The sequence below is a fragment of the Olea europaea genome, chromosome 13 (assembly GCF_002742605.1).
Source record: "Olea europaea var. sylvestris chromosome 13, O_europaea_v1, whole genome shotgun sequence".
NCBI lineage: Eukaryota > Viridiplantae > Streptophyta > Magnoliopsida > Lamiales > Oleaceae > Olea > Olea europaea.
Genome location: NC_036249.1, coordinates 8,440,661 through 8,512,749, shown reverse-complemented (window position 1 = coordinate 8,512,749; position 72,089 = coordinate 8,440,661). Strand labels below are relative to the sequence as shown.

Below are 72,089 nucleotides of genomic sequence, written 5' to 3'. Positions count from 1 at the left end.
CCTACGTTGATTGTAGCCGGTCCCAAGCCCGAAAAAAGGAGGAGGGTTGTAATTTGTAACTTTTATTTATTTTGTTATTCGTATAAATTACATAATTTTAAAAATTGTACTTTTATTTAATTTGTAATTTGTATAAATAATAAATGATGCAATTTTTAAATTCTTTCAAAAAAAATGTCATTCAACAATTTGCACCACAACAATTAGCATGTGAAAAAAATGTCATTAAAAATTGCAAAAAATTAAAAAATCGAGCCGGCCCGAGCCGAGCCGGCTCGGCTCGTAAAAAGCCCGAGCCAAAAGCTCAGGCCGAGCCTTATTTTTTTGGTCGAGCTTTGGCTCGGCTCGGGCCCAAAAAAAGCCCGTTACGATTTACTCGAGCCGAGCCCGAGCCCAAAATTTCGGCTTGCGAGCCGGCTCGGCCGGCTCATTTACATCCCTATTACTAGGTATTGATTCAATTCAATGGAGGAGTCGGAGGGAGAAGTGTGGACCGTCGGAGGAGGGGAAAAGAGAGAGAGAATTTTTTTTTTTTTTTGTCATTTTTTTCATTTTAAATGGTTAAAATTTTAATAAGGCTTTTGAACCGATTTGCACTTTTTAACAGTTTGGGCCCATAGTTGCAATTTTCTTTTTTTCTTTTTTTCTGTTTTGTTTATATAAGAGGGTATTTTGATCATTTTACATCAAAAATTGGTAAAAAGGATGTTAAGCACAAAGAAATGTGGAAATAGGGGCAAAAAGGTCAAAAAATGAAAGGTATGGACGTTTTCCACAATCAACTCGATAGGTAGGGACGTTTTGCGCCAATTACGCTTATTTTTATTATTATTTTTTGTGCATTTGGAAAACTCTATATTTATGATCATGCAAGAAACAGAGAGCCATCGAGGGTTGAGAGTTTGGGAAATTATATGTTGTTTTGTTGTTCATACAAGTGTTTTCAATAATATGTTTGTTGTGGGATTATTAGCTTTGCTTTATTGGATTTGCATTGCTCTGTTATTTGGTCTCTGTTTTGATGCTGAGTGTGTGTGGCGATTTTTGGGTACTACAAGTTTTGGATTCGAAATATTCATTTCGTTCTGTAACAAAAGTGAGGATATGCATCAATATTAGTGCCAATTTGAGTGCACTCTACACCCCTTTCTTGTGTCAAAATTTTCACTTGCTTTTTGAACATGTTGCACACATTTTAGGTGCCTTTCTTGTGTCAAAATTTTCACTTGCTTTCTGAACATGTTGCACACATTTTAGGTGCTATTTGAGTGAACTTTACACCCCTTTCTTGTGTCAAAATGGGCCCTGTCACTCTCCATGTTGACCATCTAAGTATTATATATATATACATATATATAGAAGAAACATCTACTAGAAGATTATATAGTTTTTGCAAATTGAAGGTTGCGAGGTTACTTGCACAAATTTATATTATGAGCATAATTTTTAGATTATACAATCAAGACATTATGTCTTGTTAATATTAGTGAAATTTAAATTGCAACAATTTTATAAGTATAAGTTGGGAAGGTGATAAATGGTTTAACACTATTCTTTGTTAAACATCTCCAATTAGGTTTTAAACCATTTTTATTGAGATCAAAGTAATTTCCAATTTTGTATAGAGAATGCCATTAACATTATACCAATATCAAAATATTTTTCGCTATATTTGGCTTATGTTAGATCTAAATTTTTTCATCTAAACACACACACAATTAATCCATCAAAGTGCACTAGGATGGAAAGTAAATACTGTTGAGAATAAATATATAATTTAAACTCTTTATACAATATCTCAGGTTTGTTGATTGTCAATTTGACTGAATGATTTTTATCAATGTTAGAGAGAAATTAAGAAATTGAAAATAATATAGATAATGTATCATTATATCGTCTTGATTTTTGCAAAGATAATTCAAACTAGAAGTTTGGAGGATAATTCATTTAAATGCATTCACTGATTAAAGATAATATCAATATCTCACACATTAATTTTAAATGTTCCAACTCGAATTGACATCCCCGTGAGGGCAATCCATTAACATTTGACTAATGTTTGAAGCATGAATATGTTCGATTTTAAGAAAATTTTCAAAAGGAAAAGAAGCATATGAGGAAGATGGTCCCATTTTGGAAACGTATATCTTTGGAGAATATATAAACATAACTAATTATAAAACTCCATAAGAGGTTTAAGTATTTGAAATATTGAAAGTAGAGATATCTCATTAAGTTATGTTATAATGGAAAAGAAAAAGAATCGAAAGGAAAAGTTTTCGACAACACTTTTGTACATAATGTACTACTTCATACTATAAAAGATGAGGATATCAAAATAAATTCGAAAAATCATATCAATGGAAAAAAAAAAAGGAACTGGCCAAATAAAAGGACGCAATCCTAATAAAATTAAACTTATTAAAGAAACCTAAAGTTTCTACATCTACCGTCCAAACCCCTAAATTGACTTATCAAAAATGAAAATAGAAACAATAAAATCATAATATATAATGTACAACTCCTAGCACAATGAATTTCGCAAAGACTTATATATAAATAGATAAATTAACCTGTGATCGATACAATTACAAATCTCTGTCTTGTTAGCCCGACAATGCCTGAAATCTGATATGCATATAATAAATGTGATTGTAGTCAACTTATTTTGTATGTTTTAATACTACTCTTGAAGGATTCTATACCTGAAGTATAAATTCAAGTGATATTAGCATGAGTGGGAGTAAATATGCTTTGTTCTATTTTTCCATTAATCATGGTTCTGTCCCACTGGTTTTTCTGACAATGTTTTTAATGAGGTAACTTTTGTAGCATACTCAAAAGAATAATGTACTTTTTTTCCATCATTAGGATTTTTTCCACATGATTTTTCCAAATAAATTTTGAAATTTTTATTTCAAACAATTTATTACTATTAATGGGAACTGTTGTTTCTTCTGACCATATATAGCGGAAAAGAGATATATATGCAAAAGAAATTAAAATATCAACTAACCAGATAAAATGTCTCACTGATTAAAAGTGATAGTTTCATAGCTTTTACTGTTAAACAAACTCAAAGTGATAATAGATTAATCCTAAATTTATAAGTGTTAACATTTAGTTGACCGATAAGCATCGGACTATGTCATGGTGCATTGCTATACAATTTAAACATTGGACAAGGTGACAGTCTACCTAGAATTTTCTCTTGCTCTGATTTGTAACATTTGTTATTGTCGCTCCAACATTTTGGCTTACTTCAATTTCACACTCAATATGACGCCTTCACCAACTACGCAGGACAGATATTCCGCTTGGCTTTTAGCACCTCGAATTGCATTTGTATTGGAATGATTTGATTTCTGAATCTCGATTTCAAATGCCTACACCTTTTAATTTATACGGAGAATTGGTTGCAAATAGAAGGTTGTAGAATTATGTTATTTTAACTATTATATATGAATTTTATTCGTACATTAACTATTAAAAAAATAATTGCCCCATGCAACGTAAATTTCTGACTTCGCCTGGAAAGCATGTAATATTGAAATTGACCTAACATCTGATTTGATTTGGGCCCATCTTTGTTAATACTTAATAGTAATAAACAATTAAAAAGATGAAAGTCAAGAAGTTTTATTCATATCAATACTAAACACGAGTTACAAATGAAGTGAAGAGAGTCCTTCACCGAGCAGTATCCAAAGCACTGCTACAAACATATCAAGTAAACACTAGAAATATTAAGTAGTCAACTTACACATTCGTGCTTGGAGCTTAATTAGTTAAGCTGAAAATCAGTGTCATAAGCAACTCCAGCCTTCCAATCACTGGGAATGGCACTGTTTAATTGCACCCACTTCACTTCCGCATTGCCCTCGGCCACCACCTGAAGTCTAAAGTTGAGAGGCCCCAGTGGTGGGTTCTGATGGTCGAATACTGTTCCAAAGACTCTTCGCATTGGCCTCCATTCCTTGCAATCCTCCTAACAACATCAATGACAGAGTTACTTTTTTAGAAAGTAAACATTTATTTAAAATTCATGTTTCAAAAAGTAAAAAAGAAAAGTTTATTTGACTTAAAAGTATATACCAGCCATATTTCAACAGCGATGATATCATACATTCCCTCTTTATACAATGGCACTACGGCCAAGTACTGAGGGTATTTGCTATGCTCATGGGCTTTTAGAAAGAGATTATAACCATAACGACATGGAATTCTTTTGAATTCGATGTCAACTACGCCGTATGCAAATAGTTCTGCAGCCATGTTGGATCGAGCCAATTTTGCGTACGCTCGTGTACTCAGTATGAAGTCTGTATGGTCTCCCTCGCCATAATCCGTTACCACTACCTTCGCTCCTTCATCGCTGCAGTGTGTTGGGATTCTGCACCTTACCTAATTCATTTAGTCATTGAAGCATCAGCTTAGAAGAGAAAATAAGCATAAGCTAAAAAATAAATAAATAAATAATTTAGTTATAGCTTTTTTGTCCATTTTCAAAAAATGGCGTACCTGATAGCAAGCACCGCAGCCAGTTCCATTCCTGTAAAGCCTAGAGACTCCAGTGATTTCACCATTGTTGACAAACGTCCCATATTCACCAAACCCACAAGCTCCAGCTAGTAAAATTATGACAAAAACTTTTTGAATTAGCTACAAACTATAATATTACTATCTAATGCATCAGTGGAATATTTGGTAAATGGACAGTAAAATAAGTAAAATCTTGGTAATGACAGTCAAGTACTATTGAGTACCTAACGTGCATTAAAGGTATCGTAAATAAGACATACTTAAGGTTGCTAGGCATTTTGGGCTGCCGTAATAGGTTGCTCTGGAGCGGACAAAAGCATCTTGGCCATGACAAACTGCAGCCGAAAGCAATAACAAAGAAAGAAAGAGGCTATAACAAGCCATATTTCAGACAATTCCAATTCTTAAAGTATTAATACAAAATTATGAATTAATAGACTGGACGAGGAATGAAATACCTTGAATGAAAAGGCCATATTTATAGCAGAGCAATAGCAGACTATGTGAATGATTCAATTCAACCTTTATGATTCCACTAATGAATAATAAATCCAAGTGCGGGGGAAGTGGGATAGGTGAAACAGGATACGTGTACAAATTAAGCAAGGTCTTAAGTGCATCTTTAAACATAATGTACTCTCTACCTTAATAAACTCTTTAAATTAACGTCTTATAATAGAGAGTGAGTCGAACCCTTTTCTATAATTAAATGCGTTCAAAGTATTTCAATTTTTATTGAAGGAAAATAATATATAATTTGAAGGGGAACTAGTGAAAATAAAATCTAAGAAAAAAATAAATATTTTTTGGAAGTAGCAAAATCAATGTTAAATATAAAGAGTTTGTTGGCGTATTTAAAAATTCTTACTCTATAAATTTATAAATGTTCTCTATATTGCATATGTTCTTCAAAAATAGAAAATCTTTTAAAGATGCTCAAAGAGTATAATGACTTGAGAAATACTTTCATTGAAGTTAAAGTTTTAAAATAGAACCCACCTTGAGACTTGTGTGGTATCAGAGTCAACAAGCTCAAAGAACAATTTTTAACACTTTGAGGATCGTTCGGGTAATGAGTATGAATCTGCTCATATGTCATCATACACTGGTAAAATTAGTATTTCGAGGTAAAGCACGTAGAAAGCAAGGTGAAGAAATGCAATAAAGTTCACCTTGTATGCAAAAACAATCCGTTCACAGTATATAATATAACTAAATTGATTCAGGCAATTTATCGTAATTTGAATTCATCCATATTTGTCAAACAAGCAACTTTCACAAAAATAGATTTGAATTGCATGTGATCCGAAAATTATGAAAAATGAATCGTGACGGTGGTGGCATCGTTATACAAATAAAAACGTGAAACACAAAAATATAACCACATATGGATAAATCAGTCACACGTGATATGTTTAGATGGAAAAAATATGACCACATACGAACAAATCAATCAAAAAAGTGAGATCATAGCATTTCATATATGTTCATGCAAGACACTCGTGCAATGTTAGGATGAACCGAAGTCTGACTTGTGGAACTGAGCTGAGGGAAGGACTGAACTGTCATTAACGACAGTTCATCTGTTGAGAATTATTGAGGCTAACTGTCGAGAACCATAGTTAAGCACGATGGCATTTCTCTACATTAGTGAACTGTTGACATATAAACTATCAGGAAATCTACTTTTCACCTCTAAGCAAATGGTATTATTGAAAATTATTTCACTTCATATTCGAGCATAACGAAACATTAAAACCACAGGTATGATGTCAACTGTCTAGTAAGAGTTCAACCCAAATACGAGTACCGCCCACAACAAATGGATTCCAAGCAATAACAGTGTTATTTTCACATTACAAAAGTACCAAAAACATTGAAACGAAAGATATGTCAAGTGTCAGTCCAGATTTCCACCCAACATTAAAACATCCAAAATGTTTGAAATCTAAACTTTTGAAAGCAAAGGAAGAGGATAAAAATTAAACTGGAACCCTAGATAATTCTCCCTCAACATTAGTGTTAGTACGTGTAACGTGTGCATATATGCATCACTAATAGAAAATGTATACAAAAGAGAAAATGAAAATTTATGGTATGAAATTGCGGAAAGTAGGGGAAAAACATTTCCAACCATAACACAGCTAAAAATTATTCAAAACATCCAAAAAAATTACAGGATATTAAAAGAATTTTTACCTCTTTCTAATCCAAGCTCCAACTCTTATTTTAAACCCATCAAAAAGCTCCATTTTTTCGCATCTCATAAACCCTTTACATATAAAAATATTACAAAAATTGAGTAAAGAAAAAAAAAGATTTTTCTCTCTTGGATTAAAGCTCGTAATGAGAGAAATGAGAGAGAGTGTGAGAGAGTTGGGGTTGTTTGAATGAGAGAAATAAGATTCATCTTCTTTTTTTATTCAACTTTTCATCCTTGACATTGACAAGATTTTTGTACAATTTCTTCCATTGGATCAAGTCATTTAATGAGGACATGGAGTGTGTTTGAAATTATTTTGAGGGTCAAATATGTCTAAAATTGACATTCTTACAATGCCAAAAAAAAGTGACATTTTTGTAAATGTCTTGGGAAAATTTGACAACCACTGCAATTTCCTCAAAATAGAAAATAGAAAATCTTTTAAAGATGCTCAAAGAGTATAATAACTTGAGAAATACTTTCATTGAAGTTAAAATTTTAAAATTGAACCCACCTTGGGACTTGTGTGGTATCAGAGTCAACAAGCTCAAAGAACAATTTTCGATCCGTCTAGAGTTCAAATGAGCAATCGGATTTTGTGGGATATATTAAAGGTATAATAATACATTGCAAGAGCAGCCTTAATAGTGCCTTTCTTTGTAGCTACTTGTCCACCTCAAGGCACGTGCAGATTTCTATATACAAATGCCAGCAGAAAAAATCTTGTCATTATGAAAGTGTATGTTGATAATGTAGAGAAATTGTGATATTAAACTAGTGTCGAAATAAAAATTTGCTTGACGGCAGGCTGTCTAGAGCACCTAATTTAAAAAAATTTAAAGAGGGAAGGCTAATATAAATTTATCTTTTGATGAAGATAGATTCTAAGAAGACGATAAGTTTATCAAGAAAAACGTTATAGAAATTAAGGGCTTGTGTCTTTTAAGCTAATATAATGTTTTATCGATGTAAAAGTCGAAATCGATGAGTTATGAACAACTTGTTCAACCTTGTTTGTTGCATTTCAGCTAAAGCTTACATCCGTGAAACTTGAGAATACAAGAAATATCCCTTGGCATTTGAAACAGATAAAGTTACTAATTGTCTCCCTTTCAAAAAAAAAAAAATTACATTGTACATAAACCTAAAATTTTTATCTATATTTTATCCACACATTTTCCAAAATGTCACTATTTAAGGCATTGTTTTTCTCAATAATGACCATCAAACAGGGCAAAATTCAGTGGGAATAAAAGTATAATTCTCTAAATACTCATGATTAAAATACTAAGGAAGGACAATTACTTTTAGCCTTTAGGTACTTTGCCAGTTGGTCTACATCTTAAGTGCATTTGGATACTTCTAAGTTCTATATTTAAGATAATATCAAAAGCTGAATAGGGGATATGATTCAATCGGATCAACTTGCCAAGTATGAATTTAACAGTATTTTAGAATGATAATAACTTTTCTCTAAGTTGAACATAAACTTTTTTTCTCTATTTTGTCTTTCTCCTGCATCAAATATCAATTTTCTCGCCTTCATGGGCATAGCACAGTGGTAAAGTAAGAGAATTCTCTACAGAACATCGGAGGTTCGAATCCCCACGACAACTGGAAAGCATCTGTTTTATGGAGGCAAAGTTATGGTGTACTTTATCATCTTTCCGGGGCCCTGTCCGCACGTCATAAAGGGAGGTCCGTGGAGAGGAGAATTGCATTCCGAATATCCAACCCAAGTATGTATAAACTGTGACCGCATTCGAATTTATTTGGGCGACGAACCGAGGAAAGGCTATCACTCCTTAAAATTAGTCAGGCGAAGGTCGGACATCTTATTCTATTTGGGCGTCAATTATAATATTAAATTTTGCGAATATTTTCTCTAACACAAAAACTTTTAAGGTATTAACAAGTGGAAAGATCTACAAAGTCATGTTTGATCAGGAGCACTAAACTTGATGGAGCTAGGCCCTTTGAACCAAACACTAATTCATTGTTCTTTATTATTTTTGTACTACATTTAAAAATGATGTTCTGTACAAAATTAATCTATTTGTTAGTTACATTTCCACGTACATAGGCCTATATTGGTGGATTAAGCTAGGAGTTGAACTACATGTATAGAAAAGAATTTGTCAGACAACTTACAAATGACACACAATCCATGAGGTGGGTGTGTATATTTTTTCAATATAAAACTCACATGGAACCCACCCCATGTGAGCTTTCTGGGTTTATTCTGTAAGGAAAATTCTGTACAAACAGATTTTTCCTTAAACCAGTAACATTGAGTAAACCAATTTTTCTTCTAATTTGTCGTTATTGATGTCCAATCGTTCTGGCCATTTGTCAATTTTATATTGTGAAGAAGGTTCCTCATTTTTATTTTTTATTTTTTGATAAAGCACCATCATATTCTCTCGATGTTTTTTTTAGGCTATGCCAAGACAAAATAGAGGGTTAGAATTCTCATACCATGATGTACATTACAATAAATGAATGGGATGACATATACCTTACTTTCAGTCAAATGAATAAAATCTGAAAACAGTAAATGATGAGGTACTGCTTCATGTACAACTATTGAAAAAAAAAATGCAATTCTATTCTTAATTATAGACGTGTATTATTAGAAAATGAGAAAAATAAAGTGGCTAAAACACAAGACACAATTAAACAATTCATTAAAGCTCCTTGATGCTGGGAACTTGTACGTGTAAAAAAATTAATAGAAAATTGTATCTTGCATTATAAATTATAATGTCACTATGATGTAACATATATATCTTTAAACGTCCCTATACAATGTAAACATTTTCGTTGGGATCGATGTACATAGTTTGTGATTCGAGATCTAGCATATGTGTTTTGCATTCAACCGAAGAGTAGATTTTACCACGTCCAATACCCTAACCTTGATTATATTCATTATCTTACGGGCCAAATTGTTTCAACTATAAGCTTATTTCAGCCCCGTTCTTCGGAAAAGAAATGCATTTTTCTACAGCGTTTTGACATTAATTATTTCAACCACATATTTTTCAATAAAATAATATTATAGCAAATGAAGGGACGTTCATTTCCAAGTATAAGGAATTTTCGGGGCAGGATTTAAATTTGATCCTCAGAAGTATTATCATTTTAGAGGCTCAAGGCCTAATTTGCATGGAAAATTTTAAAATCGTCATTGCCTAGATGGATTATTTGCTTAAGATGTTCTTATGGTTATTCACTTATTCTTTTAATGGGAGTAGTACTTCCAGATTTATAAATTTATTTATTTTTTTATTGATATGTCGGGATATAATTACTAAAATGAACATTGATTATAAAGTTGTCTTCTTTCTTTCTTTTTCTTTTTTTTGTTGTTGTTGTTGTTCTTATTAACGGTATTATAAAATTTATTCTTATAACAACAATAATGTCGAATTTTTTTGACAATGCATTTAGTATAATAAAATAAAATAAAAATCAATTAAATCTCAAATTTATAAAATTATAAAATAAAATAGTTGATATAATAGAAAATTGTTAAAATTAAATTAAATTACCTTTAATGCATAAAACTCAATTTGCTTTTATCAGTTTATTTTTGAAATATCAGTAAACCTTGGATATAAAATAAATTACACAATTAAATAGGGCAGAAATTGATATTTCGTCGTCGGCATATATTTCGCGCTTCAACGGCATTCGAAAAGACGAAACTAATAATGAATAAATGAAATGGGATTGAACTGGCGTGCAACAATGCTTCTATCTTTCCATTAATGCGTCATAACCACTCCAAAAAATGATGCATTTCGTCGTCGGCATGTATTTCGCGCTTCAACGGCATTTGAAAAGACGAAACTAATGATGAATAAATGAAATGGGATTGAACTGGCATGCAACAATGCTTCTATCTTTCCATTAATGCATCATAACCACTCCAGAAAATGATGCATAACCCTACTTGCTGGATGCTAACAAGCACTTGGATGTACTTCATTCAATCCGAATTTCCCTTGCAACACTAGTGCATTATCAAGGATGAAGAGCATAAACTCAAGTGGGAAGCCACAAAATAATGACACCCAATACCTAAAAAGGCTATAAACAAAAGCCACAAAATAATGACGCCCAATACCTAAAAGGGCAACTTACAACAATACCTTTAAAATTAGGCCCTTGTTTGTTTCCTATTTTTTCTTCATTAAAATGAAAAATATAACCGTTATCCATCACATCAAACCACCAAATTTGAATTTCTATCTCTTGTGTGGAGTCCATAACTATATTTTTCATTCTCATTTTTGCAAAAATGAAAAACAAACGCCCCCTAGATGTCTTTTGAAAAATCATATGAAAAAATTTTTGGAAATAAAAAATACTGCCTAAAGTTAAAAAGTGACACAATGTCACTTTTTTTTCAATAAAAATTGTCATTTTTCTTTTTTTTTAAAAAGTGACACAATATCACTTTTAATAATTTAGTATCACCTTTTTATTAAAAAATGACATATAATCTCACTTTTAACAAAAACTGATATTTGTCACTAAAAAATTGTAATAGAAATTTCAAGATGACTAAAAAAAGTGACAAATTCAAAAAAATAAAATAAAAGTGATAAATTCAAAAAGTGGCAAAAAAAAAAGTAACACGAATTAAAAAAAAAAGTTACACGGATTCAAAAATAAAGTGATACAAAATAAAAAAAGTGACACAATATCACTTTTTTTTTTAAGTGACACAAACACTTAAAAAGTGACAAAATTTTAAAAAAAAAAAGTGACACTCAAAAAAATGAAAAACACAAAAATAGTATCATCCATTATACAGCACTAGTAATCATATTCTTAACATAATTAGTATATCCAAAACAATCCACATGAGCTTAGTGGAGTTCTTAACATAATCAACATGTCCAAGGCAATCCACATGCTAATTGAGTTAGGGAAATATAACATATCATGTCACTTTTTATCTTATTAAATAAGTGACAAAAATTTAAAAGGTGATGAAAACTCAAAAAAAGTGACAAAATGTAAAAAAGTGACAATGTCACTTTTAAAGTTTACTGTCACATTTTTATTAAAAAAATGACATATAATGTCACTTTTATTAAAAAGTGATATTTGTCACTAAAAAAATGATAGAAATTTTAAGAATGCAATTGATAAAAAACTGTCAAACACTAAAAAAAAGTGACAAATACTAAAAAAAAGTGTCAAAAATTTAAAAAAATGACATAAAATTTAAAAAAGTGACGAATTTAAAAAATGACACAAATAAAATAAAAAAAAAAGCTACATAGATTAAAAAAGTGACACAGTAAAAAAAGTGACAAAACTAAAAAAAGCTACACAAATTACTTATTACTAATAGATCCACGACAAAAAAGGAACATGAAACTCATTCAACTCTACATCACTGAGGGCACCATCTTGTCATGTCACATAGAGTAGATATCATCTTCGAAGCCCTCACACATCGTGACTTCAAAACTTTAATAAACACAACTAATATAAGTATTATTGAAGAAAAATTCAAAATTCAATCACAACTAATGACAAGAAAACTTGAAATGGATAGCATTTCTACAATCACAACCCCCACTCCCCGGCCCCCATAAAAAATTCAATTTTAAATTAAGTCATAAAAAACTGAATTTTGATTGACAATCAAAAGCATTCATATACATATCTCGCTCATGAAACTTCCAGAATTACAATCTAAGATTTTGAACCCATTCCTTCTTCCAATTGCAAAGCAACTGACCCAAAATAAATTATACATCCATTTAATTTAGAAAAATAAATGAATTTGAGATCTGCAATGGGTAAGGATGAGCGTAGTCGTGGCATGGTTGAAGATTTCTCTCTGTTGTAAAGGTATGGCAATTTAGGAGTTTTTTGGAATTGAGAATCGGGAGTTTTAATTTGGGTGTTTTAGGGTTTGGGGTGTTAGAACGTATTAATTACGTGATTAAAGGTTTAATGAGCTAATAGGGTATTATTCAAATTCTTTAATTTTGGAGAGTAGGAAATCTAATTTTCCCTACCTAAAAAGGCTATAAACAAGACGTTACCAATCGACCCAGTACCTTTTAACAGAAAGATCAAAAAGCATATGTTGCATGTTATGCTACGATGTGCAGACACAAACACGTGTCCAACACAATACTTGTCGAATAAGTTGATACACAATTTTTCAAAAAATAGTACTGACGCAACACATCGTCAACATGCTGATTAAATTTTTAGAAATCTTTATTTATATAGTATAAATTTAGTTCTATACTTATAAATTTTTCTTGTTGAAATATTTTAAATATTAGTACATATTGATTATTTATTAATAATTTTCAGTTAAAAATATATGATATTTTTAATAAAAGAAAAATGAAAAATGATCAAGCCAAGGTGTGTCAGTATTCAATACGTGTTCGACACGAACACCCTATCCTAGTTGAAGTGTCTGTACAAGATAGGTCTAATGTGTTGAATCACTCAAGTGTCACATCAGTAAATTTCCACCTCCCACGTGTCACAAGTTCTCCAAAAAGATAGAAGCAACTAATTGAGATAATGAGGTGCCCATGGAAAGAACCAGCAATTGGTGTTTCTAAAATTGGCAGATGCTCATTCAGTATTATATTGCCAGTGGAGGTTTAAAATATGGTGAATGAAACAAGTGAATGTACATTTAGAGTGCAAATGTTCACCAGAGGAGGCATCAGGAAACAATGAGAAACCAAAACATTGGCTTGAGAAGTAAAACATAAACTCAATTTAATCAAGTGTAATTGTTATTCAAATTATGGTACAAGAAAGATATGCTTAACTGCATTACTTGGAAACGTCATCCTCTTACAGCATGATGTCATGTACTGGGAAACACTAGGATTCACTGTAAATGAAAACGAGTGGAAATTTCAAATTTTAACAGTAATTTAAGGATATCAAGCTACGTTCACTCTACCAATTCAGTCAATCAAATTTAGTACAGCTGCTGTTATATTGACAGATGTAGACAACGGACGAGTTTGTGACAAGGGGAATAGCCATAGTGAAGAATTGCCCTAAACCTGTTGCATTAGATTATTTACCATTTGCAACTGGTTCAACATCAAATAATTTACACGATCATGATTACCAGGTAATGATCGTACCACCCCTATCGTTGCTTCTTGGATTGATAATAATTTTGTGTAATTTATATAAGTTGAGCTTTTTTCAGGTCAGTCAAAACCCCTCTATCTTCACTGCTCCTTTCGTTGTACAGAACCTTATCATTGGGAGAAAATGTAAGTTGCATGATGCCCTCAAAGCCAAAATAATATATGACATAGCTAAATAGAGGTACTTTACCTTGTCAATGATCCCATATTCAACTGCCTCGCTCGGACTAAAATATTTTGGACGCCTTATGTCTTCTTCAATCTGCTCAGGCGATTTTCCTATATGCTTCGAGTAAAGTTTAACCTTTGCAAATCAAGTATGAAAGGTCAATAAGCATAGGTTCAGCTGTTTGCCAAGGATATACATTGTTATCATTTTGCAATGCAACTTCCAATGGAAACGAGTGTGACGGATGATGACTCTTTCACATGCACGCAGGCATAAATACAGTTGGTCAAAAGCATGCAACAATGAGCACACAAAACAGACATTCTTTTCGATTTTCTGCAACAAGAAAACATGGGACTAAGCAGAGGGAAACAAAGACCCAAACGATTGTTCGTTACCAACTCAGCCTTCACATTTTTAACTTCTTTTCTCATAAGTTCAACATCTGATGCCTGACCTTGAAATCTTGCAATTGGCTGCAAATTACACGGCCTAATGGATATTAGTATAGAAATAACACTGAGCAAGGAAACAAAATCAAATTGTTGCAATACTAGGTTCGTTAGTGTGCCTTGAAGGATGGGGATTGATTAGAACCGAAGGCAGATTATCAATTCTCAAGAATTTAAAATCAGAAAGAAAAACATGCATTTTAGCTAACAAGAACCTGCTTAATCATGATTGTTGATGACGGCAAGGCAGAACGGTTGCCTTTTGCACCAGCAGCCAAAAGCAAGGCTGCTTCTCCCCAAGCATTTCCAACACACAGTGTGAAAATAGGTGGCTTGACATACCTTCATGCCCAGTTATTCATTAGATTGCAATGAATACAAGAAAGTGAATTTACACACTTGACACAACAATAGTTGAGCACATGGTTCAACATTTCCAAAATATGATTATTCTTTCATCATATATCTTGAAATGTTCAAGATAGCAAAAGTGATTCTGAAAAAAATTTAATGATTTTAAGCGAGATGAGATTTATATGACTTCATTGAAGGAAAGGGGAAAAATAACTTCACGAATCTGTCAAATGCCCATGACTGTATAATCTTAGTAAGCAAGATGATAGCTTTAGCTCAATCTACACTAACAAGTAAAACTAAATAAAACATAGCAAGTAGAAGACACAATCTTCCATCATTGCTCTATTTCAGAAATTTTAGTAAATGCACATTTTCACAAAACTGATTCGCAGATATTAATATTATCTTATGGTTGAACCATATTTTCAAAATGGCTACACAAAGATCAATCTTGCAGCAGCCTTTTATGCCACTGACAAAAATAAGGTACAAGAATGACAATAAGATTTATAACCTCATAACATCATAAATTGCAAAAGCCTCTGTCTCGTAGCCCAACTTCTCCCCACCCTGCAAAATTGTGAAAATTAAATAGAATGATGAATCAGTCATCCTGAAGTATGTTCATCATTTCATTTTGCAGAAGCTTCACATTAAAAGCTTACAAGAACAATTATTCATGAAATTTGAGAACTACGTGTTCCCTAGTGCAATGCACAGTAAAGGGAAAATGCCTTTACAAGCCAATTATGACAGCATTTTCTGAACCCAATATAAAATTAAAAAAATAGGATGGAGTTGAAACGGTTATACTTTTAACAACAAATTAGTCCAAGGCACTGCCATCTAAAATATGTATGCATCAATAACATGCAAATTTTGCAGAAGAGCCTCAATGCAGAAATTAAAAGGGCTGAGATTAGCCCAAATAAGAACTCTCCTGAATCTTCCACAAAATTCAAGTTCAGGGTAATAATTTCAAGTGCATGCCAATAATGCATTGGATTTGGGAAACAATTCCCCACTTTGGCTACGGTTTAAGGAACAGGATTCCTTCCACACACCCCTCAACCCAAGAAGAAGGGATAGGAAACCAACTAAAGGAAACATATCAAGTAGAATATGTATTATAGTTAACAAGGAAAAATATTCAATAGAACATAGATTTACATAAAAAATAAACCTACCAGCCTGTTTGCCACTATTAAACTCAAAATTTAAAAAAAAAAAATGGCAAGTAAAATTGATCATATTTATATATCTATCTATGCATGTAATTCTTTCTATTGGAAAGGGGAAATAAATTTCTGAGGCTGTATATCATCAGTCTTATAATCATCAAGTGGCAATTGAAGCGCAGATGTAACTCTGTTCGGGCATGATGTTAATCTTAATTACAAATCCTTATGCTGAAAAATTGAATTCTATCTTAAGCTGCTGAAGTTTTAAGCAATGATAAATTGGTAAACTCAACAATATGTCGTACCCTTTTCCACAAGATTTGAAGCATCTTTGTAGATTAGTCAGATAAGCATAATTAGGTCTAACCTTGGTTGTACCGGTGGAATTTATGTAAAGATAAATTGGCTTTTCCTCGTCTTCATACTGAAGGTAAAGAAACTCAGCGAGTATCAGTTCCGTGACAGATGGCACCAGAGACATGCCCAAGTAGACAATACGATTCTTATACAAGTAAGATGCTAAATCTGGAGGAGGTTGCTCCCAGGCACTTCCTCTTGAGAAAGGGATGACCTGTTAATAGAATTGTACCCCAACCAACATTCAAGATGCTAATGAGAATATTAGAAGCATATTCATTATAAGTATGTGGGATATACTATTTTTAGACTTCAATAACAGTCAAGAAAATCACCAAAACAAAATAGAGGACACAAACAACGACTAGAAGCATGGCCAGATCAACAATGATTAAAATGGTTTGTGGGGCATTTGGAGAAGAAAATTAAAAATAATGATTCAAACAATGTTTAATACGCTTATCAATAATTTTATTTTATCCATAATGAGATAGATTGAATTTAATGATATTATTTTACTAAGAGGAAAAAAATTGAGATGCTACTGTTTATTGAGTGCAATGAGTTAAACAAGTTACCAAAAAAGGACACAAACAGCAACAAGAAGCATCACCACATAGACAATTCGTATCTTACCCAGATAGCATATCATCATATTGAAAAATTAAACAAATGCACTTGTCATGGGCTAGTTGTTTGAGAAGAAAGTTCTATACACCTTAGAATGCAGATGAGAAATAAGATGATGGAAAGAGAATAATAAAAGAATTTACAATAATCTTATCAATAATTTTACCATACGAGCAAAATAAATAGATTGTAATGCATAAAAAAGTTTGATCAAAATTAATAGAGTAATGTGACTCGTTTTTCTGATCTTTGTGGATGAAGAATACGTATAAATTTGTAAATTCACAATAGATTCACAATAAAATCTCCAGTGAAGAATTTATAAATTCTTTGTAAGAACCAATTCCCCATCATTAAAAGCCAAAATTTCGACTTAGAGCCCTGCTCATTATTAAGAATTCACAGTCCACAGAAGGATAAGCCCAGCTCTATCACAAAGGAGTTCATCATTTCTTAAGTTGAACAAAATAAGAAGCTATGATGCACTGACACGAACACGTGTGTCTAATGGACATGCCGACACACGATTCTTTAAAAAAGTACGAAGATGACAAGTCGTCAAAACATTCATTAAATTCTTTAAAATTCTTCATTTATATAGAATAAAGTTAGTTTTATACGTGTTATTAATTTTTCTTTTCGAAATATTTTAAATATGAGACTATGAGTAATGAGTATCTATTTGTTATTTAATGATAATTGTGAGTTAAAAATATATTATACTTTTGATAAAGAATGAAAAATGAGTCTGCATTCGACACGATACAAACACATGAACGAACACAACACTTTAGTTGAAGTGTCTGTGCAACACAGATAAGGAGGGATCATTTCCTACAAATTGGTGTGGGTAAGTATGTTGTACTTACATAGCAAGCTCATGCAACTCCTTCACCCTCCAACTTCCAAATAACGTGAGAATCAAGTGTACACATGGAAAAGTTTATGTTTCTTCTTGAAATTTATCTATGACAACCAACATATACTCATACTTTTAATAAAAACACATATCATTGTTTCAATATATACTTTCCGATTGAAGCTCTAGAATAAGGGATTTCTTCAAATTGCCCTCTCTAGTGCTCTCATTCCTGCTGCAACTTCGTCCCCATGCTCTAGCGTCCAACATCTATTACCAGAGTTGGAAGTATGGAGACTATTCTCATTGAGGTTAGAGTTAGATTCTATACTCAAAAGAACTGTCGCTGATGGTTCAGATTATGAAATATAAGCTTTACTAATAAATGAGAAAATAACTATTGGGCTTTCATCAAACTGCAGTGGGATGCCGATCATATAAGTGGATTCAAAAGTAATTTTAAACATTTGAGTTCTAGTTTCAATTTGTTAACATTAATTTTCTTCTATTTTGAAGAAATTATGTTCTTGAAAACTTGGTTAACATCGTAACTTGGGCAAGTGGACACCAATATGAGACATTTTCATCCAGTGCCTGGAGTAATGTTTGCTTAACATTGCCCATAAATGTAAATGGAGGAATGAAGAATGGAAACCAGACAAAGCCTCCAAAAGCAGCCAGCCCTTTAGTTTCATAAATGAAAAATTAAATTTCTCGGAAAACTGCTGTCTCCAAATTAAAATTTTTTCAATTTTTGTTACATGCCTGATCAGTCCATTAACTTTTCCAAGTCCAACGTTTTCTTTCACCAAATACACTCTGTCTGCATGTGAAAAATGCTTACTACTTGCCCAAGATTTATGAAAAAAAAATCTGAAGGTACTCGAGTACCATGGTTTTCCCGTCCTGAAATCTAAGCCAACGTAAGGCACCATCACTACATGGCATACAAAGTACATAATATATTGGCCAGGTCTGAGCTAAATTAATGTCCTTCACAAGAGGAATGACTTTAATTAAGGATAAAATTCTTTGATATCATTCATATGCAGTGACAGTGAGGAATGCTCCCAAAGACTAAAACCGACATGCTGGACAGGATCTCAGAATTTTTCGTGGCTCCTTCTGAGGACAAGAAGAGGAATCACTAAGAGGCCAGCAAGAAAGTGAAAATTGAAAATTTTGGAGGCCTATAAATTAGAACAACCAGAGTTGCTCAGAAGGTTGCTGTAGCAAACTCCAAAGAGTAAAACTCTAGACTCCCAGAGGTACAAAGAAACACATGGTCAAAATGATTATGTGGTTAAAGATGGATCCTCATTTGGAGGTGTGGTGCTGGAAGTTGGGATATTATATGTGTTGGCGCCAGCTGGATTTGGATGGTAAAAATACTTTCCTTTGTTAGATACTGTATAGAACTTGGTCTATACTAGTTTTAAGAAGTTTAATCAAGTACCAATAACTTTTATCTTTGTGAGGCGAGGTGTACGCCTCAATGCACTTTGAGGCGTAAGCCTCAAGACAAACCAATAAAACGATTCAAAGTAATAAAAGAAAAGCTCATGATTAACCATAAACCATCTTTGAAAATTCATAATGAAATTGTTAACAAAATAAAAGTCTAACTCACAGACAAAAATAAATAGATTAACTAAGTAACAAATATTAAGTTCTCAAAATAGTAATCACAAAACAAAATCAAAAGATACTAATAGAAGTAGAAACAACTTAGGTATCTCTTATAACATTACTGCAGAAAGGATCTTTAAGGAAATCAATCAAATGATCAACATCATCATCACTATAGGTTTCTTCTCATTCTTTATCATCATCTTTCCACTAACAATCATGTATTCTCCTTCCCCTTTCCCTTCCATGTAAGCATAAAAAATAAATAAAGAAATAAATAAATAATTACCCGTTAAACAATCTAGAATACCAATAAATAACTTAAAAATCTAAGGCTGTTGAGTTTTATGCGCAATAATAAAAATATAAAATAGAGAAATCAACACAAGAATTTACGTGGTTCGACAGTGTGACTACGTCCACGAGAGCGAATCGGAGATAATTTCAATCAGTAGTAAAAAATAGGGTTATAACATATTATTTCTACTAACCCTATCTAAAAGATTTTAAAGCCCGTAAAAGAAAATACCCTATACCGTACCACGAGGGCGTTGCCCCCGCACAGCACCCCCAACCCATTTAGCATCCCTGACGACCAGACACTAAATTAAACCCGCGCAAGGCCTTGAACCCGCGCAAGGCCAATGCCTCCACTCTATATGAACCACATACATAACAAAAGCCAATAACAAAAACGTCCATAAAAAGACAAGACATAAGGGAGAATACCCACCTTAAGGCGTAAAGACTCGCAAATGGCCCTTAAGAAATAAGCTCCAAGGCATTTTATGGAAGCCTCACATGAGGCAGGATTCAATGCATAAGCCTTAAATATCCCTTTTACTAGTGAGTCTATAAAAAACTTCAATTTTTTATGACTTTAAAGCTACCATCCAAGCCATCTGATGTATTGAATCAAAGCCAAGCTCTCTCCCTTAACCCAACCACCACCATCATCTCCCAAATGTTGATGATAACTAGGTGCAAAATTCCTCCAAGGAGAAATAACCAAAAATTTAGAGCCATCATCCAGTATGAAGAACCATCAAAGTTAGCAGCATCCATTTTCGTTTGTTGACTTCTATTGATAGGATTATCATGAAAGACCTCCACTCCATCAAAAATTCATCCCAAATAATTTCAGTGACATTTGTAACCAAACAGAAAACTCTTAGCCATTAGTGAATTTTAGTTGCAATGTAGCCCAATTAGTGATGTCTCTCTTCAGGATTGTCAGAGCTCCTTGGATCTTTGCCTATGGTTGAAAGTTAACTACATTTTTTAAACAATAATCACTCTTGAGATAATTCTTAGAAGGTTCTTTTTCCTGTTTCTTTTTCCATTTGGACCATTTGGGAGAGGGTCTTAGGGATCAGTCTAGATGCCCCGAACAGGATGTACAGTACAGTCTAACCAATCCTAGCTTCCAAACCTATCCTAGTAGGGATGGGATTCTATAAAGAGTTCTATGTTATCTATAAGAAAAGAGAGAAGGCTTGGTAGGAGTGCAGTAATGGTTGTAGCAAACCAAGCCAGTATGGTACTAATGCTTTCTTCAGGAATAACATCAATTTTGAACCCTTAAGCTTAAAGCCAATCCTGATACCTCTGCTTCCTCTGAGGGAATGAGTCCCACTTAAAAATGTACATATTGAACCAAGCAAAGACAGGATATCTACAGGTTATATACTGACAGGGCAGCTAAGGATCAGTGAATTGAGAGTTTCACTGGATTATTTAATTGTTATGCCACCAACATTTCACCTTAGCATAGGTATTGAGGGGTGAATAGCAACTACAAATATCCTAAACATCACTTATTTTGAAGTTAAGAGAGATTTTCAGTCAGCTATATCACAATGTTATCACTCATCATCATTCTGTGCTGATCATGACTATGGAATACTCAAGCAGAAGTTTGGAGTCACAATCGAGCCATCTGTGAAGGGAAAACATGCACCTGATAGAAAATGCAGGGTTCCAAGAAGAATGGTTTAAACTTTAGATTAATGTCGGCCTGACTAATGAGAGTTCAAATAAGGTCTGATATCCAAGATTTTATGTGAACAGAGAGATCGGTAGAGAGAGAGAATGTAAAATAGATGTAAGTAGAAGTGGCCTAAACTAGGCTGCATAAAAGTCACAGCAAATACTATGCCAACAAAAGTTGCAAACAAATGGCTGCAAGGTTTTTTTGTTATAGACCAATGAAGATTCCAATGGCAAGTTGAGCAGATCCATTCTACATTTTATTTAAGTGAACAGTAAAAGTACCACCACCGAGAGCTTGAACTTCGTGATAAAAGACAGATGTTTCAAAATTATCACAGAAAATGACAACAAAAGTCGGAATATGCATGTATCAAATTTACTACAAATATCTGATGCCAATATTTTTTACATTCATTTGGTACAAATACATCAAAATACTCCTTTAATGACTTTTGAGATACTTTTTGATTAGTAAAATTAGAAACATGTCATATCAACAACAGAATGAAATCAAAACCGATACCTAGTTAAGCAAAAAAGCCATTCTTTTTTTTTTTTTCAGCTCTAAATGACGCCATCACATATGGTATGTACAAAAATATACACCATTCCATATACCCAACAAAACTGAAGAACAGAAAAGCATAGTCCTCAAGCTCAACTGATAGCAAAAACCCACATATAAAAAAACACGTGTAAGCGGAGAAAGTGTACCATAGTGACGACACCGCGTTTGGCGCGAGAGGTGGAGGAATAAGGATTGAGGGAGATGGGTCGGATTTTATGACCCGAAAAGTTCCCCAATACGCTGCCACCCACGAAAGGAGAAAGAAAGCTGGTGGATAAAGAGGCTCCTACAGAGGAAGGAGCAGATAGAATCGGGTTCGGACACGGGGAGGCCAACCTAATTCGGGTCGTTGGAAGGAAGTGAGAAGCCATTGTTGCCACTGACAAAGTAATAATAGCTCGGAGGAGGGAAGATTGGCTTCAGTGGAGGCTTTGGAGGATTCCAAGGTGGTTTGAGATGGATACAAGAATGGGTCGGGTGGTGTCGGGTGGTTTACATCTTGACCGGAATTGCCTCCCAGCAGTGACCGAGTTGGTGGAGTAGGTGAGCACAGAAACAGAAACTTTTGATCACAAGTTCAATTTTTTTTATCAATACTTTCTCAATCGAGCCTGTCGCACAAGACTTGTTCAGTACGATTTACCTGACTGACGTAGTTTGCAGGCTATTGCGTCAAGATTTACCCAATGTGCACCTGAAGAGTACTGACTGCGGATGCCCCCGTCATCAAATATATATAGTGGGTCGGGTTGTTTACATCTTGATCGGAATTATAAATTTGTGCCCTGTAGGGCTGGATAAAACTCTCAAACCGAATCAATCCTAATCTAATGATTCTTCTCAAGTTAAATACCCGAACGGGTATTTGAATTAAGAACCGACAGATATGATTCGATCTCAGTTCTAGGTCAAGACCCGAAGAACCAAATAAGAACCGAATCTCCGTAATTTTTTTAATTAATTTATTTTAAAAATTATTTTATTTTTTCTAAATAAATTTGTTAATTAGTTAATTTAGTTCAAACGACAAAATATGATTTTCTTATTTCTAATTTTCAATTCAAAATCAACTTAATCAAATTGACCTCAATTTTATCAAAATCTGTTATTCTACTGTAGTGTCGTTTCTACCGAAAAAAATCGAATTAAAACTCTACAACATCTCTTTTAATTATTTTGAGCTCGTTATCTCTCTTTCTGTGAAATTTATGAAGAATTCAGCAAAGAGAGACGTAAAACACATAAGATTGAATTACGTTATTTTGTAAGAGTTAAAATTGAATATATCATTAATTAAATTAACATAACTTTGTATATATTAAAAAATTTAATTATAATACGGAACCGAACCCGAACGGTTCCGTAATTAAATTTGGACCCAACGATTCCACTTACTAAATACCCGAAAATTTCGGATTAGTTCGGTTCTCGTTAGAACCGAACCGGATCATGTCCAGCCCTAGTACTCTGGCTTTTCTTTTCTTTTCTTTTTCTTTTAAAGTAAAAAATGGAAATTTACTGAAGTTCGGGTTAGAGAGAAAAATATATCTCACCTATAAGTGAAGAAGATAAAAATAACGGTTGGAATAGTAAAATAACGGTCAAAAATTGGTTTTTTTTAGGCAAATAATTGCTACCAAACGGGGATATAAAATGCTCTCTATTTTAAATAGATAATACTTAAAATTATACTCAAACAAACTCTTTAAATTAACATTTTAACCATTGTTTGGTAGAGATTAAACTCTATATTTTAATTTAAATCAAAATCAACAATTACTTTAATTACATATTTCATGTGATTCACAACTTTTCAACCATACATTTTTCTACTTTTATCGAAATTTACTAAATTTTGATTTTAATCTCCATCAGATAATTTAGAAAATGAATTTGGCTCTTTCCAAATTTGAAGAGTCAAATATAGGGTTTGACATGAGTTGGGATGGGTACATTTTTTTATCAAAACCAAACCATGTTCAACATGATCGATTTGATCTAAAAGCAAACAAATTCAACTCAATTATTGGTTTAAACCAAACACAATCCAAACCGATTAATCTTGGATAGGTTTGGGTTTGGGTCCATTCAAGTTCGATTTGGTTATTTTTTGTTGAAGTTGGAAAATTTTTTAATATAAAGAATTTTTTTTTTTAAATAATGTATAAATAAGTTTGAAATTATTGAGCATTTTTTTTTTTAACAATCTTTTTGGGAATCATTCATTTCATGATCCAATCCTTAATTTTTAGTTTATCGTTAAACAACTTTGCAATTATACATAGTATTAATATTGGCCGGCCTATGTACAAAAAAATGACAGTTTTACATTCTAAAATTTTCTCTTTATCTTCACTATTGCGTTCATTTAGATTTTTCATTTTGGGTATTAATTTTTTAACTCATTGGGTTGGGCTGGATGGGTTTTAATTCATAACCCATCCAACCCAACTTGACCTCAAATTTGACAATCCAACCAAATTGAATTTAAAAACTAACCTAAATCGGTCGAATTGGATAGTGTTGGTCGATTTGAGCAGTATGGGTTAGTATTTATCAAACTCTAGCCAAATTTATTCTCTATTATTAAATGCATTCAAAATATTTCAATTTTCAATTGAGGAAAATAATATGATAATTTGGAGGGGGTTAGTGAAAAATAAAAGATAGAAAAATAATAAATATTTCTTGAGAATAGTAAAATTAAGTGTTAAATATAAAGAGTCTTTTGAAATACTAAAAAAAAAAAAAATGTACTCTTTAAATTTATAGATGCTCTCTAAATTATAAAATATACTCTTTAAAAATAAAGAATCATGTGATCATTTAACATAATATTTGATGAAAATTGTTCATTAGGACTAGCTAGAGACCTATTTCAATAGGATGAGGATGAGTTTGCTCCCTTTCTTTTAGTTGAGGATCAACTTGCTAATATTTCAATGGAGTTCAATACAAATACTGAAACTTCATTTTAAAATAGAAATTTAAAAAAAAAATGTGTATTGAAAGCGTGCTCAAAACAACTTATACGCAATGATACAATTCGCCTATCTCTCTGTGCAGCCAAACAAACAACAAAGTAATCATGAAACTATCGGTAGACAATGACCTAATCAAATCAAAATATGTTCATCGCTATGTTACGAACACAATAAGCTCTATCTCCCAAAGCGAAACCGAGGACATATGGCCGAAGATCGTACTATTGAATAAAAGCAAGGGTGAGCCAAGAAGTTCAGAGTGGGAGTAGATCAGTTGAGCTACAAGCTTTGCGTGGTCTACGATCAGACAGCTCAATCCCTTGTTTCTTGCTTTCGAGCCCAAGCCTACGTTTGCTTGCTAAGCTTGAGCGCATTAATATCTCCTCAATACGAAAGTCACAGTTGAATGGTAGCTCAGCATTGTTACATTAGGCAAGTAAAAAATGCTAGTTTATATATAATCATGTACCGTTTGTTTTACATACTAGTGGCCTGAAATATGCCGATTGATTTTTGGTCATTGGATACCACAGCCACATTGGCAGGATGCCGGTTGTAGCAAAGATACATGACCATTTAGGTGCTAACATGCAATGAAACAAAAGAACCTTGCAGAGAAACTTGGTCCAAATGAGAGAAAAATCATTTTATTACCATGTATGGGCGGTGAATTGGCGAGTATACCAATAAAATTACACTGAAGAAACTACAGACTACACAGAGCTCCAAGTTGGAGCTTAAAAATACAATAAAGAAGCAAATTGAAGATTACAAGTCATCTACCAAATGGCATAGGCAGAGACATTTATTCCGGTTCGACAAACATTTAAGGACAAGCTAAGGGGTAAATTATGGGAGTCGTTGGATGAGCAAAGTGAACTCACTCTGTCCCAAAGCCTAAAGCAAGGTTGGATACTTGGCATCAAGAAAGTCTCTCAAGGTTTTTGCAGCTTTAAGACCCCCCATTACTTCTGCCAGCCTCTCAACTGGAAGGAGGGCAAGTTCGGCCAAGCTTTTACACTCTTCCATAATCGACCTGTAGTTCGAATCTGTCACACCTGGCAGCCGCCTTAGAAACTCCACAGCAGACGTGTTGAAATTTTCCGCTCTACATGGAAAAAGTTAGCCGAGTGTCAAAATTAACCTTCCAAACACACCTTCGCTGTTAATTCTCTAACAATACATAATAACCAGTTGGGTCTTGAAATTTATTAACCTCTTTATTTGGGTTTTGGCTATCAAAGGAATAACATATTCATACCAGGATTATGAGAGCAGGATATAGATTACCTAACATCATTTTCAACAATACCCTCTTCTGATGGGACACCAACTCTAATTGCCCTTGCCTCATCGGGTTCATCTTGGTTTGCTTTAAGAGTAGTGAAAATTTCTGCAGTAGCGTGCAAGCTCCGAGACCAGAGAATGCGCAGACGAGGAAAATGGAGAACCAGCAAGGATAGTTTGGATATTATGCTATTTGGTGAAACATCATCCCCAATATCGCTTGCGGACTGCATGGATATTAAGTGGCTCAATTGAGGAAAATATTAAAATGCACTTCCTAGCAATAAAAGTAAATTCAGGTATTACATCGTACCAGGAATGAAAAGCTTTTATCTTGTGAGAACTCGATAAGGAGAACTGGTATCCGATAATAGCGTGACATCATTTCTACTTGGTGGTATAGACGACCAGATGAAAAACTGCCAAAAAGATCTTGTATACTCTTCCGTTCTACACATATCAATGGGGAAAGTATGTAATCTCCAACTTCCAAGGTAACTGGTATGATGCGCATACCTTTCTGGTGCAGTACATTTGGAAGGCTGCTCATAAACTCCCTCATGTCCACTATGACCTGGACAAAGTACCAATATTACTAATCTTTATCTATTTGGATTACTATCTATTGCAAAAGCATTCAAATACCTGCATTTCTTTTTCTGCTTCCTTCTTTCCACCTGCTTTTCTGGTAATCAAATTTTGAGCAGTTGTGGATTGTGGTTCAAGGGAAGAATTTACTTCTGGCAAGTGTGCATCCTGATAGTTGTCCAAGCGATAACAATAAATCACAGAATCATAGAAATAAGTTAGGAATTCAGAAAGAATTTCACATTTGCATTAACCATGCAACAGAAACTTCAAACATTTCATATCAGTCAGAAATACAGAATTCTGCTCCAGTACCACAAAATAACTGGGCAGCTCAGTAGAATTCCATTTAGCCAAGCAGCATGAAATTCACTTTCCAAAATCCAGTGATGCGCCAAAATTTCAGAACTTATGTGAAACAGGAAAATTGTAGGAAACATCAATATTGCAATGAGCATCTGCCTATACACATCACTATACTTTCCCTAATAGGTACCATATCTATGATATTGAAATACTTAGTCCTATTATGACTTGTAGGGAAAAGCTAAAGATAACCTAGAATTCAAACAATTGCATGATAAAATAGAACTACACTCCAAATTTTTTAGAGTAATTCCATTTCTTTAGATAGACTGTCAGAGTAATTACAGTACACTAGCATTTGCTATTTAACCAAGAATCAACCATACTGAAAAATCAGTTTTATCTTCTTAGCAAGTCAGCTAGAAATTCATTCATTTATATCCTATGCAATACCGTCACTTTGTTAGACTTCTGTAAAGTCTTCCAACATGAAAGACACAGATAATATTTCCCCCGTTTGAACTCAAAGAACATGGAGAAAGACCACCTTTCACAATCACCACCGTAGGCAGTGATTGGTCAGTAAAGCTCGTCCCAAATTCACTTTGTAAGTTGTCTTAATCAACACACACACACACACACACACACACACATTGTTAGACTTCTGTAAAGTCTTCCAACATGAAAGACACAGATAATATTTCCCCCGTTTGAACTCAAAGAACATGGAGAAAGACCACCTTTCACAATCACCACCGTAGGCAGTGATTGGTCAGTAAAGCTCGTCCCAAATTCACTTTGTAAGTTGTCTTAATCAACACACACACACACACACAAAAAAAACTAGATTCTTATTCCAAGCAGGAACTTCTGACCATGTACATTGTCTTAACCAACTTCTTTTGAAAGTAACGACTGCAGTTTTCAACCCCGCAATTTATATGTTAAGGCATTTGAGTATCTCAAGTTTAGAGGTTGGGGCACACCAGTTCGTTTTGGTGGAAGGATTCCATTTGATAAAGGATAAAACACGAGGCTTTTCGAAATTACATGCAATTATATCAGCCTTAAAACCTTTTTGATTTGGAAGTATGGATAGTCATCACCACCTAGCTTGATTTTATGGTTTGTGATTGAAGGAAATGATTCCATGGGTCAAATGATCCCTTCTTCATCATTAAACATTGCAGCCATGTATTGTCACTTAGGACTACAGAATAGAAGGCAATATTAAGTTTCATATTTAAAGAAATTACACTTTTTTATCACTTAACAACGAGTGAATTCGTCAAAGACAATAAAATAGCAGTTAAATGATGTTCAATCACAGATATTCGGTCCATGAGATCAACTTTAGAAGGAATACTTCAGCAGAAGTGTTCTTCTAGAAACTTAGTCGATAGATTAACCAACTCAGAGGGTGCACACAAAGCATAAAAAAGCACTACAGTGGGAGGTCAATTATCTAACTTTGCTTATAAATAATGTAAAGACATCTTTCTTATAGTGTAAAAAGCAGCAAAGGCAAGTGGTAAGCTAAAAGAACAAGTCCAAAGTATGTCATCTAAAGATTCTAAACAACGAACAGTACAGGATAGAGTTGCTTTTTCAACCTATGTATAAATTTCCCTTCCTCAATATCATTTCAGGGACAAAGACTGAGGAATAAATAAAGCAATATAAATAAAAAAAATAGAACGAGTAGAATGGTTAGAAGAATCAGTATTTCTATCAATTGCTAACTCAACAGAATGATAATGGTTTTTATAAGGAAAAATTGCAGCAGCGGTTCTAACCTTTTCAATTTTTGTAGATTTTACTCCTACCTTGATTTTGTGCCAGCCAAGGTCTATAACCTTTCATAAATAAACAGTTGGAGTCAAACATCCATTTGACTATTAGTTGACAAAAAAAGTCAAAATTTGATTATTTTTTACCAAACTAAGAAGGGGTAAAATAGTAAGTTTAACATTATCACATTAAATAAATAAATAAATAATCAAAGGAAAAAATGGTTTTTTCTTCACCCCCAACCTATCCCCCATAGCTGAAAATCAGCCACCAACACCGGCCAGCACTACCTAAGATTATTTTCTTCTCCAAAACCCACATATGCCCACCCTCATATGCCAACCAAAATCAAACCACTGCCACCAAATCCACAACCACCTCCACCTCCGTTGCCACCTTCTCCATTGCCAAATGGAACCCAAATAAAAATAAAATCAATGAATCTGCAAAAATCAGCCTCCCCACAGCTGGCACCACTGCCTAAACCGTAAGATCCACACATAACTGAGGAGCCCTCATTCCCCTCTACACATCCCATCCAACCACCTCCCCTAACTCTACCAGATGTCGTCAGAATAACAACCAAAATCCCCCAAATTGCAAACTCAAAAATTGCTGACAACTCATCCTCCATTCACACCCACCGTTGCGTATCATCACAGGTCAACTCCCACGATCTAGGTGTTCAATCTAATGATGGCATTTCAACAAAAAAAGGGAACAAAAAATCGATACAGCTTCTAGGATTTCAAATTCTGATCTTTGGGTGAGGGTGGGATTTGATTTCTGGCTTCTTACTGACAGTGGTGGGTGAGTGGCAAGTGTTGGTGATTTTTCTTGGTTTGATTTTCAAGTGTGAGGGTGACTTTTCTAGGTTGGATTTTCGAATGTGCAGTAGGCTGGAAGGTGGCAATGGAGGGTGTCGACACTGGTAGTGTGTGGTGGCGAGTGGGAGTTGTGGTGGCGGTGTAGGTCAAAGGTGGCAGTGACAACGGTGGCGGTGGTGACGGTTTCCGGTAGGTCTCGTCGGAGAAGAAGAGACCTCATCAAATTTTGATTTGGGGAGTGGAGTGGGATGGGGTTGGGTGGGGTGGAGTGGAGTGGGGTTATATATTTAGTTTTATTTTTGGTGTTCTTTAATTTAATTTTTTAACTTATTTAATATGAAGAAAATGTAAAGTACCCTTTTGTCCTTTTTAATTTAGTCAAAATTAATCAAATTTTGACTTTCTTGGTCAACTAATGGTCAAATGGATGCATTTGAACTCCAGCTGCATATTTATGAAAGTTTAGGGGGCCTTCGTCGGCACAAAATTAAATTTAGGGCAAATTCTGCAAAAATTGAAAAGGTTAGGGACCGTTGCTGCAATTTTTCCTTTTTATAATATTAAAGTTATCGTCAAATCAACTTGAACTGATTCAAGAATTATTTTCATTACTTAAAAATGCACATAATCTTGTTCTCCTGGGAATTATTTTAATAACTAGGTATTGTATTCTTCAAAATCGCAACTTTAAATTCAAAATGTATCGTTAGCCACAATATCAAGGTATAAATTCATTCTTGGGCATATAACAGAAGCACCAAATAGATCAATTGGAAAAGGAATAAACTTAACAATATAGATATTGAAGTTACAAAGTTTCTCTCTTGAGATTTAACGCAAATTTGATTTTTGGGAGAAGTGAACTATCAGGACCCTTAGTGCTAACATTTCTACAATTTTGGAAGCTAAATCAAGAGGATAATGATGGGCTTTGAAAGATCTATAGTAGTTATTGGATAAAAATAGACTTCAATAGTCAAGGTGAACAAGAAAAAACATTGTGCTGTTCTTGTTAGAGTGCAGAAGCCCAACACAGAATTTTCAGTTTCTTTTTAATTTTGAATCGTTTGAAGTGATGGGGTTAGGCGTTAGGAACTCAAATAAATAACTCTCAACAAATTAGAGAACAAATAAGAATGTGAAAAATAAAACTACGAATCACACTTAAAATTCATTGGTATTTTTATGGTTTACTTGCAAAATAATCAGAATTAAGCTTCAAACCTCAAAGTGGCGTAGCATTTGAGGCCCCAACCCATATTCGACAATTGTGCCAATGTTTAAATTTCAGATTTTCCCAAACCACGAGGATGGTAAATTACAGCGAAACCAGATTTGAAGTTTTCACACATTAAACAAAAATTTAAGGCTTTAAGAGCTTCTAAAAAGTGGTAGAATCAACAGAAGCAGGTCTACATCATCATTCATGACAAAACCCAAAATCGCAATCAAGGCCTAGAAAAATGCACAGAAACAGCTGAGAGTTTTAGAAACCTTTTGGGTGCCCTTCGTGATGCAATCCTCAAGCTGCATGCATGAGCGTTCATCTTTGCAAGCTACTAGAACCATTCCATTGTATTCTGTCTCCCCTTCATGTATTAGTTCTTCCCTTGAAGACACTTGCTTCTCTCTTTCCTCTTGTATCTCTTCAAGAATCTCCTGAAAAAATGGTCCCCACACATAATTCTCTTCATTAAAAATATCCAATATCATTGGCATTTAGCAATAGCTAAAATCATTTGGCGTACAAAATATCCTTACAATCAATTAAACCATGTATAATAACCAAAAAGAAAAAATGGAACTCACTCACTCACACGCAACACCTTCCACTTTGGAGGCTCCTCCAAGACTTCCTCCAAAACTAACCCACTATTTGCCCTTGCAGAGGAATCTACATATCCACATGAAATAATAGAAACTTAAGATGATAGTTCTCATGAAAAAAAAATATACCAAATGCTTAATGTACCTTCTTTCCCTGCTATGCTTTTTCATACATAAAACTAATAAACTGCACAGTTTTAACAAGTTGAGTTTCATTTCATGGGAAAAGGACAGGCAGGATAAACCTCTAAATGCATTTCCAACAAAATCAATCGGGAAACATAAGACATCCAGTGAAATACAAGAGAAGTTACCAGTATAAAAGGAAAAAGGGAACTTACCATCCTCGCTCTTGTTTTTTTCTAGTTTTCTCTTCTTGGTGGATAGTGTCTTACTTGGGACTAAGGATTTTCCACCATCTGACCTACCAAAATGATAAACCCTTTTCTTTGCGTACTCGAAAATCTTGTAACTAGACTCAGAGAAGATCCAAACAGATCGAAAACTCTCTGAGGCTCTCAGCGAGTCCAGATACTTCAAGTAAGTCACCGCATCATACCTATCAATGCAGATCCATGTAAAAGTCCACATTCCAAACTAAAATATAGATAAAAGGAACTAAATGATCAAATAAATCATCAATACCAAGGAAGATGCAGCAGTGACCAATGTACAAGGGCAATACACAATCTCTTACACTTAGTTATCTACATCAATGATAGCATAATAAAACAATTTCATTCTTAAAAGACGATAAATTTCTCAAATGAATCAATAATATCGCTAGCTTTGCGTTATATTATCTATCAAGTCTAAGTAAAACGCCAAATTGCTCAGAGCAAATCGTTTCATGTCCATTAGACAACTTTACACTGCTAAATCCAAACAATAACAACATGTTCATAAACAAAGAATTGAGTTTTAATGGAATCTTTTAAAGTGAATGGATTTGGGCAGGTTAAATGTCAGTTATTCAACACATTTAACGATTTTATGATGAATTGATCAGCATATCTGTAAGTTCAAATTTTACTCAACATAGCAAGTGCTTTAGTAAGAAAGGTTAGATTTTATCTTTCTTCTCATGTAGATAAAGCCACGTCATTTTCAAACTCTTGTTCAGTTCAACAATTTTAGTTACTCATCAAGCAGAACAAGGTTTACATCACATCATTGCCGATGACCTCCAGCAGCCTAATGGTATCACCAAATCTCCACATCTTCTAAGATCATTACTCTCATTCTTCTTAAGAAGTGCCACTCAGAAACACTGAAAGAAGTGAATTTCAATTTACAGCGGCATTTTTCAATTGAAGCGAAAAAAGAAACCCCCCCCCTTTCTTTCTCTCTCCATATCGGAATCTGAGGTATAAACTTGCAAAATTTGAACTGTTAGTGGAAATCATTTTTAATCCGGTAGCAAATTAGTATTTCGATCATTTTGGAATCACATTGTTAGCAATTGTAATGAAACCAAACCCTAAAGACCAATGAAATTCATATCTTTAACCAGACCCGTAGAATTGAAAGGCAGAAATTCATGCCAATTGTACAACTTTAACAAAGCCTTATCTTGTATCACTTAGTATTTTAATTCTTCTTATCTTCCTATTGCCAATGAAATGTTAGAAAGTTAAAGTCAAAGATACATTACCTGGCGAGGTAATCCAACAACTTCCTCAGTGTCTTCAAATCGGAAACAAGCTGTTTTGTCTTCTTCCCCAATGTATGCCAAATAGGATCCAACTGCCTCCTTACTATCTCATCGAACGACTTGAACAATCCATTCTCAACAGTCAAATCCTCGACATCAACCTTGTTCGTCTTCCTCATTTCCTTTAAACAAGCATCCATTACCTCAATCACCGCTTTCTGAATCCCAATCATGTAGGGTGACATTGGCACCCGAATATCAACCACCTCCGGCGGGTCCCTCTCCAAATCCTGTGAAACATGTACCTAAAATAACAAAAAAATAGGGATCAACAAAACGAAAATTTGCCGCAATGCTTCGTGTGATGGCATAACAGGTAGAGGTTTTATGCTACCCAATTTCCAGTGGGACGACATAGCAGGTAAAGGTTTCATGTTGAAAGATCGTACTTTGTACTGGGAAAAAAAAACAAGAATTGTATACTCAAAACTTCATTCAAAATCATAATACCTGAAACCTAGGCCAAAGGTGGAGTTTCCTGAGGAAAAGGCACTTGAGTGTCCTTTCAGCTTTAGCAAAGCCCGAGACCATTGCGTGGGGCCGGTCGGAAAAGGCTCGAACGTAGAGAGACCGATTAGAAGACCTCAAAATCCTCACGATGAATGCCTCAGTAGAAGTATCAGAAAGTGAATGCGCATTAAGAAGAATAATTCCGGCAACAGCAGTAGTCGGTAGGCGGTGGGTGAGTAAGTCGACAATTAATATCCGGGCGGTGATAAAGAAGATTCCACCAGAGCCGTAGAGGGAGAGGCGCTGCGGAGCCGGAAGATCGAAGGTGATTTCAGAGGTCGAAATCGGCGTTTCGAGATTCAGGGTGTCTTGGTAATTGCGGAGAATAGAGGATTTTTGGGAAGGAGAAGCGGAGAGGATGAGAAGGGAGCCTTGAGAGGGATCGTGAAGGTGGAGAAGATAGGATATTAGTTTAAAGAGGCCGAGGCCGCCGGAGAGGATTACAAGACCGCCGCTAGAGTCCTCCAGGAGGTCTCCGATTATCTGTTCGTAGAATTTTAACATTGGTGGCGGTGGGGTGGAAGCGGCGGCTGCGGTTGTGGTCTGGTTTGGGGTTTGGTTTGTTCAGTTGATGAGCATTGTGGTGGGCGGGAATGCGGTGTGGGTTTGACCCGTCCGCTTCAACGTCGCTGGCCCTTTCATTAATAGATCACTTTTTTTTTTCCCTTTTTTTCCCATTTCTTTCTTTTTTATGTTTTTATTCATTATAAGCACGTCTGAAAATTGATTATAAAATGTTTAATTATAAACTGGTAAAAATTAGTAATAAATAAAGATTTTATAGGTTTCCAACCATTCACATGTATTTATTAAGCAAACTTTTCAAATTAGGCCACGATCGATATGCCTCCATTTTTCATGAAAAATGAAAATTAAATTCAATTTCTCACTTTTTGACATGTTCAATAGTAGAAATTTTTCATGGAAAACATTTTCCATAAACCCATGCCACATAAGCATTTTCTTGCTTTTTGATGAAAAAGCAATTCCCACCAAAATCGTGGGAATTGCAATTCCAGCTTTTTCCCTTTTTTCTGTTTCTTTTTTATTATTTGCAATTGAAACAAATTTTAGGAATAATTGTAAAATATGATATTCCTTACATTAACAATTTTCATGTAAAACAAATCAAACGAACACCAAAAGATAGATAATTTTCATGATTTTTTTTATTTTTTTGTTGGCAATGGAAACAAATTTCATTCCCAATATCAATAAAATATATCCCTTTAATTGACAATTTTCATATAAAACAAAGTCAAACGAACATCAAAAAACACTTTTATTTTAATATTTTTCACATGAAAAATTATACCAATCAAACACAATAATTTACAATTCCCAGAAAAACAATTTCTAGGCAATTCAATTCCCTATAACTCGTTTTCAATTCAATTCCATTTTTACAATCAAACGGACCCTACTTTTTATCTAATTATACTTGTTTATACTAATTTAATTCTACTAAAAATAAGAACAATGCTATAAGTAAAACAATTTTGACATTATGATTTACAGTCTCTCACATACAAAAGGTGGGACCACGACTAAAATAATCGCAGTCCCACAAATATGAGTGTTGTACATGTACAACACTGTACGCACAACAATTTCCTAAAAATAATTCCCGTATTCTCCATGATATCTTTCTGTATCATTGATCATAACATCCATCTCCCACCCTATTGTGTTTTATTCGACTTTCCATCTCTCATATTCTTCGTCTATTCCCATTTCCTTACTACGTAGCCCTCGTTTGACCCCATTTTGTAGAATTGAAAATGGGTGGAATAGTATTTTTTTGAAAAATGAGCGATTGAAAAAGAAGGGAAAATTTTCGATTTACGTGTAATATTATTTTAAGGAAAATTGTGTGATTCAAAATAAGAAAGAGAAAAATGTAATATAATGTAATAGAAATTAATGGGGAGCAAACGTGACATAATTCCTCTCTATATCCCTCTTCGAGAATAAGGTCCTGTTTGGTACCCTTTTTTTTTAAATGCATTTCTCTCTATCTTCTTTTCAATCATATTCTTTATTAAAATAATAATACACGTAAATTAAAAAAAATTATTTTTCAATCACACATTTCCTATCAATTTACTATTTTATAATGCATTTTTATATAAAAATGAATCTCAAACACCATCTAACTCAAGAAACCCTTTAAACTACTTCTTACATGGAAAAGTAGAGCAACAAGAGGATTGGAGCGTAACATGGAAGATGAAGAATAGGAAATGACAAAAGATATATTAAAAATGTGAGAGCATTTCAAAATATTATAATTTTCATTCCCATAGATTTAAGAATATAAATGAAAAATATAATCTATGGGACCACACAAAAAATAGAAAGTCGATTATGATGGTTGATGTGATTAATAATAGTCATATTTTTCATTTTTGTGGCCAAAGAATGAAAATTAAACGGGCTAAAAATCACATCATGTCAAAATAATTTTTTTGATGATTCTATCCTTACTATAATTCAATTATTTTAATAATACTTTACTTTTTCTTTAATAATATATATTTAATTATTTCAATAAAATCTATTTTTCGTTTTCAATATGTATTTAATTTATTAATCATTTAAACCATTTGAACAATATTATTATTAATTATTTTGTCAACTATATAGTTATGATGAATGTACATTTGACACATGCATTACCTTACTTTTCTTTTTCAATATGTATTTAATTTATTTAATCATATTTGATAGATTCATTATCTTTTTCATTTTTCAATATATATTTGATTTATTTAATCATTTGGACAATATTATCTCGAATTATTTTGTCAAATACTTAGTTATGATCAATATACATTTGACAGATTCATTCCACTTGATTGAATAGTAAATTAAATTCATTAAAAAATTTTGAAACAAAAGATGAATATTTTTTGCTTAAGCACAAGATCCGATAGTTGTGATTTAAATTTTTCTTCCAATTGATTTTATTTAATGAATGTTAACATAAAAGGTAGGATAATTGGCACAAAACATTCATTCCTTCAAGTTCATTGTGGAAAACGTCCTCACCTTTCATTTTTTGGCACTTTTGCCCTCATTTTAATATTTCTTTGCGCTGGACATCATTTTCACATATTTTTAACTTAAAACGACCAAAATATCCTCCTATTTATAAAAACAAAAAAAGAAAAGAAAATTGCACCTAAAGATCCAAAATTTTAAAAACTACAAATGAGTCCAAATTTCAAAAGAAAACTGTCACCTTCTTCCGCAATAGCTCCCCCACTCTACCACCAGCCTCAACCTCAACAACCAACGCTCCACCCCACTGCCAGCACCTACACCGTTAATTAGCACCCAAACCCAACCCCTGCAGCATCGCCCCATTTGATCCCCCATTGATAGCACCACTATAAACACCTAAACCCAACCCCAGAAGAATCAATGTTAAAACATTAGAGAAATTTCGGACTGTGATTTCAATATGCTCCGTCCTACACGCAAATGCAGACCCCTACAAGCTTCTACATTACTAAAGTCACTCAACAATAAAGGAAAAAGTCCACAATGAGTAACCCCATTAAGCAATTATTTACTTTATTTCTTGAAAAAATTAAAGTGATCTAATGGAACTCCTTAAATAGAAATCGATGAAAATAGATTAATTGAAATAGGGTTTATGGAGAAAAAGAAGAATGAAAGAAAATGAAGTAATTGGTATCTTTTTTTTCTTCTTAACACACTACATCATACATACATAAAGAACGGGAATTGAATTTTTTCTTCTGCTAATCCTTAATTAATTCATTCATGGAACCTGCTAATGTATAGAGTATTGAATAATTAAGGTAATTACGATTTGATTAAAGGAAAACCGTAGTAAAATGGTTTATTGCTTTGGATGCTGGCTAAGGCTAAGCTTTGTAGTTGGTTGCAGCGGAGGGGGAGAAAGGGGTAGCGGCCAGCAAATTTTCGCATTTCTGACATCAGTTGACGGCTAAAATCTAGCGGCAAGAGGGGCAGGAGGAGTGGGAACCTAGCCAAGTGATTTGATATTGAATCAATGTTGAAATATCAGAGAAAATTGGCTCCTATGTTTTTAGTGGTACTGGTAGTGGAGGGTCAAGTGGGGCATTTGTAGTTTTTAAAAATTTAGGCATATAGGTGCAATTTTCTTTTCTTTTCTTTTCTTTTTTTGTTTTGTATAAATAGGAGAGTATTTTTATCATTTTAAGTTAAAAATATGTGAAAAAGATGTCCAGCGTAAAGAAAGATTGAAACGAGGACAAAAATGTCAAAAAATAAAAGGTATGAACGTTTTCCAAAATAAACTTAAAAGGTAGGAACATTTAGTGCCAATTACCCTAAAAGGTAAATGGGGATAAACATAATGCATATCTATAATAAATAATTTCAATTGATATATTCAATGCATATGAAGTGAATATGTATAAATGATAGAATTCGTTGGATGTTGAATTCAAATCTAAATAGAAGGATTATTCTAATTGACTTCCTCAACTATTTAAATTGATTTCACAAATTGATTTTTATTTCATTTGAATCAAAATTTCATCCTACATAAACAATTTGTATTAATTATTTTTTTATATTTCCACACCTTTAAATATTATTTTCATAGTATCTATAAAACATTTTAGAATAATGTGCAACTCATGTTCAACTATGACTAGAACTCTCCCCCCCCCTCCCCCCCCCCCCCCCTTTTTATTTTCACCATCACATTCTTTCAAAAATGATTTTTTTTTCCTCGTACTTTTTAACAACACATCCTCCAAAAAAAATAACTTTTCAAAAGACCATTTTCCCAAAAGAACTCAATTGAGCTTTCTGATATCATCTAATCCTCCAACAGGGAGTATAATCGCTAGGAATGTACACTAAAAATGGGCAAATGTAATTGAAAACCCAGTCACGAAATAGTTTACAAATGTAGAGTACGTGTACCCATCACTAGGCTTCTTGTGAAAATCACATAACTAAAACTAAGCCGTCTCTTAATTTAAGTAGCAATCTCATCAACCTCGGAATTAAATACAAAACTCGGAAACGTTGTTGTTATATCCCTGCATATAAGCCACAATATGCGTAAAATCATTAATCACATGTAACAGCCCCAAAGTGATGCGTGTAATTGGACATGACCAACAAATATTACACTACCTCAAATATGGAAGTGTCATTATCTTCAACAGTGAAGGATTTCGGGACACAAAATTGCGCCATTCAGATTTATCTATTTTTCCGTCCTGGTCAGTGTCCGCTTCCAAAAATGTCTGTTCGATGAAGTAACACAAAAAACAAGAAAATCTGAATTTCACTACAGAGTTGAGGAACAGATCCCAGTTTACAAGACTCCAGTTTGTTGAAAGCTACAATCTAGAAGTGAATTGTACAACAAAGGAAATACAAATTACTCCCCAATGAAACTACACCCCTTTAATAGAGAAGGATCAGATTCTTAAAAAACAGTCTCCAAGGGTTTGCATGCCTCGGGAAAGAACAGAAAAAGGTTCCATGAAAGAAAAGATAGATATACACTACCCAAATAACATGCAAACATAAGCTGGCATCAAAATCCAACTCTTGAAAAGCCGGAAAGGTTCAGATATCAAATAAATGGATGCATCTTTCTTTTTCTTTCATTCTCTTTTGCTTTTACATTACCCTGACGAATTTTATGAAAGAGGAAACAAACAGAACCCAAAATGCTACAAACTAGTACGTGCCACATATATAGAAAGTAAATTCCAGATGCACAACGAAATATACATTAATCTCACCAAAGAACTACTTAAACAACTAATGCCCCATGATGAAAAGGTATCAAGTCCTCAACAACCAATCTCCACTGTTCTGCATACACAACGATCCACAAAAGATCTCTCTCTCTCTCCTCTTCCCTCCAAGCATATATGCTTGTCTCTATCTATCTCGTGTGTATGAAGTATGTACACCCACACAAACATGCATACATCTAAGATTATAGCCATTATTTTTTTCTAAAAATTAATGAATATTGAGATTGATATTTGCCACACTTTTTTGCCGCCTTTCTTTAAATTAACACGATCAATATGAAACTGATTGATTTGAATTATAATTTGGAGTTTGGCAAAACTGAGGTCACGTAGTTTAAGAACCCGTTTGGGATGCCTTTTGCTTTTACTTTTGCTTCAAGTAAAAGAACTTTTGGAGGAAGTTACCATAATTTTATTTAAGAACTAATTTTTAAAAGAGCTTCAATTTCGAAAGTGTTTTTACAGGAAGCCAAATTAAAACGACTTTCTCTAAAAGCTATTCTAACTAGAAAAAACGTAGTCGTAGAACCAAGGTCTGACCTAAATTGAGCAAGGGCAGCCACTTCTAAATATTGTACCAATTCCAGTTTTGAACTATCATAGAAACCAAACAAGTCCAAAAGTAGCTTTTACGTCTCAAAAACTCCTTTTAACTTTTCAAAAGTCATGTCAAACGGGCATAAGTCTCAAAACCTCGAGCTTATTGTATTAAGTTTGATCAAAATCAAAATAAGCTCGAGCCGAAAAATTTTGTGAAGCATTTTGCTCAACTCAGCTCAGAGAGAATGCACTGCTAATCCAAGAAATTAAGTCATGTACATCACTTACAAAGAAGATACAGAAGCATGCCAGAGAAGTCATGAAAGCAACACGTATGCATTAGCACTCACCTTGTCAAGAATGATCTCAATGGTTTCATCAGCCAACTTCATTTCAGACTCGCATAAAAGTGCAATCAACATTTGCTTAACCTGCAAAAATCACAAACTGTGAAGAATTGTGCATATTGGTTTCAATGGAAAAGCAAACAATAGTATTAAAAACACGCACTTCACCAAATTTTCTTTAATTAATCATCATAACATTCCAACGAAAGCAAATTAAAAGAAAAATCAAATTAACAAATACAAGTAGTCAATTATCTACAAAATAATTCTCCAATTCCCCAAAGGAGATTTACAAACAATGAGATCCACTAATAAGACAAAAATGAAAATTCCACAAATAACAACTATAGGCAGGAACAGAGATGGGGCAATATAAATAAATAGTAAGAGAGAGAAAAGAAAAGCATATAAAACATGCTCTAGGAGGAAAAGAAGGCAATCCTTGTGTGACAAGTGACAACATTTTGATGCCCCATATAAGAACAGGAGACCATAAAGTCAAACATCTTATGCTGATACAAAGAGAAGTAGAAAAAATAAAAAGTTAGCTTATGATGACATCACAGGAGTAAACCCCACCATTTGACCACATTACTTTGGAATATATGTAACTGAATGTTTAATGACTATTCTCGAAAATTGTGAGCTTGACAAAATAATGTTTTGAGCAAATCTTATTACTGCTACATTGGAAAAATAAAATAATACAACGATATGCAACTTTAGAAAGAGAGTGTCAAAAATAGGCCATAATATTTTCTAATAACAATGAAATCGCAAGTAGCCATATATATATGTGTGTGTGTGTGTGTGTGTTCTGTCCGTGATTTTGTCACATCTCTCAATTCTCATCTGCTTATTTCCATAACATTTCGACTGGATATTTCTTTCCATTTAGAAATAAGGTCTCTCTTAGTAAATCTTACACAAAAAAGTTGTGCAGGTCTAGTTGTCTAAGTTATATTTAGTTCATAATTTTAACATCAAACTTTATCAAAATATTAAAATCTTAGTCAACTAAAACTAATCAAATCTTTTATAGATTAAACTCTATTTACATAAATATGCGGGGGATACAAGTGTTGAGTCTTGCAACTAAAATAATGGATAAATTTCCAACAATTAGAAGAATACACGAGAATCAAGCTAAAGTCAAAGTCAAGAAAAGAATCAGAGCCACATTCTAGTGAACCATCCCTACCACATTTTAATTTTGGAACATAAATATATTATCCTAAATATAGAAAATTGTAATATCCTTATAATTATTTTAACAAAACCTGGAAAAAAAAAATTCCCCTACAAATGGTAAAAATAAACTACCTCTTGCCGTTCAATATATCCTGTGCCATCCATATCATACAGCTTAAATGAAACTGCAGCAGCACAAAAAAAAAATAATAATAATAAATAAACAAATAAAATAAATTCTTTAATGTAACATTCAGCCATAATTTTGGATCAATAAACAAAAAATACAAGTGTCAAAATAATGTTGGAACATATCTCTATAACTCACAATTGATTTTATCTTCTTGTGGTGCATTTGGGTGGAAAACATTCAGTGATCTAACAAAGTCACCAAAATCAATGACTCCTTTTTGCTTCACATCAAAGAGATCAAAAATCTACAAGAAGAAAAGAATTAAAATGTTACACAAGAAAATTCATAGCTTGAACAGAAAAAGAAAAAAAGGGAAAACAAGACAATAATTTTCTGCATTGGCGTTTGCATGAGCACATTTTAACATAGCTACAAGTATTAGTGCAGCTATTTGCTTATATATAACTAGGTGTATGCCTATATACGACTCCATCCATGTAAAACTTTATAAAACAGAAATCTTAAAAAGCCTGGTCTTTGATCTGATGAGTTTTAGTCAAATTAAGCAAGGCTCTGATTTGTACAGGTGTGAAAACGAATAAGACAGTAAGAACGTTGTACATCCAGCAATTACACAAAAACATTAAGCAAATTATGAAACTTAGACCACTATATCCTAATTTTCTAAAAGCTTGTGAAAATACATCACTAATACTTGTTGATAATCCCACTTAGAATATTAATTTTTATCGATGTAAGACAAAAAAGTAGGGTTGCGTTGAAAACTTCTGGGTCAAATGGCTTTGAAAATCTAACCAGGATCAAGAAAGATTTGTAATACCAAACTTCCTAACTTGCTAGAATAATCTAAACAAGGCAACATTCACAGACTGGGTGACTTCCCCAGCATGACCTAAAAATTGAACCAACTAATTTGATCAATTTATGAAGATCAACCAAATTGAATGGCTGTGTTGTGTTTTAGAGCATCTCTAAGGGACTCTATTTTTAATGAGCATATTCTATCATTTGGAGAGCAAATATAAATTTGGAGAATTAAAATTTTAAAGTTCTCTAACAAGCTCTTTAATTTAACACTTAATTTCACTATTCCAAAAAAATATTTATTATTTTTCTCTATCTTTTATTTTAACTGCTTTTCTTCAGATTATATTATTATTTTCCTACATTGAAAATTGAAAAACTTTAAATGCATTTAATTACGAAGAGTGAATTAAATTAAAATGCTAATTTAAAGAGTCTATTGGAGTATGATTTTAAAAATTAACTCTTTCAAATAGAGAGCATCTTTAAAAAATCTCTTGAAGATGCTCTTATGCAGTTCCAATTATGTCCATTCGTATGGGAGTACAAAATGGCATAAGGGTTCATTTTATTTAACTTAGATTGTATGAAAAGTACATTGGGATTATTTTGTAAAGGTAGTTTGCAAAAGAGCAATAAGAGGAAGAGTTTAATTTATGAAGGTTGAACTAATCTGGGATATTCCAGAAATGTAACAAGCATTGACAGGAATAATTATAATTGTGCACATAGCATCAAGTGTAGCAGCACATTTCACATTTCAAATATCCACTCATCAGATTACTATGTAGTCCCGTCAAGTAGACAATAAGAAACAAATAGTTGCAAACTTTTGTAATATAATTCCTTAATAACTCTTCCAACATACTATCCAGCTTTAAGTGTGCATCAATGGTTTTGTTTCATAATCAAAGCAATAAAGCTTATACTTAAAACAGAATTAAAATATTGTAATCTCGTTCAGAACATTGAGCATGATTTGCTACTCCCAGACAGAGGAAAAAATTTCATACCCGGTTTGCAAAAAGATTCTCTTTCTTCCTGTTCTTGAAAAGAGCCAACTGAAATTCTTCCTGCATATAAAGCATTGTTCCAAATGCATCATAATCAAATTCTAGTACTATTCTAAAATAGAACGGTGTACGTGATTTATCTAATCATTCTCAAATCATGTGATATCTGTGCTATATATTGGGAAGATTAAATTCATTATAAGCTCCAACATTCGAATTGCAGTGCAAGGATCAATGTGTTTGTGTAACATTCATCAAAGTTCCACTTATTTCCTAAAATTCAAATATTTTATCAACTCCAACTTATAACATGACATAAAGCAAATAGAAAAGTGACTAGCATAGTAGCAATGTTGATCATAATGCCAAAACTTTTCCTTGGAACATATTTTTCTTTATGTTAGAATTTGATACTAGTGCAGTAGTGCTTTATTGGCAGCATCATGATTTCAGATAATACTATTTTCAACTTGAAACTCCTTTGGAAGTCTAAAAGATAGAGACATTAAGATACAGGTAAGTAAGCACAAGCCAAAACATATCCCAGCAATAGGCTGCAGCCTACAGGAGAGTTACTCAATTAAGATTAATAATGTGGGTCTTAAAAGGCACAAGACCCTTTATAAATGTGTCAATTATGTATTCCTTGACCGCAGAAAATCAGAATCGATAAGTAAGAGTTAAGAGACATGCTGAACTAGAAGATGTGTGGAATCATGATACATTTAAGGTATGAATGAAAATCTTGCATATGTTCTAAAGTAAATCACCTTATTTATTAGCCCATCGTCAATTACGGAGCTGCTAATGCTCTTAAACAGCTCAAATAATGCTTCAACTTCGCTAACACTGACTGCCAAAAAAAGTTCATGAATACAAGAATTGACTTATAAAGAAACCATAAGGAAAGCATCGAAATATAACATCACAGCAACCATCTTATGATGAAAAGGGAATGAGTGCCGACTCAAGAGTTAAGTGAAATATTTTATTGTCAGATGTAAATAAAATAATTGTACAGGATGTTAATATAAACCTCAACGAGATATTAAGGCTTAACTTATAAATTATCTTTACTAATTTTGATCAGATTCGTGCACAAACAGGAATGTCAACATCCAACATGGAAGTATACAAAAGTACAACTCAAATACTCAACTCCATAATGGACCATGCAGTACTTCCAATAACCAGAGAGTTAAAAACAATTAAAAAGAACATTCAGATCAAATACTTTATTTAATTTTGAGGAGAAAAATACAGTCTAGTGATTTCTATCCATGAGTCAATTGGTCACACTTATGAACCAACTCCCTAATGTGTTGATATCATACTAATTCACTCTCCAGAATTGGATCAAGCAAAGACGAAGATTCACAAATAAAAAGATCCAAAATGCACTGTGCTTCTATAAGAGTAAATGTCAAGTGGCTTCCAGCATCTTAAAATAACCAACTCAACACCTTCATGCTCATGCATTACGCCTTATTCAACAAGTTTTATTCACTTGAACGACTTTTCTTAAATCCTTAACACAAGACTTACATAGTTGTACAACCTTTATTTCCTCATCAAATATTACTTGACAATGCCAATCTCGCATAAAAATGCAGTTATTTCATTGAAATCTGAACAAACAAGTCTTTCCTGCTTTCATATGGAAAAGGGTCAGAAATTACACATATGAGATATCAGTCAACAAATATTTTTCCATCAAAATAAATAAGAAACTTACACGCTGTCTGGGAAGCAAGTAAAACTGGATCTTCGTGCCCGGGAGACTGTCTTGTTGCTGTAGACTGTATACAGCCCATTTATCAAAGGAAGATGCTCCCCAGCCAACTAGTGCCTAGAACCTACATTTCACAATGATACATCATCAAGACTATCATAACCAGGGATGGATTTAGTGTGGGGACATTGGGGTGAGCTGCCTCCACACTAGATTTCAAATTTCAAATTTTGCTCAAGATTTTTTCAAGGGGGAAAAAGAAAAGAAAAATCCTTTTAGTTTCAATTTTTGGCCCCCACCAATTAAATTTTGTGAAAATTGACCCACAATTCTTTTATCCTAGCTGTGTCAAATGACACCCAAATCCAGAAATTAAACCTTCCATTAGTATACCAACTACAAACAAAAGTGTTATTTCATACAAAATGTCTCCCTACTTCATTTTTTATCTAGGACATGATCTAATTGAATGTTGAAAAGTAGATCGAAATAGACTTTGAAATTGGTAAATGTCTCCCTTGATTATAAGAAAAGGTTTAATAAGAATTTTCCACACTAGAATCCAACATAAAATGAAGTCTTAGTTCCCAAGAACTTAAGAAACACATGATTCCAAATGAAATCATATTATTAACTATATTTATAAAATCTGTGATCAGAAAACAAGGAAGCAGCTTTTGATTTTTCAATTTATAAATTCAAAAAATGGCCCAAAAAAAAAAAGAACAATTGAACAGAAAATAGATTGATATGCATATGCATGTATTGAAAACTAACTGATTGAATATATAAGAAAGATAGAATGTAGAAAAATTGCAAAAGAAGAGAGAAAAAAATTACTTTGTCCAGGAGAAAACCTTGTTATAAGCCATCAAAATTTAGAATTTTGAAAACCCAAATAATCGTCTAGACTAACAAGAAATATAATAAAAAGAAATAGTTTCAAAATCTTCAACTTTCATTCTACAACGAATGCAGGACAAAGCATGGTCATCAGTTCTTCCAGATAAACAAATCCCACAAACTAAAAATAACTTACCAACAAAAAGAAACACCACAATACTGAAATCCGGCTTTATATAGAGAAGCAAAGGTTTCTAGGTTTCTTCACAACAAATGAATTTATATATACTCAGATTCGATCTGCAGGTCAGAGAGAGAAGCAAAATTGGAAAAGCAAAAAGAAGGAAAGGTTGAAAGAGGGAAACAATTGTGATTTCACAGAATGGAATGTTACTGTAGAACAATGCGAATATCCGTATAATTTCCTCTAATTTCAAAGCAGTCAATTGACAAATTTTAATTATTGAATCCATACCATACCACATCTGTCGTTCAATAATTTCACAGACCACCGATTTGATTCAATTGTGTAGTCGTGTAGAGCATTCTTTGACATGATGGTTAGAGACTAAAGCCAAAAGTAGAGGTAAAGTCCTACATAAATTGTGGAAGAATTGAAGTCGTAATTAGACGACATGGATCTTTGACTTTGTAGCTATGGTGAATTTTATAGTAAGTGGGGTTCCATTGGAATATTCTTCTTTGTTCGAATGACAAAAGGTCACAGTAATATTTATTTTTAAAAGATAAATAACAAAAGGAGAAAGAAGATAAATTATTATGATAAAAAGTCACAAAATTTGAATTTTCTCCCTTTTTTTAATTAAAGACTAAAATAGGTTTCAAATCTATAGCTAAATTCATACTTTTGAAAGAGCCATGTTTGATAAGGGTTAAAAGTAGAAACTCGTTTGAACCTCATTTTTATTTAAGAATGTATTTTGAAATAGAATATTGTTGGAGAATTTGTAATTAAAAAATAAAGAAAAGATTTAAAGTTATGTACATTATTATTTTATTGCATAATATGTGATTGAAAAGAAGATAAAAAAAAATATATTTTAGAAATAATAGACAACAAATGTCAGATTTTTAGTAAATTTTGTTAAAAATTGATAAAATGTATGATTAAAAAGTTATGGATTCAATGAAATATATGATTAAAGTTAATTATTAACTCTCATTTAAATCAAAGCAAAGATGACTTCAAAGTTAAATTGAAAGGTGTTTTGCGCGGGTTAGTTGCTAACAATTAAAAATGGATCAGATGATTGTGTAAGGGACAAACCTCTTGAAACAAAGTTCAAAAAGGGGTGTTTTTATTGGCGATGACTTTAAAATTGGAAAAATAAAACAGAATACCTCCAAGGGGCGCAAGCACACAAGTTACTGAAAAGAAGTGTTTAAATTTAAACTAAGAAATTGTAAGTTACATATTCTCTATTTGAGAGTGTTTGATTCGGGGTCCTTTGTTCTATGTATTTTCTTCCTTTTATACTCCCTGTATGATCTCTTTGTAATCAACCGCTTAAAAACTGCTTGATCGCTCTATAACTGCCAACTTTCTTCATGGTGGCCAACTTGTCATGGAACTACCTTCTCTAACTGCTACCATTACTTTTGGTCGTTCAACCGTCTTCAATTGAATTCCTTGAATCGTGGAACGTGATAGGGCTACTCAATAACTGCTTCATTAACCGCACTTTTGGATAGCCATAACATCTTATGTTTGCTAAGATCTTGGGTGACTCGAATGTTTGGGTGAGAATAGGGTCACAGCTCTGGGTGACTGCATGGCAATCTATTCGCTCAAATCTTGGGCGACTTGCAAGCTTGGACGATGGTATTACCACGCTCATGGGCTTCCCTATTTGGGTCTTTATCCTGAATTGCCTGATTAGGCCATTCTTTGGGCTATCTGATTTGGGGATCCTCCAATTGGGCTTCATTCCTTGGGCTATTCGATTTGGGTTGAACTTTTTGTGTATCAACAATTACCCCCAAATATGGCAGAATTAATACCAATTATTAATTTTTGCCATATTCACTTTGTGTTTCCCAGCAACATTCGAAATTCCCAAGAATTTCAATCATTGTTTTCTTCCATAGCCTGAAAAGGTGCGACGTTTGCAAACCCTTATAACCCCCAATTACACGCCATTTCATCGCACCACTAAATCACGCCTCATTGTTTCGCGCTTCTCTCTCGCAATATTACTGTTCATCTTCTTGCTTCTCTGCTATGTTTCTTAAGCAAACTTCGACAAACTCTATTTCATTCCTAATGGCTACCTCACAATCCCAATCTGGTGACTCCTTCAGTTTTGAAGACTTCCAGAAACTCCTCACTCGGCCATATATAACTCCGAACTTCCTTGCACCGGCCAATGTTGAACTCAATGAGTTCTATCTAGGTCCTTCATTTAACAACGCCGAAGCCATCGAACAAGCGGCGGTCGGTCAACTGTTCCCTTGTACTCAGGGTCCTCCATTTCTAAACTCTTTGCCGCTGAGGCTGCTTCGCGAAAGAGGTATTCTCACTTGGCCTAAATCTGATATCGTTTTCCGTAGATGGCATGCTCGCCTTGTGGACCATGGTCCTACTAAGGCAATTTTTAATAGTGCTAGGATTTCTGATTTGTTAGAAATCTCACTTCAACTCCCTATTTTTGACCCAGCACTTTTTTCAATCGCTTTAAGTTTTTGGTCTTCTGAGTATAATACTTTTGTTTTCCCTCTTGGTCTCATGTCTATTACCTTAAGGGATGTTGGGGCCCTAGTAAATGTGCCACCTTTGGGTGATACCATTTTTCCTAGTATTTTGATTTCTAGTGTCGCCCCGAAATTTGATAAAAAACTCACCAAGTCTTATTCAAGCCTGCAAACCCGTCATAACCACTCGAGCGCTGAGCCTTCCCATGCTGAGCGTGTGGCCTTTCTTCAGATTTGGTTTTGTAAATACATTTTGTGTGTGCCAAGCATGAAGCCCTCCATGAGCTATTTACCTATAGCGCACGAATTGGGGCGTGGTAGGCCTCTAAATTTGTGTTCTTTCTTTTTAGCTGCCCTCTATAGAGACATGGCTTCTCTTCAATCCCAATTAAAGAATGGTGCATCTCCCACTGGCAGTGGGTCTCTTTGGTTCACTCAAATGTGGTTGAGAGCCTATTTTCCATCGCTTGGTGCTCCATCCATTTCCAGTCCTTCTGCTAGCTGTTATGGGCTAGCCATTGATCCCTTGACTCCTATAAATATGTCCAGAAGGGATATTTTTTCATTCTTTTATACTTTGGATTCAATCCCTTCCTTCTTTCCCTTTCCTCCCTTTTTGACTTCAGATTATGTGCAACCTCCATCCACTCTGGATAGTGCGAGCACCTCTCTATTCGTTTGGATTCAATTTTTGACCGGAAGGGAGTTGTTCGATGATATTTTAACTGGGACCAATGCCAAAGCTGGGGTTCAAATATATGCTCCCCAATTTTTTGCTCGCCAACTTGGTTTTGGCCAAACTTGGCCCGTTCTCCCTTGCTATTCAAGAAATTTGATAGACCACTTCCACACCATTAATAAGGCAGAGGCAGAAGCTATAGATGCTCGCAATATTCTTTTGACGAGCAACTTTTCATTAGCTCCCTTCAATCCTAGCCGTGCCATCCATCTCCTTTTTGAACGACTTTGGCCGTCAGTGAAGCGCAGATTGTTTGCGACTGATGCCAATCGTGCTTTCCATTCACTGGACCAGCCAAACATTTCTTCCACCTCTCCTGTTTTGGTCATTCATGTGTCCATTAGGAGTCCTTCTTCCCCTGCTCGTGCTAAATAGTCTGCTCGTCCATCGACTTCTCTTCCTGCCAAGCCCACTGCAGCTAAAAGTGCCCCAAGCCACAAACGGCCAGCCTCAGCATCTCCTATTTTGGAGGATGATGCTGATGATGATGATGACACTCCTTTCATCGTCAAGAGGAAGGTAATTATATTGGTTTACTCACAAGCATACCTTTCCATACTTGAAACTTTTCTATGTGCTGATGGTTTATTTGGATTTCTTAGAAAAGTTCAACCTCTCCTTTGAAGGCTTTGGTGTTGGCAGCTCCTGCTCCATCATCCTCTGCTGAGGCTGCTTCGTCCAAACCAGCTGATGAAGGGACTACGCTTAAAGAGAAATCTTCAGTCCCAGAATCTTCATCACAACCAATGGATAAGCCACCTTCTTCCCAGGGCATTGACCCCCCAAACGTCGAAGCAGAAGGTAATTCATTTTTTGATGCTTTACCTTTGCTTGTGCTATTGGTTTTTGATTTGTTGCTTTTTGAGTTTTGCAGATACTCCCATGAGTCTGCCTGTTGTGGCAAGGTCTTCTTGCTTAGACAAGGAGAAGTCCTCACGAATGGTGGAGCCACAGGTGGTAGATTTGGCTGGGGATATGCCGCCTTCCAAGATTGCTGATGAGGTAACATTTGCTTCACCTTTACTTTCACTTTGTTTAGTGTAGTGGAAACCTTCAATGTTGGTAACTTTCTTTGCAGGATGCTAATAAAATTGTGCGTTCCATCCAAGACTTGTTCACTTCCTCGGGGCAAGTCAAGACATCTCGCCCTGCTTCAGCCAGTCGTCCTTTTGCTTCTTCAGAGGAAGATATGAAGTTTCTCAAGCAGTCGATATTTGAGTATGTGTCCTTCATGGATATGGACATCGGTAAGGCTAGTGCTGCCAAGCATGAGGATAAGCTTGAGCATTTGAATGTGAAATTGGAGCAAGCTCTGACACTTCCGTCGCTCAATCTTTCTGCTAATTTTAAAGCGACGTTGAAATTTGTCCATTCCGAGGTCCTCTCCTTGCTGGCCAAAAATGTTGAACTGAAGGCCAAAAGTACTCAATATCTTCGCGCTGTATCTGAAAAAGAGTCCTTGCTTCTGAAGATCAATAAAGCTGAGGACGAATTGAAAGAAATCTCTTCCGAAGTCATGATTGAAGACTCTTTGATGACTAGTTTGGCTGCACAGATGAAGGAGTTTCAAGCCAAAATGGACGATTGCAAGGCGAGAATGGTTGCTAAAAAGCGTAATGCCTCCCAAGAAATTGAGCGAACTAAGTTTTTGGTCGAGCAGTACAAGAAGCTGGAAGTTGATGATGATGTTGTGACTGAATTGAATATCACTTCTTCTCGACAGAGCGAGGACTGGGGGAGACTTAGGAAAATAATTCGTTTGGTATGAGGCGAATTGTAATTAAGACATATAATGCCTTAACTTTTTCTTTTTATAATTTCGTATTGACTTTCCCTTTGTAACCTTGTATTGATATTCATTGCTAATTTTGATCATAACAGCAGCCATCATCATTAATGAATAACTATTTTAACTTCTTGTGTATTTATTGACGTTTGTCTTCAAGCATTTAACTGCTTTATGCTAAAAAATTTTGCACATCTTTTCTTGATATTTCTGCCTTTTTTTTTCTTTTTCCAAGATTTGGGCGACTTGATTCCATTTACTAGGGACGAATGTGGCTATTCACATTCTGTCTTTTCACCTTCACCCCCTATAAATGCACGTATACTTCACACTTTCCATCTTCATTCCCATTTTCTTCTTCAAAAAATCAATTTGCTGTCATTGTTTGACATTTTGACAATCAATCCAAAACCTTCATTTTCCATGGAAATGGATCATCTGATCCGCCCATTTTGCCATCCTTCTTGATGTCACCTTTGGTATGGGAGATATAAGAAATATTCTTTGGCCAGCAGTAAAGTTTTTCCCATTGTCTCCGTTCCTACAAGGAGTTCGATGATGGAAGACAATTTTTGGGGTGCTTGCAGGCTACCTTGCTTGCTGAGAGTGCTTCTCAGCCTCCTTGCCCGTCATGGCAACGATGCATTTAGGAAGGTGATGCGATGGTGCTTCTCTTCTCTTCTGCTTCTTGGGGGTGCTTCTCGACCTCTCTGCTTGCCTTTGTAGCAGTGCGATCAGGATGGCAATCAAGGCCAGTTCACTCTCTTACTCAGCGATCGACCGGGAGATTAGTTTACTCTTAATTGTAACTTGTAGAGCATTTATTATTTTGTATTTTGCAACTTTGTAATGAACGTTTGATAATAAAGGAATTTATTTTGAACGTATTTCGCTCTGGCCCTTTTTACTCTACTATCGTTCAATGCGATTTAATTATGCTTTTATTTGTTCACTTTCCAATAAGGAAGGAACATATTTTTTTTAAATATTTGCCATTAATGAACCTCATGTGCGTGGTGCCATCTAAATCTTCCAAATGATAGGCTCCATTAGGCAACACAATATTTATTTTATATGGTCCTTCCCAATTGGGCGACCATTTGCCATACTTTGGATCTTTACTATCCAAAGGGAGTACTGTTTTCCAAACCAATTCGTTAAGGCTGAACGACTTGGCTATAACTTTTTTAGTATAAAATCTACCCATTCTACATTTTTTAACTTGCAATCTATCTAGGACGTCTAACTTTAATTCGTCCAACTCCAATAAGTTTTGAACTAGTGATTCGGTATACTCATCACCACTTAACTTATGTTGCAAACACACTCTGATCGATTGCACGTTGATTTCTATAGGCAAAACGGCCTCTTGTCCATAAGTAAGTTGGAAAGGAGTAATTTTCGTACTTGACCGAGGCGAAGTCCTATAAGCCCATAAGGCCTTGTTTAGACATTCGTGCCAATTTCTGGTATTTTCATCTATCATTTTCCTTATGATATTTTTTAGAATTTTATTCGAAGATTCTGCTTGTCCATTGGATTGAGCGTAATATGGCGTGGAGTTCACTAATTTAACCCCAACTCGCTCAAGAATTTATTCACTTGATCCCCATTCAAAGATGTTCCGTGATCTACCATCAAAGTTTGTGAAATTTCAAATCTATAAATGATATGATCACGGATAAATTCTATGACATTCTTTTGGGTGATCTCCTTTAAAGGTACCGCCTCTACCCACTTAGTGAAATAATCAGTTGTAACTATAACAAAAGTATGTTGCTTGGATGATGGGGGATAAATCTTCCCCATTAGGTCTATTGCCCAACCCTTGAATGGCCAAGGTTTAATAATAGGTGTCATCTCTTGTGCTGGCGCCCTTTGTATTGGACCATGCTTTTGGCACGCTACACAACTCTTTGCATACTGAACGCATAATTTTCCCATCTTTGGCCAAAAAATTCGCTCCTAATAATTAACCATCTCATCTTTTGGTCAGCTTGATGAGCTCCACATATCCCTTCGTGCACTTCAGCCATGATCGTCCTGGCTTCTTGCAAACTTACACATTTTAGCAATATACCATCAGAGCGTTTCTTAAACAACTCTTCATCTATTAGTGTATAGTTTAGCAAACGCAGCTTTATTTTTCTACTATTTTCTTCATTAGGTTTTTTAAGGAACCTTTTAATCTATGTCCTCCAATCCATTGCATCTCCATCTTGTATGCAATGAAGTTCAATCCTTCTCGTCCTTCTTTGGATCGCGGCAATATGGTTCCATATTCACAAGTAGACTTCCAATTTAAAACCTTTGAGTACCCTGGGGCCATCTGGGCCAACTTATTTGCCACGTCATTATATATCCTATTAACGCATTGAAGTTCTACTTAATCGAATTCTTCTAACAACTCTTGGGCGATTTCATATTGACTCATGATGGAATCACTTTGGCATTTAAAATCACCAATCAATTGGTGAATTACCAATTGAGAATCGCCTCTAATGATTACTATCATTAGTTCTAGGCCCACGATTAAAGCTTCATATTCGGCCTGATTGTTGGTGCACATCCTATCTAAAGTGAATGCGAACTTGTAGCAAATCCCTAAAGGATTTATCAATGCTATTCCTACTCCTGCACCTTTAGAGATTTTTGACCCATCGAAATACAACACCCAAGGTTTTAGTTCGAACGAATTGATTTCTAATTCAATTTCTTCAGGCATGTCAAGGCATGAATGATCGGCTAGAAAATTAGCCAAAGCCTGATTTTTTACTGCCTTTAGGGGTATGTATTGTATTTCGAATTCTGATAAAGCTAACGTTCAAAGGCCTACCCTTTGGTGTAAAATAGGGCGAGAGAACATATACTTAATCAAATTTACTCTAGAAATCAAGTAAACGGTTACAGGCCGTAAATAAGCCCTTAATTTTGTACATGTGAAATACAATGCAAGACATAAATTTTCAATAGCAGAGTAATTACATTCACATTTTGTTAACCGTCTACTCAAGTAGTAAATCGTCCTCTCTTCACCAAATTGGTCTTCTTGCGCGACCATTCCAGCTATTGATTCTTTTTCAGCCGATACATACACTTTCATTGGCCGTCCTTAGATTGGTGACACCAACACTGGTGGACTTGACAAATATGTTTTCAGGCTTTCAAAAGCCTTTTGATGTTCTTCTTTCCAGACGAATTCGTCCTGATTTTTCAACTTTAAAAGTGACGAAAAGATTTTAGTTCGCCCTGCACAGTTAGAAATAAAGCGTCTTAAAAAGTTTACTTGGCCTATAAACCTTTGCAATTCTTTTTTGTTGCTAGGTGGTTTGACCTCTAAAATGGCCTTCACTTTATTTTTATCAAGTTCAATCCCTCTTTTGTGTACCAAGAAACCAAGAAAGTTCCCTACATTAACGCCAAATGCACATTTCAAGGGATTCAACTTTAACTTATATTGCTTCATTCGCTCAAATGAACATCTTAACTGTTCGAAATGGTCCTCTTCTTTAATAGATTTGACCACCATATCATCTACATACACTTCAACAAACTTCCCTATCATATCATGAAAAATTAAATTCATTGCCCTTTGATAAGTTGCTCCTGCATTTTTCAGGCCGAAAGGTATGACTACCCATTCAAAATATCCTAGAGACCCAGGACATCTAAAGGCAGTTTTGTGTATGTCTTCCTCAGCTATATAAATTTGAGTGTATCCTGAATACCTATCGATGAAGGAATACATGACATGTCCGGCAGTTGAGTCTACTAAAGAATCTACCGTGGGCATTGGATATTCATCTTTGGGTGTGACTATGTTTAAATTCTTAAAGTCTATGCACACCCTTAGTTTACCATTCTTTTTTGGTACTGGCACGATATTGGACAACCATTCGACATACCTGGTTGTTCTAATAAAGTCTGCTTTTAATAATCGCTCTATCTCTTTCTTAATCTCAGGGAGTACATTAGGAGCAAAACGTCTGGGAGGTTGCCTATGAGGTTTAAAATTAGGTTTAGTTGGTAATCTATGTTCTACCAAGTCTCTATCTAAATCAGGCATTTGTTCATATTCCCAAGCAAAACAATCTTTATACTCCTTTAACAAAGCGATTAATTTATTACTAACCTCTTGATCGAGCATCTAGCTGATGAATGTTGGACAATCTTCTCCTTCATTGTCAATATTCACTTTAATCAGAGGGTCTTGTGCTTGAGCGTATCCAGGCTTGATGATCCGCACTACTTCATCGTCCAATTCCCTTGTAGGCACTTCTTCTTCTTCTAAACAATCCACCTTGTTGACTTCTCGACCAATACTTTGTTCCAATTCGAATACTGCTAATTTGTCTTTCAACGCTTTCAGGGTTGCCTCTTCTTTCGTCTTGTCTTTGCATTCTTTATTGAAAGCCATTAATTTGGCTTTGAAGGCCTGAATATCGGTCATTCGCTTTTGTTTCTTAGAACTCATTCAAGACTCCTTGATTATTCTTTTGCCAATTACTGGCTCTTCTAGGGCTACTATATTTGGCCTCATCTAACTGAACATTTCAGTGAGTGCGTCCACTGAAAATGACTCTTCACTCTGTGTGACAATCTGAGTTTCTTCCCCATCTTGGACTACCCTGATAGGTCCATAGTTTCCTTCGTACATGAACATTTCTACTGAGTTTGCTTCTGCGACAAAAGGCCTATGATCGGCCTGCACCACCTCTGCTTCGCCCTTGTTATTCTAAAAAACCAGGCATTGATGGAGCGACGAGGGTATACAGCGACTTCCGTGTATTCAATCTCTTCCTAGTAACACATTGTAAATAGTAGGACCATCTATTACAAAGAAGAATGTGGTCCTAGTAGTTGTCCCTATAGTTATGTCCAATGGCATAACTCCCTTAGCTGCAGTTGCTCCTCCATTGAAACTTGTAAGGATGACTTCTGTTGGAATCATATCCCCTTCTATCTTTGCAAATTTCCTCATCATCCTAAATGGAATGGTATTTATAGCTGCTCCATTATCGACAAGCACTTTTGCCACATGTATACCGTTAACTAGAGTTTTAACGTACAACGGTCTCAAGTGTTTAGTCAATTTCATGGCTGACCGCTTAAAAATAACCTTTTTGGCAGCCTCTATTTCTACTTCCTACTTGTCCTCTGTCGAGTTATCCTTTTGTGATAAGTCAACGTGCAGCATATCGCACTGAGCCTCTGTTTCCTGAATTTCCTTTTTACTGTTTTCTGATGCGTCATCTTCAGTTACCCAACCTGTGGGAGGAGGCATAATTCTTGGAGGTGATCCATACTTTTCAGAGCGAGGCACTATCTTCTTCCTTTTGGGCGTCCTGTACAGCACGTAAAAATCGAAAGAACGCCCAGATGGTTCTCCCAATAAGTCTACTTCACGAACTCCCTCTCGATGTAGTTGCTTCAATAGAGTATTGTACGATACTCCTCCTCTTCTTCTTTTTGCTTTCAGGTCGATTTCCTTTTCAATGTCTGTCATACCATCATCTTTCTCACCATTGTAGGCCTCTCTAGAAGTCTGGCCTTCTTCATATTCCAGCACGCATGCTTCTCCTTCATTATCCTCTCTTTCTTCTTCTTCTTTCTCTTTATTATTGAACTCATTGACTAGTAAATAGTTATTAGCCACGACAGGAGGTAACGTACCGAACTGAATAGTAAGGGGCTGATCTGGATCTTCTCCATCCCTTCTGTCTCGCTCAAACTTCGATCTCCTAAAAGAAGTTTCTGGCAATTCTTTAATTGATTCATCTGTACTAGTCTCTTCACTGTCTTTGAGAACATTTTGATTGGCTACCTCAAGTAGTTTAGGCGCCTTAGGACGTGGCACTCCCTGTCGTTGCCTCATCATTTGTCCATAATTTCGTTGGAAACGCCTTTGTTGGGTTCTAGTCATCTCGTTGAAGGGTATCGTCTTTCCTACATTATACTGGAACGAATGCCATATATTTGGTTGGCGAGGTTGCGGCCTAAATGTTCTCCCATTATTTACTGGTCTGAACTGCCTCTCAAAAGGCGGTCCCTTATAGGATGATGTACCTCACCCTCTATCAGGCTGAGCGATTGGGAAGAAAGTAGGGCGATGGGGATGCTGCCATATCCCTGGTTTCTCCATATTCCCACTCACTTCTCTTTTACATCTTGCACACAAGACGTCTTCATCCTTTTTTGGCTCCTTCCCTTTAATACACTCAAAGACACTGGGATGTGGTCCAGGGTCTTCTTCTCCATCATCTATAACCAATTTGAATTTTGGCAACTTGTTTTTGAAACCAGACGTCACCACATTCACTCCAAGTGGCTGTGGAAAAGGATTTTCATCCACTGCCATCTTCTTCTTATCATTGAACGTAATTCATCCTGATTCAATGACATCCTGTAACACATGGCGAAAACCAAGCAATTGTTAGTCAAATGTGACCATGCATTATGCCACTTACAATATTTTTTACCCTTAATTTGTTCAAGGTTTGACAATTTATACTTATCGCTCAACTTTATCTGCTTATCCTTATATAATTTATCAAATATAAGGTCAGCTTTGGTTACATCGAACGAGAACGTTCTAGCTTTTATATTTTCATCTTTCATAGGCTCATCCTTGCCCGATGGTCTAGGCTTAGCCATTATAGGACAAGTATACGCGTCTCCTTTGACTAATTCAGCCAAACACATTTCGGTATGATCGCATGACTCGTTATTGATGGTATGAACATCAAAATTTGGGCCTCTATAATAAGTCCCCTTGCTAGAATTTTTTATCTGCTCTTCTTCTCTTATCAATCGTTCATACCTAATCACGTTCGCGCTCAATTGGAAAAGGTCAGGAAATTCCTTGTCTTGGAATTTCTTTTTCAAATCAAAGCTCAAACAACCTTGAGCGATTTTGACAAACTCTTTTTCGGGCAAAGGTACAAAACATTTATTTCTTGCTATCTTGAACCTTTGGAGGAAACCTTTTGCCCATTCGTTTGGCATTTGACGTAGATTCGCCAAATCGGCCAAAGTAACTTCAGACTCAGTCTTATAAAATTGAGCGTGGAATAATTGTTCCAATTGTTGTCATGTTTGAACATAGTTCGCTGACAAATTGATGAACCAGGAGAAAGCTACTCCTATTAATGAACTAGAGAAAATCCTCATTTTATGATAATTAGTTACATCACCACTTTGCAGTGTGAATTGCCCTATGTATTCTAGAGTAGACACCTCCCCTAAACCGGTAAACAGTGAGAATTCTGGCACTTTATACCCTCTAGGCCATTGATATGTTTGGTCTACCCAATCAGGATATGGTTTTGTGTAAGTCGGTCTAATGATAAGACGTACCCCCAAAAACCATCTGATCCTGTACGATTTCCATAATTTGATTCCTCAACATGATGTTGGGGTCATATGGAATTCCTACAGGTTGGTTAACCGGTTGATTTGTTTGAGGCCTAATGTTTGGTCCTTGATTGGCAAGAAAGTTACCATGATTTGAACCATTGTTACCATTAGCCTGAACATTTATTTCCTCATTAACACGTGGGGTACTCTGCCCATTATTTAGGATATTATCTCTTACATTTGGATTACCCCCAAGTTAAGGCGTACCACTACCATTATTCTGATTTGGCGTTACACCATCCCCTGGTTTGAAGTAAAGGGACCGAAAGGTGGTTTTACCCCTTGATTTGGATTTAGGACTGGGGGATTATGTCCCACAATTGTCCTAGTTTGAAAGTGGTTTGCAAGAGGCATAACTGGTTGACAAATTTGGCCTACTAATTTATTCATTATTTTGTTCAAAGTATTCAGTTGTTTGGCCATGTTGTCATAATGTGCATTCCCATTCTGGGTAAATCTTTCAATATTATGAATATTTCAAAGATTTACCTGTTCAACGACATCTTGTGTGAGTTCTCCAAGTAGTGCACGCACAATTCGAGGACTGAACTCTGTCATTGATTCGTAACGACTGTTACTGCTCTGATTCTGTCCATCTGTTCGTGGAGAGCTATGCTACTCCTCATATTGTTCGATCACAGACTGGACTCCTCCCTGACTTGCTGCTTCCTTATCGGATCTCTGAGGCATATTGTTTCACCTTTTGTATCTTCAACACCAAACATCACTGTCCCACTGGGCGTGCCAAATTGTTTCGCGCGGGTTAGTCGCTAACAATTAAAAATGGATCAGATGATTGTGTAACGGACAAACCTCTTGAGACAAAGTCCCAAGAAGGGGTATTTTTATTGGCGATGACTTTACAATTGAAAAAATAAAACAGAATGCCTCCAAGGGGCCAAGCACACGAGTCACTGAAAAGAAGTGTTTAAATCTAAACTAAAAAATTGAAAGTTACATATTCTCTGTTTGAGAGTGTTTAATTTGGGGTCCTTTGCTCTATGTCTTTTCTTCCTTTTATACTCCCTGGATGATCTATTCGTGATCAACCACTTAAAAACTTCTTGATCGCTCTATAGCTGCTCACTTTCTTCATGGTGGCCAACTTGTCATGGAACTGCTTTCTCTAACTGCTGCCATTACTTTTGGTCGTTCAACCGTCTTCAATTGAATTCCTTGAATCGTGGAACGTGATAGGGCCACTCAATAACTGCTTCATTAACCGCACTTTTAGGTAACCATAACATCTTATGTTTGTTAAGATTCTGGACGACTCGAAGATTTGGGCGAGAACAGGGTCACAGCTCTGGGCGACTGCATGGCAATCCATTCGCTCAAATCTTGGGCGACTTGCAAGCTTGGATGATGGTATTACCGCACTCATGGGTTTCCCTATTTGGGCCTTTATCCTGAATTGCCTGATTGGGCCGTTCTTTGGGTTATCTGATTTGGAGATCCTCCAATTGGGCTTCATTCCTTGGGCTATTCGATTTGGGTTGAACTTTTTGTGTGTCAACAAAAGGCATATCTAGGGAATAGGAAGTTTGATTAATTGCTGAGTCAAAGAACAGCTATTCATTCGAAACAATTTCTTCTTTGACTTTATAGGGCAAGTGGACACACATCTTAAGTTGTTCTCAAAAGATCCATCGTACTGAACACTTATGGCCCTTGTTTGAGTCACATCATTTTAAAAATTTATTTTTTTAAAATGTATTTTCGACTACACATTCTTCAATAAAATAATATTAGACGCAAATTCAAAAATTTTCCTTAATTTTTAACTGCACATTTTCTATCAATCAAAAATGCATTATTTCTTTCAAAATGGGGTCCAAACAAGGGCTTAATGAATGTGTTTCGCCTCTATTTATGTGGATTTGACATGTTGCTTTTCTCACTATAAATTGTTCTATTATAAGACCTTTTGGAAGATGGACAAAATATGGAAGTCTCTACCTTGAGAATTTGCCAAAGTAGCGTTTTGCATCGCCCTTGATCTTCAAATATGGTTTTGTCAAATATGTGCATGAAAGCAATTTCTAAAAGATAAAATGGAAAAATTATGTTGGTCTATTGAACTGTGTGATTGAATAACCAAATTTAATCCATTCATAAATAATTTATGAAAAGGGGCTTAAATGAATAAAGAAATTAATGGCTCGTATTCAATTGAGATTTTAAAGATTTCTAATAATTTAAAAAAGTTTAAGGGTATTCTATATAAGGTTTTTTTTCGAGTCGCTTTTATTCAATTAAAACTAAAAGTCTCTATAAATCATGGAGAATTCAAATGCCAATGACTTCTAAAGACTTATATAAAAGTCTTTAGACTAGGGGTGAAAGCGGTTTGATTTGAACGATTTATGCTATATTTTCAACTCAAATCATTTTATGTGGTTTGAAATTTTTTGAAATCAAACTAAACCATTTTATTTAAAACAAGTTAACATATAAGTTTAAACGATAACTAATAATGTTAAATGTTTCATATTTACCGTGAAATTCATGAATAAATTATTTTCAAAGTTGATTGCTAAAAGATGTTAATATAACAAATACAGTTTTCTTCATTTTTATATACATTTTCTTATTTGACTTTCATATTGTCACATAGTGGTTGGTAAATGTAGAGTCACATATTACTATTATAGTTTAATTAAAGCTCCTTTCGTCTTATTAGTGAGATGTCAAATAAGGATTGAACATAATATATTTAGATGTACAAAGATTGATAGTGCGTAGGCTTATTGGAAATTGACGAATTCTATTCTTTAACTACTTTATGAAAGTAGAAGGTAGTAGTACTAATTAAGAATTTTAATACTTTCACAAATCAATACGCTATGTTCTTCGTTTTTTCTAAACCACAAACAAGTTCATTAATCATCTAGGCACATAACACAATCATTTTTCTATTCAAGCCACAACTCATTAGTGTATAAAATTCAAAAACAACAAATAAAAGAATGAATAATGGAAAAATGGCTTGAGTGAAAATTTGAGATGTACCGAGAGAGAAAAGAGAAAGAGACGATTTGGGTAGAAATTAGCAGACTAACAGAAGAAAGGCGAATTTCGATACATTTAGTAGTGGCGGACAAGTGTCGAATGTTTGGAAAATGAGAGTTTATGTTATAGCTTTCGAAACTTTTGACATTATTTGCTACCGTAGTTTTGTTAAATTATGATCTGGATTGTCGAAGACATATGTTTTTTTAATTTCATATGATTTGAGAATAATTTTAGTTTAGTGTAGTTTAGATATTGAGTGAGAACATGTGTTATGAACTTGTTAAACCATGGACGAAGAATAATAAACCTAATTTACTTTCTATGATTATTTTAATGGATTAGTTGTAATTTGTATTGCTAAATTGATATTTTTTTGAAAAGTGAAAACTGTTAAATTTATAAGTTAATAAAATTAATTTTTTGATCAAAATTTTTAAAAACAGTTCGATTCGATTTTGTGTGATTTTTGAAAATCAAAACCTAAATTAAACCATATTGAAATGGTTTGATTCGATTTGAGAGAAAAGAATCCCGCACCAATGGTTTCAAATCAATGATTTCAATTCGATTTGCAATTTTGCGATTTTTGTATAGCCCTATTTTAGACTAATAACTTTGAACCATAAAGTACAAAAATAAAATCTCAAAATTATGGTTGGATTTAGGGTTGTTTCAAGCAAAGTTCAGCATTCCAGGGTTCTCTTGCTCACACCATTTTCAAGGTTGTGTTGTACAAAGCATGATATTTTCAGGATTATACTGTACAAAGTTTAACATAATAATTTCCACACAAACATTGATCGATAAATCTTACTATTTTTCTTCCTCGGTAACCATGAAAATGATAGTCCAAGAATGACTAACCAAAATATGGGTGAATTGGTTTTTTAAAAACTATTTTCAAAAATTAATCTTAAATCAAGCAAGTTAAGAACATGTTGATCAATTAAGTAAGAATATTAAGCAAATAAAAACAAGTATACCAATGAAATAATAAATGGAAACGAAATAACAACAAGTTGAAGGGAAGAGAGAATGCAAACAATATAATTGTGAAGGTTCGATTCAAAACATTAATCTACGTCTTCTGTTACCAAACTTTCCGTCACAAGCAATACTTTTTCACTATATTGATTGATATCCGGTGCAACCCAGACTTTTACAGTGTTTATGATGACTTAAAAAAGAAACATCGATCATCATACAATATTGAGATTTTATGGGGCCTTAATATAATCCACACAGTGACTGAAAACAAGGAGCACCGATCTTCATACTATTGAGTTTCATGGGACCTCAATATGATCTACACGATAACGTACAACAAGGATCATCGATCCTTATATTATTAAACTTTCACGTAAACTCAATATGACCCATAAGTTTAAAGCAATAATTTTGCAATGAAATTTATCTCTTAATAAAATTATACAAATGAATTTAGTACTAAGAAAAACTAACACTTCAATAAATAATAATAAATGATAGCTCAAGTATTAGATGACAAACGCTGATAAATATGATAATTACAAATTTAATTCGCTCAATCAAAATTTTTCCATAAGAAGATAAAAAGGAAATAAGTACAATATAAGTTCAAAATTATTCTCAAAATATTTCCCTCTTTCAATGAACAATAGTAATAAATTAAGCACCAAAAGAGATATGATAAACTTTGATAAATACGATGATTTTACAAGTTTGAATCAATCAATCAAAGTTTTTGATATAGAGAGTAGAAGAAATAGATGCAATGCGAGTTCAAGGGTTTGCTCAAATATATCTCTCTTTTATGAATGATAGCAATAAGTTAAGCATTAAAAGAGATATGAAAAAACTTTGATGAAGATGGTGATTAGAGATCTTGATTCAATCAATCAAATTTTCTCAATATGAAGAAATATAAGAAATGAATGCAATATAGGATCAAATGATTTTGCTCAAGAATTTCTCTCTTCAATGCACTTGAAAATTCTTGCAGTGAATGCAAGAAGAGAATTTATTTATGGAGTTTAAAGAGCAAAACTTTGGGCTTGTTTGGGCCCGATTTTTTCACCCAAAAAATTGATTTTTTGACCGTTATTTCACTATTCCAGCCGTCATATTTGACTTCTTCTCTCACAGGTGGACCCCACTTTTCTCCTAACGGTCAAAAAATCAATTCTCAAAATCACTCCCAAACAGGCTCTTTATGAGAAAACGAAAAAGAGTTTGGACATTTGCCTCATATTCGGACGTACAAAAATAACCGTTATATGTCAAAAATTACAACAATCAAAAAATCGACCGTTGCACTTTTTGGATATTTGCCTTATGGATTTGGGTGTCCCTCTTTTTTTAATTTATAGAGAAAGATTTCGCAAAAAACTTTCTGAGAGTTTGGATGAGTGTTTGGACATCCATGATACATCCATTCCAGTAAGATGTTTGGCCGATTGTAGTTAATACAATAGATTTTTTTTTATTTTTGATGCCGTTTAATCCAATTTGAATGTTTTGACAAATATAGACTTTTGGAAGGTGTTTTTAACGAGTTTTCAAGGTAAGTGATATTTTAAAAATATAATCTAATTTGAAATATCATTTAAAAATCAATTTTACTATTGATAAAAATATTTTATGCAAGTGATAATCAAACTTGCTTTTAATGCACAAAATGAATTTTGAGCTTTAAATATTCATTGCTAAATATCAAAATATTAGTACATTTACATTTGCTAAGAAAGCCTAGTCTTTGAGTTTCTTTGAAGTTTGGCTCTTCGGCTCTTGTCTTGATTTTGCTTTGAAGTTCGGCTATTAAGCACTTATCTTGAATGCTTGGATGGCTTCGATCTTGATCTTCATTGTGAGTCCAATTTGATAGTCTTGATTTTATTCTTTTGACAATGATCAATTTAATTTATCATTGAATACTTTCATCAATTAAATTCAATTGTTTTTTCATGCTCAAAACTATATGATTAAAGTCAACCATCAGTTAACTTGAAATCTATATTACAACAAAACTTTTCATTACACATCACTACATGAGAACTCAATTATATTAGAGCAATACTAATGAAACAACAACATTGACTAACATCCATTGCCCAAAAATAACAATAAAACTAAAGCTTTAATTTCACCATTCACTACCCATGTCACAACAAAGTCATATAAAATACTAAAAACGTAGTTCGTAAATTCAAAAGCATTCTCCCCTCTTTGCAATTCAAAGACATGTTGTTCATGTGCATCACTGTATCTTAGCATATAATGTATAATCTCCATAAATCTACAACACATAGGTGTGTCACATTGTGACCCACAACCTTCACTTTGTTAAAAAAAAAATGATGCAAAAATCAAAATGCAAAAAATTAAAGAAATGAGAATTAGATTTTAAATACCAACCATCGTTGGCATGTCAAGAACCATCTTCTTGAGTTGGTTTGTGTTCACGAAGTCCTTTGTCGAATCTCCATTCCACATCCGCACAGGAGAGAATTCATTGTAATATTTCAAAGAAAATGGGTTTCTATCATACATATATAACATTTTCCTACTTTGTATAGCATAGAGATGATCTCCAGTCCATAGTTGGACAGAATAACAATTGCCCACCATGTCAGTAATCAAGCCTTAGTTTTTATACTTTTCAAAAGAAAAAAAAGATTTGTTTTGTAGGTTAACATTATATCTCCTGTCCTTTGTGAATAGGAAATAATTTCTATTGTATAGTATTCATTTATTCATTTTGGTGCATGAAGAAATGAATAAATGATATTACCATTTGAGAGTTTTTAAATTTGGTACTTTTTACTTCATTTAATATCTAAATTAACGGAATTGGACGATGGGGATATTTTGCAACATTTGAGTCATTCAAGGATCTTGCGCCACAATAAAATGATACGGGTGATTCGCAAAATAGTCAAATGTTAGAGCCCATTGTACCAATTATCTTTTAAGTGTATAAAGTTTTAAAATGAACTATTGTAGAAGTTACGAAAAAATTTATATTAATTCCATATAAATTTATAAATACAGCCCATAAATTAAACAAGAAAAACAAATCAAAAACCCCAAAAATGTTTGTTGGAACAGGAGTCAAATGTTTCATTGGCCACTAAACTTAGATCCGTCCCTTTCCATCCCTCACCGAATAGAATCCGTTAGTAAATACGATTGCATGGTGAACAGAAAATTGAGATGGCCAGTTAAAAGTCTTCAAATGGTAAGTGAAGTGTCAAATCAGTTCCACATCAACAATTACCAATCACGCATTTACCATACATAAGAAAGGGTATTACTATTTCCATCCACACTTTTTATATTTACATCAACCTCTAAGTTCATCCCTATTAAAATTTAAATTTTTAAAAAAAATACTATTGACATCCATGTCATATTCCAATCTTGTCATTATTAAATTCATCTATTTAAATACTATATATCCAAATGAATTTTATATATTCATCCCACTTTAAATACATCTCTAACATTATAGATCCTCATATTCCTTAAAAGCACAAACTCTTTTAAGTCAGATGAACGAAATAAGAACAAAATTGAACATTATATAACATATATTATTCGCTTAACAATGTTAGATTAGAAGTTTTATCGTTCTTGTTCTTAAAACTCAATCCATTAAAGAAAACAACAATAAATTCGCAGTTTGGTTTGGGTTGGTTTTGATCCCAACTCGAAACCAAAACCAAATTAGTCTATTTGAAAAAATCTCAACTCACTCTAGCTCTTAAACCGAACTGACCCCAAATCAAATCGGTTAGTTAGTTTAGAATTGTAAATAATATTGCATCATAAAAAATGAAAAGTCATGCACATATATATAACCACTCACACTGATATTGTCAAGAACCAACACATAAACATAACCAAACCAAATCTTCTTCAAGTTTTTCTCCATCCCAAATCCATGCTATCATAATGTGATCGGTAATTAAATAGTAGTAAATAAATCAATTAACTGTTCAAATAATAATAGCAGTGTTATCCTTACCTAATCTTATGGCTTATCCAAATTAATTATCTCTGATATAGCTATATCTTTTTTCTACTAGAGACCTAAAAAATTGCGTCCTAGCATGATAATGTGTAGCCCAGCCTCTTGCACATGGATGATGGTACTTGTACCAATTACAAGCAATATGAGGCATTGGTCCACTAATATGCCAATTTGTCTGCACACGATTACATAGAAATACAGAAGTAGAAAAATCATTTAGTTAATTAGAAATTTAATTAATTTAATAAATATTAACCAAGACAAAATGACAGCCACTGACAAATCTAATTGCAACAATCTCATGGGATGCAATTGCAAGGGGTTCATCCCAAAGTGGAAGAAATGTAAGACATTGTTGTTGGCTCACGTGAACAAGAATAACCTTATATCTTGAAGCAATAATATGACCCATATTCGGTATGGTCATCCAATACTTACGACTAGCATACCCATTAAAATGAGAAAGTGAATAAATTAACTCATGGACTATGTCATCATTTCCATAGAGTATAGAGTAATCATCCAAAGGAGATTCAAGCTCTTTTATTAGGTCTTTTCTTACGAAAGACAATTATCTTCACCTAAGCCTAAAATATTAGCCATGGCCCGAAATCGCAATTGCCTTCTGAGGCTACATCCTTCACACCAATTATGTAAGATCTCAAAGGAAATGAATCAAAATAAGTCATGGACTTTGATCCACATGCTCGATACACTTTTTGCTTTTGTCGAATTGAAGGTTAGCTTGATAGTGTAGGCTGACTTAAAAGTATAATGGAACTATCCAATTGTTGTAACTTATTGTCTTATCCGAATAGCACAAACTCAAAATATGATGGGACTCAACGAGTAGATACATCTATCTTTGAAGATGGACGGCCCTTTTTCATTTTCTTTGTTGGTATTCCTGCATCTATACAAATCATATCTTTCATACGCGAAATCAATTATTGGTTTTCTCCCAACCTAGCCTAACTCGGACTTTTTGATAACTACAATCATGTTATGTCTCTTACTAGTAGTTTTAACCCAATCAATCAATGCCTCTTTACTTGGAAACATTTGTTTATCATCAAATATTTTTATATGAATACATGATCATTTTAAAAATAAAATCATTACGTACCATGTTTGTCGTAAACATATCTGTGTAATCAACAAATAATTCATTCGGGACATCAAATATTTGTATATTAATATGTGATCATATTAAAAATAAAATCATCTTGTACCATGTTTCTCATAAATATATCCGTATAATCAACAAATAATTCATTCTGGACATTATAGTTATGTGTTGGTGCATCCTAGTGTCAAATTTGAATAATTTGAATGTTTTGCGGTTAAATAATTTGAACACCTGAATTGCTCCCGAAAATCTGCAAGCAATATGTTTTTATTGAATTCTTGGCATATTATCCTCTTATTATTCCATTCAAAATTTCGTTCTGTTTATTGATATCCTAATTCTGCTCAACTAAAATTGCAACGGAAACTTTTATATTTAGAAAATTGGCACCACCTTTGGTAGAAATTGAAATCTTCAAATATCAAACTTCTCGAATGTCAGACTTTCTTAATTAGAACTCGAGGACTTTTGAATTATGCTACATTTTTTTTTTCTTTTTCAAACTCTAATTATTATTAGTGCTGTAACATTTTCCTTCAAAATGGATAATGTGCAATGATTTTCCTTTTGATTATTTGTACCTACGAGAATATTTCGTCTTCCAGCATGGTAAAATGTTTTTAAGATTTGTAAAATTTATATTTAATTATATTTGATTAGAGGCGGACCCACTAAAGAACGAGTGGGGTCAGCCGCCCCCATTGAATTTTCAAAAACTTTCAATTCGACCTTATTAAATTTAAATTTTCAGGTTTTTTTTTTTTTCACAATTTATTTTAGCCAATTTTTTGTCTCGCCCCCACTGAAAAATAATTCTGGGTCCGCCCCTGTATTTGATAACTATTATTAGACAAACTTTCGAGTATTTTTGCTACTAATAAGATTTTGCAAGGGAAGGGGCATACAATTGAGAAACTAATAAGTTTCACGTGTACTAACTTTTTTTATCGAGGTTTTTTTTTTCGACTTTGATACCCACTGGTATGGTTTAAAGAAAGCAGTGGAGTAGTCTCCCGGAGCATAGTCCAGTAGTGCAAAGGACAGGAGTGAGGTTATATCACACCTTCCTGGCAGCCGCAATGTGGGTGTTCGATTCTTGAAATATGGAATTGAACTCCTTGTAGGCGCAGTGTACATGCAGCTCTTGTTCCCTAACCTGTTGGGGCACATCCCGCGATTTACCTTCCTCACAAAGTTCTAGAGGTAGGGTGGTGAGGGCACTCAAAGTTGGGATTCAACCTTAAGAAATCGCAGAGTAACAATCATGACAATGAGTGAGAAAATTCGTGGGTAACAATCACGACAATTAAGTATGAGAATAGATTGAATTTAGGGACATTACAATAAACGCCAGAGTAGAATAAATATTATACCCTAATGATATATAGCCCTCACAGAATAAGTAAACAAACTAAGTCCCTATTTGGTCCCCATTTTTAAAATTTTTTTTTAACTGCACATTTTATATGATCAAAAATTTTCAACAATACATTTCGTCTACTAAAAATCTGGTTTTTAACAATACACCAAACAGTTTTAACAAAACAAGGAAATATTAAGATTTAATTGAAAAAGGAAACATAATTGTGGACGCATTTGACGTTTTGTCTCGACTTTCCAAAGAATAATTCATATTCCTTTTCGTAACTCCTTTCGTCAAAATTGAGAAAATCCCATAAAATCTATTAATAACTAATTAATTGGGCAAATTTTTCTTTAACCTAGCTGCCGCCAACCAATAAGAATCCGAGTCGTAGACTTCGTAGAGAGAAAAAGCTAAACATCTTCGTTAGCATATCCCACAGTTTTCTTTCTACATTCTGATTTACAATGAATTTCCAGACACCCGTGGACGATTATTGTCGTGCATGGCAGGCTTTTGATCTCGATGTACCAAAAATCAAGCCAAGTGAAGATGGTGGTCATTTTTTCATAGAAGTTCACATGGAAAAGACGTATTTTTCATTGGAAGAAGAAGATGATGATGAAGAAAAGCCAGATTATCTACTCGATTACGATTGCGACTCAAGTATTTCGACTTTTTGGGAACCCTGTGGGAGGATCGAGCACGACAACTTGCCATTGAATAGAATCTCTAAAATCCTCAGTGAAGTTGGAGTACCATTGCATAGACAGGGTTTCATGATGGATCAAATCTCGGACGAGGCTGATGAAATTGCGAATGCACCCTTCAACAAGAACAAGAAGATTTTGTCCATGATTGTATCGATAAGTATTGTGGCTGTGAAGCCAATTCTGAACCGTCCGTCCAATATTAGGGTTCTGTAAAGCATTGAAGGTTTGCTTATATTTATTTATCTTATCTTATAGTTTTATTGTATTGAGTCTTTTTATTTGGAAATGTTTCCTAGGGTTTTATTTGTTAAAAGAACAATAATTCGGGTCTAATTACTGCTTTATTCATATTGTATAAATCGATTTTTTCAATTATTTTTCATTCAATTTCTTCGTCTAACCACTTAAACTTTGACAACTCATCGGAATTTGGTCTCACCACTTAAACGTTGACAATTTTTCAACGTTTAATGGTGAGACAATGAAGGAGAAAGACTTATCCCCATTGAATGAGAAATAATGGGAGATTCTCTCTTATTTCCATAATTCAATATCTACCTTTTCTATGATCTCGACATACCAAAAATCAGGCCAAGTATAGAGTGTGATCATAGTGCTACGCAACTGCTCGACTTTCTCTGAACCATGTGGGAGGGTCGAGTGAAACAACTTGCCATCAAATATGTTCTCTGATGTCTGAGTGCTATTGAATAAACAAGGTTTCGTGTTGGACGAAATCTTGGTCGAAGCTGATAAAATTTCCAATAAATGCCACAACAAGAACAAGATGTTTGTTTCGATAATTATACTTGGTGTTGAGGCCAATTCTTAAGCTTCCTTCGAACTTCGAAGAATAGTGCTCTCTAAAGCATTGAAGATTTGCTGATTTTTATTTATGTAATTGTTTTATTGTATTAATAGGGCTGTTAAGTCCTTTTATTTGGGATTAGTTCCTAGTGTTTTATTCTATTTAAAAAAAAAAAAAACAATAATTAGGGTATCGTTGTTGCTTTGCTCTTATTGAATAAACATTGAAATTTTTTCAATTTCTTCATGATTTATTAGGTATTTCTTATGAATCAAAATAAGTAGTTTGATTTAACTTGTCACTATTGAGAGAATATTATTATTTCGTCTATAATCTATTTTTTACATTGATTATGGTGGATTGTGCCTAGAAATTGGCATATTTTCTCTTTCTGGTTTTCATGGAGCAAAACTTCAATTTCAATTGTTGGGCTAGTTGTTGGTCTTTTATTATTATTATTTTTAAACAATAGCAATGGTTATTGATTTTTATGAATACAAAATTTAATGTAACAAAAGTATTTTAGTTACATCTTGCAATTACGTGGCATCTTACAGCCTGACCTAGTCATAATGGAGCTTGCTGTGTATACGGAAATTGCACACACAAAAGCAATACAGAATAGATATAACAGGGGGTGGTGGGAGGATTTTTTGACACTTTTTATCACAATATGGGTCCCACACATTAGATTTTTGGCAGAATTTTGTGGAACAGTTTTTCTGTACAAATGGAATTATTCGTCATAATTGCACCAAAGAATTAGTCCCCGTTTGACCCTCATTCTTTTTAAATTTTAATGGTTGGAATATTATTTTATGAAAAATGTGTGGTTGAAAAAAAAAAAGAAAAGTTTTTGACATGTGTGTAATATTATTTTATGAAAAATTATGTTGTTGAAAATAAGAGAGAAAAAAAGAATGAGAATGAGAGTCAAACATGTGCTTAACAATTCAAAGAGATCAAACTGGCTTCAAGACAATTTGTCTAATAAACTCGGACAAAGATAAAAGGCAAACTCACACTAATC

General features: G+C 34.1%; 4 protein-coding genes across 9 annotated transcripts; all 4 read right to left on the bottom strand.

Moving 5' to 3' along the window:
• Window positions 1–3,614: 3,614 nt before the first annotated feature.
• On the bottom strand, window positions 3,615–5,005 carry LOC111407501 (expansin-like B1). The gene is made up of 4 exons (XM_023037015.1): window positions 4,803–5,005; window positions 4,522–4,628; window positions 4,096–4,404; window positions 3,615–3,988 (listed from the first exon to the last, which is right to left on the bottom strand). The coding sequence occupies exons 1-4, from the start codon at window positions 4,924–4,926 to the stop codon at window positions 3,785–3,787; spliced, it is 744 nt and encodes a 247-aa protein (XP_022892783.1). The 5' UTR covers window positions 4,927–5,005; the 3' UTR covers window positions 3,615–3,784.
• An 8,477-nt stretch (window positions 5,006–13,482) lies between these two features.
• Window positions 13,483–22,596, bottom strand: LOC111407500 (ATP-dependent Clp protease proteolytic subunit-related protein 4, chloroplastic-like). 5 transcript variants are annotated; one of them, XR_002705117.1, is made up of 8 exons: window positions 22,252–22,587; window positions 16,438–16,641; window positions 15,404–15,459; window positions 14,748–14,874; window positions 14,479–14,556; window positions 14,102–14,215; window positions 13,887–14,018; window positions 13,483–13,818 (listed from the first exon to the last, which is right to left on the bottom strand). XR_002705117.1 is itself a non-coding variant. In XM_023037013.1 (7 exons), exons 1-7 carry the CDS (start codon window positions 22,474–22,476, stop codon window positions 13,947–13,949), a joined length of 876 nt encoding a protein of 291 aa, XP_022892781.1. In that variant the 5' UTR covers window positions 22,477–22,587; the 3' UTR covers window positions 13,483–13,946. The 5 variants fall into 5 exon arrangements, 3 of the variants coding, with proteins under 3 accessions (XP_022892781.1, XP_022892782.1, XP_022892780.1); XR_002705118.1 differs by having other exon boundaries at window positions 13,493–13,640; XM_023037013.1 differs by having other exon boundaries at window positions 13,483–14,018.
• A 3,124-nt stretch (window positions 22,597–25,720) lies between these two features.
• On the bottom strand, window positions 25,721–34,561 carry LOC111408404 (DNA repair endonuclease UVH1). The gene is made up of 10 exons (XM_023038170.1): window positions 33,880–34,561; window positions 33,370–33,674; window positions 32,057–32,274; window positions 31,706–31,782; window positions 31,347–31,547; window positions 29,405–29,689; window positions 27,022–27,210; window positions 26,690–26,950; window positions 26,380–26,603; window positions 25,721–26,197 (listed from the first exon to the last, which is right to left on the bottom strand). The coding sequence occupies exons 1-10, from the start codon at window positions 34,441–34,443 to the stop codon at window positions 25,987–25,989; spliced, it is 2,535 nt and encodes an 844-aa protein (XP_022893938.1). The 5' UTR covers window positions 34,444–34,561; the 3' UTR covers window positions 25,721–25,986.
• A 4,183-nt stretch (window positions 34,562–38,744) lies between these two features.
• LOC111407499 (calcineurin B-like protein 9) lies at window positions 38,745–46,929 on the bottom strand. Of its 2 annotated transcripts, none has more exons than XM_023037010.1 (10): window positions 46,843–46,929; window positions 46,564–46,667; window positions 45,528–45,648; window positions 44,563–44,645; window positions 43,793–43,852; window positions 42,150–42,258; window positions 41,954–42,006; window positions 40,634–40,714; window positions 39,106–39,218; window positions 38,745–39,008 (listed from the first exon to the last, which is right to left on the bottom strand). In XM_023037010.1, exons 3-10 carry the CDS (start codon window positions 45,604–45,606, stop codon window positions 38,945–38,947), a joined length of 642 nt encoding a protein of 213 aa, XP_022892778.1. In that variant the 5' UTR covers window positions 45,607–45,648; window positions 46,564–46,667; window positions 46,843–46,929; the 3' UTR covers window positions 38,745–38,944. The 2 variants fall into 2 exon arrangements, with proteins under 2 accessions (XP_022892778.1, XP_022892779.1); XM_023037011.1 differs by lacking the exon at window positions 46,843–46,929 and adding an exon at window positions 45,338–45,439 and having other exon boundaries at window positions 46,564–46,802.
• Between the last annotated feature and the right edge of the window lie 25,160 nt (window positions 46,930–72,089).

Coding starts and splice junctions, on each gene's coding strand:
- LOC111407501 (XM_023037015.1), bottom strand. CDS start 4,926: ATGGCTTGTTATAGCCTCTTTCTTTCTTTGTTATTGCTTTCGGCTGCA. Junction 4,629..4,802: donor AAAATGCCTAGCAACCTTAA/GTATGTCTTATT, acceptor TAATTTTACTAG/CTGGAGCTTGTGGGTTTGGT. Junction 3,989..4,095: donor TCGCTGTTGAAATATGGCTG/GTATATACTTTT, acceptor TGATGTTGTTAG/GAGGATTGCAAGGAATGGAG.
- LOC111407500 (XM_023037012.1), bottom strand. CDS start 22,476: ATGGCTTCTCACTTCCTTCCAACGACCCGAATTAGGTTGGCCTCCCCG. Junction 16,642..22,251: donor AACGCGGTGTCGTCACTATG/GTACACTTTCTC, acceptor TTCTATTAACAG/GTCATCCCTTTCTCAAGAGG. Junction 14,875..15,403: donor GCAATTTATGATGTTATGAG/GTTATAAATCTT, acceptor CTGGGCATGAAG/GTATGTCAAGCCACCTATTT.
- LOC111408404 (XM_023038170.1), bottom strand. CDS start 34,443: ATGTTAAAATTCTACGAACAGATAATCGGAGACCTCCTGGAGGACTCT. Junction 31,548..31,705: donor CAAAGTGGAAGGTGTTGCGT/GTGAGTGAGTGA, acceptor CCATTTTTTCAG/GAGATTCTTGAAGAGATACA. Junction 27,211..29,404: donor GTGGCAGTGGTTTGATTTTG/GTTGGCATATGA, acceptor CATGGTTAATGC/AAATGTGAAATTCTTTCTGA.
- LOC111407499 (XM_023037010.1), bottom strand. CDS start 45,606: ATGGGCTGTATACAGTCTACAGCAACAAGACAGTCTCCCGGGCACGAA. Junction 42,007..42,149: donor ACAAGAAGATAAAATCAATT/GTGAGTTATAGA, acceptor GTGCTGCTGCAG/TTTCATTTAAGCTGTATGAT. Junction 39,009..39,105: donor ATGACACTTCCATATTTGAG/GTAGTGTAATAT, acceptor GCTTATATGCAG/GGATATAACAACAACGTTTC.